We start from the raw sequence: 60,948 nt of genomic DNA, 5'->3' as shown, positions 1-60,948 counted from the left end.
ACTACCCTCATCACCATTCATGACCAGAACCTGCCCATCACTCCAAACAGAAACCCTTTGCCCATTATGCCTTAGCTCCCCAGTCTTTCCTCCACCCCTGCTAACATGTACTCTACTTTCTGTCTCTATGAATGTGCCCATTCCAGCTATTTCATATAGGTGGAATCACGCAATATCTGTCCCTCTGTGTCTGACCTTTTACTCAACATGATGTCTTCATATCAGAACTTTGTTCCATTTTCAGGCTAATATTCCATTGTATGTATGGATAATGTAAGTCTAGAGCATTTATGCACTGCTTACCCAGGAGCCTTCCCAGAAAGCACTCAGGACACTGTGCGGTGTGCCTTACATCCCATTCACGTATTTTTATTACCAGAAGAAGCAAATATATTTGGTTCTACCCTGACATCCTGTAGCACAGAGTGTTCCTGGGTTCCCCAAACATGCTAGAGGAGCAGGTGGGACACAAGAGCTCTCTGGAAACTGCCAGAGCAAGACCTGAACCCAGGAAGGGCAGAAAGTACCTAGTGTCATGGCATCACCAGGGACAGATCCTGCCTGTCCTCTTCTTGAGAGACCTGCAGTCTGGGTCTCAGTTTACCTGGTAGCCCCCTGAACAAGTACATGGTGAGACCCAGTGTGCACCCTACAGCAGCCGAGCCCCTTCTGCCAAGCAACCCTGAAAAACTGACACATGGAGCCACAGTTTTCTTAAATACTTTATAATAACCAGAAACAAAAACCATCAACCTGCTTCTGGGACAGCCCATCCAAAAAGTCCCAGAAGGCTGAGACCGGTGTGACCTTATCTGTCAGCATTTAAACTTGGAAACTGCTCTGCCACCTCCACGTTAATTTCTTTCCCAGTCCTTCTGCATTACAAATCTTCATCATCAAAGGTCTCCATGCACCTCAACATTATCATCTCATCATCAGTGGGAAGGGCTGGTTCCTGCAAAACACAGAGCAGAAGAGGTTTAACTAAGGGATCCAGGCCCCAGACAGATGAGAAAGCCCAGCTCTTCAGTCCCTACCCAACATCTTTTCAGCTGCACCTTCAGTTCCAGCTTCTAGCCAGGAAGAGCTAAAACAGGGAAGGTCTAACTTCCATTTCTTTTTATTATTTATTTATTTATTTATTCCCCCCACCCACCCTTTGCAGCTTGCTCCTTTTTTTTTTCTTTTGCTCTCTCTTCTCTGTGTCCATTTGCTGTGAGTTTGGTTTTTTTTCCCTATATCTGCTTGTCTCCCTGTTTTTTGTTGTATCACCTTGCTGCACCAGCTCTTCGCGGCACACGGGCCAGCTTTGCCTTCACAAGGAGGCCCTGGGACACAAACCCAGAGCCCCCCATATAGTAGACAGGAGCCCAACTAATTGAGCCACAGCCACTTCCCTCACTTCCATTTCATTCAACTCTCTATGATCCCCAGGAAGACCTTCCTGGATACAGCAGAACTTGCTTCTTTCATATCCAGGGGATTTCCACCATCTCATCAGAAAGATGGGAAATCTCAAAGCTTGACCCAAATGCCCATCAACAGCTTATGGGGGACTACACCAAGGTTCACCCTCATGATGGAATATTTGCATCTGGTTTTTTGAGATAGCGCTGTGTCTGTGATAAACTATTTTTTTTTTTTTTTTTTTTTTAAAGGGAGGAAGTGGATTTGGATCAATGGATAGAGCATCTGCCTATCACACAGGAGGTCCAGGGTTCAAACCCAGGGCCTCCTGACCTGTGTGGTGAGCTGATGCACACAAGGAGTACTGTGCCACACAGGGGTGTCCCCCGTGTAGGGGAGCCCCACGTGCAAGGAGTGTGCCCCATAAGGAGAGCCACCCTGCATGGAAAAAAAAAGTCAGCCTGCCCAGCAGTGGCACTGCACACATGGAGAGCTGACGCAGCAAGAAGGCGCAACAAAAAGAGACACAGATTCCTGGTGCCGCTGACAAGAATACAAGCAGAAATAGAAGAACACAGTGAATGGACACAGAGAGCAGACAACTGGGGGCGGGGGGGGAGAGAAATAGAAATTTTAAAATTAAATAAATAAATCTTAAAAAATAAAAAAAAATATAAAAGGGTAAGGTACAAAGCTATGTGTATAGGGGGATACCATTTGTGTTTGAAAGAAAATATAAGTATCTGTGAAATATCTTTGGATGGATGTGCAAGAAACTGGTAACATCAGTTGCCTCTGGGCTCCCAGGGGAAGGGGGAAGCAGTCACCAGACACTGGGAGGATAGAGACTAACTTTTCTTTGTATATCTTTTGGTAACTTGAATTTTATGCCATTATTATACTATTAAGGGAGATGTTTTTAGGAAGCAGCACTGTGTTTATCTGAGCGATGGATTCTATTTCCTTTGCAATGATCCCAGCCAACCTCTCAGGACTCCCTATTAGCTCTTCCCTTAAAATTATGAGTTTTTGCTCTTCCTGTCTCCACCCCACCAGAAAACGACCCCTGTAAGTTGTTAGTCCTGCAGCTCAGGTGTTGGTCCCCGAGGCTCCCCACAGCATGCCTAACTCCAGTTACCCATCTCATCAATTTAGGACCTGATTCCAGGGTGACAGATGGGGGGACGACCTCAGCAAAGCCTTTCCTGCTCTAGAGAAACACTTCTTATTTGCCATGCTCTAATGCTAGCAGGTGGATGTACCAGACGGGGGCTCATCCAATCTCTGGTAAACTTACATGGGCCCCTTGTTCAGGGAGAAGGGAACATAAAAGCAGAGAAAGGAGAATGCTGGAGCCTAGTGGGTGTCAGGAGCCCAAGCATCCAGGGAGGGAACCAAACACTCAAGTCTCTTTTATGCAAAGTGCTTGGCTATGGTTCAAAACGTTCTAGTTTCTTAAGCCCCTGAAAATGGTGTCAGAGGCATTTTATAAGCTGCCAATTTGCTGAATGGAACAGGCTATGAGACATGTTTGGACAGCTTATTAAATATACAGATTCTGGGTCCTGATTCCCATGCACTGAATGAGATTCTTGGGGGTTGGGACATCAAGAATCTGGGATTCTAAATGATTCCTGGCAACACTCAAGTTTTAGCCCCTCTGCTTTACAGATACGCTAATCCATTTGTTGTTTTTTCCTTCCATATGTGGAGGAAGGTAGTCGGGAAAGCAACGATTGTGCCTTTAATCCATCTTCAAAGCCTTGGTAAAGTGGACCAACTTAATTGTGTCCGAGAGAAAGAGGATTGGTGGGAGGTAGAGAGCAGATAGCTGGGAAGGGCCCTGGACTTCAAGTGGAGACTCAACGTGGTCTTGACAGAGGGGAATGAAGTTTTAATGGGAAAGGGGCCAAATTACACAGTGGCCTATTGAAAAGACATCCTAATTATTTTTAGACAAACATTTGCCAATATTATAGCTTATCTGTTTTGATAAACAGTTCTGTTTTTGCTAAATTAAAATCCATGGCTACAAATCTGAAAGGGCTGTCTCTTTATTGTTGAAGCATAAACCTCTCTCTCTCCTGAGAAAGCCATGAGGAACGGACCTCGTGACCAAGACTCCCTGCTACTCATCATCAACTGTAAGCCAGCTTTTTGGAAGCAGAAATGAATAGACTTGAAGAGCTGACCACAAATATTACCCCGGGGTCCCTGAAGATGATGGAACAGCTCAGGCTTCTGGAAAGGTATCAAGGATTCATCCCACATTTACGAAGCCTTGCCAAGAGCCAGCCCCGGGGTCTGGGTCCTGCTTCCAGGGACTCCCAGTCCCAGGGCGGGCATCCCCCTCTCACTCTCCCAGGTTTCCCTGGATAAATCCATTCCATCCAGCACAGTAGGCTGAAGTCAACCCCCCAAGGAGCAGGCTGGAGGGAAGGCAACAGCGTGCCCTACCCGGTGGCCCTTTGGGGAGGAGCTCCATCTAGGGACCCCTGGAGAGCCTGTTTTTGCCCTCCTCAGAAAGGGGAGGAGGGCTCCACCGCACTCTGCACTGTTTTACCTGCTTTAACTGAGTGTTAACACAGCAGAGGCCTTTAAAAAAATCAATAATCTGCACATAGAGCTGAAACTTTTCCTCTGGATTTTCTGGGTTGCAGCTGGCAAACACTGAGCTGAACAGAAAGAAAGAAGAAACCGTTAATATTTAAAATCCTAATTTTTTTTTTTTACCTCTGCTTACATCTCAAAAAACATTTTGGTCACAGTGTAAACCAAACACTTCTACATTGCCCAGTCCAAGTCTTGAATATCCAAGAATCCTCAAAAAGTCTGTGTTACCTCAGTTCAAAGGTCACCTCCGGAGCTCAAAGGGAAAGGGAGGCTTTGGCCCGCCTGGCCCTTGTGTCCTAATTTTGTGTTCTGAGCCATAGCCTCTGGAGCATGACATAGGGAGCAAGATTTCTCCTACCCCTCAGAGTCAGCTTCATACAGCAACGCCCATGGGATCTGGTTCCACCTGTGGCTGCGGTCTGAAAAGCTCAGGAACATGCCCTACGTTTTGCATTCAGACCAATGACTTCCTGACCCCATTCAGTAAGTCTAGCATAGATCACAAGCCCTGACGAAGAGAAAGACTCTTTCACACTGACTTCCTGGGAACGGGGCAGAAGCCCAGTATGACTGGAGACTTAGAGCAAAACAGCTGCGGCGTGCTAGGAAAGCTGATGCATTTGACCTTGCTTCCTCCTGAGAGAGGTCCCACAGTAAGCTAGGAACCTTCTGACTGAAACCCCTGCTTTTTCTAGGGAAAGTGGAAAAAATGTTAATCGATTGTTTTATTCGGTCAGCAGGATAAAAACATCAAAATATTGCTTTGCAAGTCCCCTCTGGCAACTTCTCCAAAGAATTGTCTTTAAAGGCCCAGCCCAGCTCAGAAATAGGAATGTCTGCCCTGAGCCAGTTTTGGCAAAATTAAATTCCTCACACAGCTGAGAAGCACTTGCGAAGTCACACAAAATCGCTTTGCCGAAGACAAAACCCTGGTCTGTAAATCCTGCTGCTCCCCAGGGCTACCCCAGGGGAGTTGGCTGAGTGGAGGAGAGGGTGCTAACACCTTGTTAGGCTGAAGTGCTGCCTGCAGACGGCCAGGTCACCAGGGATGCCTGTGGATGGGTGGCTTCACGGGGCCGGCTCCCAGGAGAGGACGACGGGAAATATTTGTTGGGACTCATGGGGATGTGAATGTCACTCTCACTCCCAAAGCTAAAGAGCTAAAATTTTAAGCTTCTTTTTGTCCATGACACAAGCACAGGTATCAGATGGGCCTGTCTCTCAGGTCATAAGACTGCCAGCTTTTCAAGCAAAGTTGCAAGAAAACTTCGTTCCTAAACTCTCTCTCTCTGAGAAACTGCCCCTTCGGTACAGATTTAGTCAAGCTGCTTCTTGTTTTAAAATCTTCCCAGGTCCTGTTTTGTGTCTTCTCACTTCAAAAGATCAACCAACCCCTCCTCGCTTCTTTCCACATCACTTCCCATCACTGCCATGAGAACAGCTTCCCACCCCGTCTGCACAGTCCATAGACCCTCTTCAGCTCAGGGCACAGGCCTGTTTCAATGTTGGCCCAGAGCCCCCTGCCTGCCTCTTGGACCAGGCCGACAGCTCTAACCTGCCAACAGGCTGCGCTGACCCCAGGGCCCTTTGCAAAAGGAACAGATGCTTCCTCAACTTTGATTTGTTACCTGCCAACAACTTGTGTCCCAGCCCTGGGCCAGGATAAAAATGTTTTCTACTCTGATGAAGCCCCAGACAAAGTCATCCCCAGGGCAATGGCACCATCCTAAGGACAAGCCCACTTCAAATCACAGGGAAAAAGAGTATCCCTGAGAAATTCCACTGAATCACACTCCCCTCTGGGGGCTGCAGGGGAGAGGCTTCTAGACATCCCAGGACGGGTCATGCACACTTACACGTGCACACACACACACACACACCTACACACCCTCTCATACACTTGCACATCCACAATTCATACACATGCTCACACAGACTCACAGACTCGCCTACACTCCCTCACATTCACTCCCACACACACCCGCACATACACACATGCTCACATGCCAACTCACACCCCCTTCCAAGGAATCTTAGTCACCTCACCTGGAGCTAGATGTACTTGGAGCCTCACTTTTGTCCAGGAAACTTGCCACATCAAAGGCATCTTCAAAAAGGATCTGAAAGAAAGCAGAGAACTTTACGTCTCAGAAATAACTTTATGGTTGATGCTTTCTCTAAGCTGCTAGGGGAAAGATGAGTAGAGCGGCTTTCTCGCCTTTATGCCTCATCCCAAAAGGGCATGCAGATTCTGAGGCCCTGCCCTCAGGGATTCTGAGTCAGTCGCTCTGGGGTAGGAGCCAGGCACCTGTGTTTTTGCTAAGCTCCACAGGCGATTCAGTTGAGAAGCATCAGGGGAGATGATGGAGGGCTGATGTAACAGGTGACCAAGGGGTCAGAGAGATTTGAAAATATGTGCAATGAAAGAGATACAATCCCTGAACAGGAACTAGGCATCATGGCAAGTCCCAGTACTCATGGGGCCTCGTCTGTAGACTGGAGGGGCAGGACTGGGTGACATCTCTGTTCCTCTCCACCTCGGCCCTGATGGCTGGGAAACCTCCCTCAAGCTGGGGGTGTCCCAGGTCTAAACCCCCAGAGTCAAAGGCATATGGAAGCTCTCTGGACTAGCATGGCCTCTCCTCCAAAGTGAAATCCCACTAAGAGGCACCTAAAAGTCAGGGCAAGTAGATGGCATTGACCAGGTAGAGGCTAAGTGTCCTAAGGAGCAGAGGACAGGCACAGAAACCAAGAACCACTGTGCCCCTGGGCTAGAGGATCGGGGACAGAAGTGGGCCTGTGTGGTAGCAGGCGTGGCACCTGAAGCTCTGCCTTGCAGTCTGTGGCTGTCCAACCTTTTAAAAACTGAGAAGTGCATCGAGAGTGGAGGAGGTGAATGCGTCCACACTGAGGGGCAGCAGTGCTCTTTGGAACAGAAACTGACCTACTCTTGAAGACTAGACCTGGTGGTCCAAAATCAATCCTACCTCCATTGCCAGTGGGTCAGTCAGCGGCTTGGTAATCTGGCAATCTGCCCAATTCTTGCCAATGAGAGTGGGAGAGGTATGCTGGAATTTTCTGGGAAAGTTTTTCTTTCACTCTTAAAGGTTATGAGAAAATCTTTCTCTATTACCTGAGGTAAAACAGGAAGAAGTACCAGTGGCCAATCCAAGGCCACTGGGGATGGCCAGGAGTGGGGTGAGGTGTGAAGGATGAGAAACCAGCCTTGAGAGAAAGCAGAGCAGAGAGAAGGGAAGAACCCGAGGGCCCACTGGCCTTCCTTGATTTGAGACGCAAATTGCTTCATGTCTTAATAGTTTAGTAACTTGCAGCCCAAAAATCCCAACTGATACAACCTTCTAAGGTACTCATGGAAGGTCAGGAGACAGAAGAAAAGGAAATGCTGTTCTATGGTCATGGAGATTATGACGGAAAAACCAGAAACCTATGGTGTGAGCCAGAACCCAAACAGCACCTCACACTTGCTAAATGACCCTGAGCAAACCACAGGTGTCTTTGGGCCGAGGATGACAGAATCACTCCTGCCTATCCCTCCCCTCCACCCTGACAGGGTCTGCTTACCTCCTCCGGGGTGGAGACGAGTGAGCAGCTGGCCCCTTGGCTGTCGACTCCACTGTCCTTCATGCTGCCCTCAGTACAGGCTGGCTCCTGGTGGGGTCCTTCGAGGCCTGGGAGGTCACTGTACCGCTGGGCCCAGGTCAGCTGGAGACTGCTTTTCTTCTCCTCAGAGAGGTTCTGCCACAGGTGGGAGATGGCGGCAGAGACGATGGGGAGCATCGCCTCCTGTGAGGAGACAATCCCATTCCTGGTCAGCAGGTCCATTGTCTGCTTGTAAAACTCAAGATATCTGGAACAGAAATAGCACTCTCTCAATCCTGAAGCTAGTGGCCAAACGTCCCTCCCCAAAGCCACCTCCCAAGATTTCATTCGTGGCATAGTCCATCACACCGATAGGCCTGAAGTCAGGCCAGCTCTGAGGTTTACCAGGGGTTTGGCACGTTCCAGATCTTGGAGAGCAGAAGCCATCTTGGGGCCATGAATGAACTAGCTTTGAGCTTTAGAGTCCCTCCCCAAGTCCTCCCAGTGTCCCCACGAAGCTCCCTGCCCCATAGAAGAAAAGATGAGAGATGTGGATGGCTCAGCTCTCACAGCTTTGGAAAATATCTTAAAATTCTGAGCCCACGAATGTTCAAGCATGATATGACGCCTGCTTTAATTTGGGAACTGTAAATCAGACTCAGCTGTAGAATGAGCCTCCTCCTATTGGGCCAATGCCTCTGGAAGCCAGCGTGGCTGCTGTGGGATCTTGAGTCAGTAGGGGAGGCAATCAGTGTAACTCACCACATCTGAAGGAAAACCATATGATCACCTTGTATGTGTCAGCCAATTAGTCTTTCTTAAGACAAGGTCAGTAATGCTGTCAAAAGCAGCTATGCGGGGTGTAGGGTTGTGGGGTTCTTTAGCCCTCATAATCCCCATCAACCCCCTTCTGCAACGGCACCTAAATAAAGACTTAAGCTACGTGAAGAACAGGGTCCTTGCGATGCAAATAGAGCTTCAAGACTATTTCTCTTTCACCTCACATCAAGCCCCTCCTATATGGACATTCTGGAGCTTCCACGATTCACAGCCTGGCCCACGAGTGAACCAAGGTTTCAGGGTGTCCACGCTGGAGCCCTAGTTCCCCTTCCCATGAGACTCTGTGTGATGCACCGAGCCACCCCACCCAGCTGTTCACACCGTTCAAATTCCAAGAGGTCTGGTGACAAGGTGACTGGGGAGTATAAGAGCTCCACTTTTTTTTCCTCCTCTTCTTCTCCCTCCTCCTCCTCCTCCTCCTCCTCCTCTTCCTCTTCTTCCTCCTGGTCTTCTTCATCCTCTTCCTCTTCTTCCTCCTCCTTAGCATCTTTCTGGACAGCATCAGCCAAGCACCAGGTGGAGGAGCCTTTCAAACAAGCACTATTTGAGTCCATGCTGGGGAAGCAAACAGAAACAAGACACCTACAGACCAATATCCCTCATGAACACTGACATGATTTTAGCAAGCCTAATTTAATTGCATATATATATATGTATAAAATGACTTACATATGTATATATATATGTGTATATGTCTGATATAAATACGAGGATAATACATCATGGCCAAGTGGGGTTTATCCTGGCATTGCAAGGTGCCTGGTTCAGCACTTGAAAATCAAAGTTATTCCCCACATCCACAGACTGAAGGAAAACCATATGTTCATCTCAAAAGATGCTGGAAGGCACTTGAAAAAAATTCAGCTCCCGTTTCAGATTAAAAGTCTCAGCAAACTAGGAATAGAAAGGAACTTCCTCAACTTGATAAAGAGCACCTAACATAATTAATGGTGAAAGACTGAATGTTTCACTCCCTAAGATCAGGAACAAGTCAAGGATGTCCACTCTTACCACTTCTGTTCATATTGTACTGGAGATTCTAGCCAGTCCAAGAAGGCAAGCAAAAGAAACAAAAGGTATAAGCTGGAAAGGAAGAAGTAAAACTATCTTGATTTGCAGACAATATCATTATCTATGAAGAAAATTCCAAATAATTTCTAAAAATGGGACTAGAACTAATACATGAATTTATCAAGGTTGCGTAATATAAGAATACAAAAACCAAGAGCATTTCTATATAATAGCAATGAACAATCAGAAGTTGACATTATAAAAAGTATTATTTCCAATACTACCACAACCATGAAATGCTTAGGTTTAAACCAAAGCATAATCCATAAAAGAACAATTTGGTAAATTGGACATCATCAAAATGCAAAACTTCTGCTCTTCGAAAGACACTCTTAAAAGAATGAAATAACATGACACAATTTGGGAAATATTTGCAAATCATGTATCTGATACAGGGCTTTTCTCCAGAATCTTTTCATATTGATTTGGAATAATCCCCAAGAGACAATGTTTGAAAAAGCAAGGTTCATCAAAAGAAAACACGGGAGAATTTTTTTATAATCTCAGAGTGGGGAAAATTTAGAAGCCATAACACATTAATAGATTAGACTTTATTTCTGCATGCCAAACAAACGAACAACCCAACAAGACCCAAGTCAAAACTAAGTGACCAAGGAAACATTTTCCGAAGTCATATAATAGAAGAAGAGCTAGTTTTTCTGTAGGTACCAAGAACCTCTACAATTAAACAAGAAAAAGACCACAAACCCAACATAAAAATGGGCAAAGAATGGCAACAGTTTCCAAGAAGGGAAATACAAAGGACCTTGAATAAAAGCCAATTAAGCTCACTCACAATTTAATTAATTAGGTGCAAGATAACACAATAATTATAAAATATAATTAATTGGAACATAGGTTCCATTTTTTCATCTGTCTGATTAGCAGTGATAGAAAGTTTAAAAACTTGTGCTCACAAGGGTGTGGGGAACAGACACTCATATGTTGCTTATAGGAGAGGAAATTGGAACAACTCTATGGAAGACAAATAGTACATGACAAAAGTAAAATGACAGACCTTTTGCTCTAGTAGCTCCATTTCTAGGAATTAATTCTATAAATAGGCTTGCACATGTATGAAATCTACAGACAAGGACATTCTTTGCAGCAATGATTGTAATAGCTGAACCCTAGAAATAACCTAAATGCCTATTAAGTCTTGTTTAAACAAATTGCCATATAGCTATACAGCTGCATCTATATAGCCATTAGAAAGAATGAGGCAATGCACAGAAAACGTATTATGTAGAAACATCTCCAAGAAATATTCTTAGCTTTAAAAAGAGCAAGATATATTAGCCAGTGTCCTTATGGATTGAATCACATCCCCCCAACAAAGACATGCTCAAGTTCTAACCCCTCGTCCTGTGGATGTGAGCTCATTTGTAAACAGGAGCTTCAATGATCCTATTAAGATCAGGCCAAACTGAATCAGAGTGGACCTTAATCCAATATGACTGCAGTCCTTACAAGCAGTAAGATGAGGAGGAGACAGGAGAAAGATGGCCATGTGATGGAGGCAGAGACTGAGAAAGGATTCTCAGCAAGCCACCACTGGAATGCTACAGACGTCTGAGAAGGCACGGTGTGCTGCTGACTTGATTTTGGACTTCTAGCCTTCAAGGCTGTGAGGCAATATATTGCTTTTGTTTAAGCCAACCAGTCTGTGGTATTTGTTATACCAGCCCTGGCAAACTAAGACAGATGTATATGGTACCATTTGCACAAAAAATAAATAAGGGGGGATATACATAATGACATATACCTCACTGCCAACAGACTAGCAATTATGTTTACCTCAGAGGAGGAAACTTTCCCTTTTACCCGATACTCTGTTACATGGTTTTAATTTGTCATGTGTATGATTACATAGGAAGCACTATTAAAATTTATTACCATGTTGATTTCCATACAGATGCTCACAAAAATAAAAAATACATGAGAGTATTCATGGAAGCATAGTATGGTAGTATGTAATGGGTGAAATTTTGGAAACAACCTACATGCCCATAAGCAGGGAACATATTAAGTAAATTAGCACATTTGTCCACATTCTGGAACACTATATAGCCACTAAAATTATTTATTACTTTCACCAAATTATTTATTAAGGAAACTTTTAATTGAAATATGATCGTATCTACTTTTAATTTAATGGAAAGATATCTAAAATAAACTTATGTGTGGGAAAATCAAGAGACAAAACAGCATGCTTATTATGGCATCATTTATGAAATTGTACACATGCACGTATACATACAGAGATGACAAGGAAAGTATTCACTAAAATGTTAACTCAATATTAGCAGGTGCTTATAGCTTGATAGGATTTCAGGTGCTTTTTATTTATTGAATTTGACTTTTTAATACTTTCTAATTTTTTAAAAATAATAAGCATGAATCAATTTGACAAATAATAAAAAAAAACAACCGCCAGCTTCTTTTCTGACCTCTCCTCCCAAAATACACTAATTTGAGACATTTGAAAAACCAAGATGGTCAGACCACATAGTCAAAATCAGAGGAATTGCCACAAACTGCAGGTTAGATGGAGCAGGACTGAAATTTAACCAATAAAAAAACCTGCCCTGTCCTCCTACACTAAAAAATTTCCACTTCCCAGAAGTTTTTTTCTTTTTTTAGAAAATTGTATTAAGTATATCATTCATACATGAACATACATAAACAATAAATGTATAGTAAAAGTTGTGAACTTACAAAACAAATAAGTAACAACTTCTTCCATTCCATCCACCACATTTTCTGCCCAAAATAAACAGTCAGTATGAACCAGAAACTGGCTAAGTAAGTGGACTATTGCTACTGTTTGTACTGTTTGACTTGGGAACATGTAAGTTTCCAAATTTTACTCAAGGAGTAAAAATACCTGAATAGACCAAAAGCATTAAGAAAAAAATGAAAAGGTTGACAAAAACTAATTTTTAAAAAGGATTTAAGCCAAAAAGTTTTAACCTTGGAGAATTAGATATTTCCAAATTTAAACCATTCAAAAAATAAAATAAAATAAAAAGGAAACTGTCCCAATTCACTTTTCAAGGTGGGTAAAATCCCAATACAAAAATTGCCTAGCATGATACGTACACACAAAAATAACTACTGCTGACTAATCTCATTTATGAATATTTGTATATAAATCCTAAATATGATGATAATGTAGTTGTACTCAAACCTAGCCATAATTAATTATCACTATACCTTTAAAAAATACAGATGCTAGATTCTATCCCAGGATAGTTCTTCTGTTTTTAGAAGTCTGATATCAAACCTGAATATCTGATTTTTAAAAAAGAATCCCTGATGTCACTAATGAGTAGCCAAAGTTAAGAAGCAAATTAAATCCAGCAATATTTTAACAGACTATACACAGATATACAAGTTGACCAACAGCATCGTTTTTAATGGTGAGAAACCAGAAGGTTCCTATTGAATTCAGAAATATAACAAAGGTGGCATCTTTTAATATTGTTTATGATGTTCCAGCCAATGCAATAAGAAAAGAAAAAGTACCCAAGAGATACAAATATTTGAAAGGAAGTAGAATAATGAATCCTTGCAATTAGCCAGTCTACTTGGAAAATTCAAGAATGTTATTGGAAAACATCAGAAATAATGAAGTTCAATTAGAGTTAGTGACAACTATATAAAATCAGTAAATTTCTTATTTATAAAAAAACCACTTAGAAAGTAAAATTAAGAAAAATAATTTAGCATAGCAATTAAGGATTTCTCAAAAACATTTAGAATAGATATGGTAAAATCTGTATAGAAAAAAATGAAGTAACATGAACACATTATTGCATAAAAACATTAAAAATGTAAAGCATACCCAATTTCTCTAAAATAAAGAATTTAATGAACATGGCAAAACAATTCCAAAGTTCATCTGGAAGAATGCCCACATGAGAGTGGCTAAATTTCTTTTAAAATAATAACGAGGGAGAATTTTCCACTAGGATTACTACGAATCTATAATATTTGAAACAGTGTAGTACCAGGACAACCAGCAAGATGGAGGCAGAGTAAGGAGCTCCTACAGTCAGCTCGTACTACCAGCTTGTTAGTAATCACCCAGAGCTCTCTGTTTGGGGGCCCCAGGAGACCAGAAAAGCAATATCCTTGAAAGAATGGAAGGAGGAGACTGCCCATCTGCAGAGGAGATTCGTAAGTAGATCACACCACTCCCTGGAAGCCCGTGCCCATCCTCCACGGGAGGCAAAAGCCACCTTCGGAGCTACTCCGCAGCTGGAATTCAAGCTCCACTTCCCAAAAATGTGGGAGGAAGAGACAGTTGGGCACTAACTTCAGCTACTGATTAGTAAATTCAGTGGGTTAAAGTTTAATCCTAAGAACAGCTAAAATTTGAGCCTGTCCAAGTCAGAAAGAGGCCAGTAGCCACCATCTTAACTCCATGCCTGGCACAAGGGGAAGCGGAGCAGATTGAATTCACAGTACTGGTAGGGGCCGGCTTCTTTCCATCCAGATCACACTGCAGCTCTAGCATAAGCACCACGCCCACCTCCAAGCAGGAAGGAAGCTGGGGGGACCTGCACAACCTCTCCGGGAAAATACAGGCCACGCCAAGGAGGCCAGTGATCATCTCACACTGGCAGCGCAAGCTGCCTCAGAAGCTATTCTGAGGCTGGATTTGGAAACTCCATTTCCCAAAAACAGGGGAGGAAGGGACAGTTTGCCATCGACTTCAGCTACTGATTAGTAAACTCGGCTGGCTAAAGTAGAACCCTAAGACCAGCTAAAGTTTGAACTTGTCCAAGTCAGAAAGAGGCCAGTAGCTGCCATTTTTACTCCGCCCCCAGCATGAGGGGAAGCCTTGCTGACTGAAAATCACAGTGGTGGTAGAGACCAGTTTCTTTCTCCCAGATTGGCCTGCAGCCCTAGCCGAGGTTTCAGCGCCACCTCTAGGAGGGAGGAAGCTGGCAGGCCCTGCACCAGCTGTCCAGGTAACTGCAGGTACATTTGGCTGGCACAGACTGAATAATCAGAAGTCTACTGGGCCAACTGTGGTCATCTTGGACCAGCACTGCATAGATTGCTGCCCACACCTGCAGCTCCATCCCTGCCCCAGGCAGGGGAGAAAGGGGTGTGAAGCTTCATCAGTCTCTCTGGGCAATTACAGTCTAGGCCTGCACAAATTGGATTATTGCTGGAAATTCTAAAGGGTGTTCTACGCCTGAAAAGGAAAGACAGGAGAGAGAAGCCTGGAAAAGAGTCTAGAAATGAAGATTATATCAATAAAAGTGAACTAAAAGTGTCAAGAGTGGTGAAAAGAAATTATGACAGATAAAACCCAAATATTGAGGAATAAACTTAACCAAAGATATAAAGCACTTGAATTCAGAAAACTACAATTCATTGTTAAAAGAAATTTTTAAAAGGTCTAAATAGTTGGAAGAACATTCCATGCTCACAAATTAGAAGACTAAATATTATTAAGACATCAATTCTACTCAAATTGATACACAGATTCTATGCAATCCTGATAAAAATTCTACCAGCAGTTTCTAAATAAATGGAAAACACGATTATCAAATTTATTTGGAAAGGTATAGGGTCCTGAATGCCTGAAACATCTTAAAAAGGGAAAGCAAAGTTGAAGGACTCTCATTTCCAGACTTTAAATCATATTACCTAGCTACAGTGGTAAAAACAGCATGGTACTGGCATAAAGACAGACATATAGACCAATGGAACCAAATTAATGGTTCAGAAAGAGATCTTCAGATGTACGGTCAAGTGATTTTTGCCTAGCCTGTCAAACCCACACAGCTCAGGCAGAACTGTCCATTCAACAAATAGTGCTGAGAGAACTGGATATCCATAGCCAAAAGAAGGAAAGAGGACCCCTATCTCACACCTTATACAAAAGTTAACTCAAAATGAATCAAAAAGCTAAATATAAAAGCAAGAACCATAAAACTTCTAGAAAAAAATGTAGGAAAATACCTTCAAGCCCTGGTGGTAGGTGGTGGATTCTTAAAGGAGATCAGAAGAGGACTGAGATAGACTATTGATGTTTAACATATGTAGAAGTTTTAATTAGCTTTACTGTAAAAGTGCATAAATGTACAGAGTTGATGATGATGACGAATTATAGTGAGTAACAGCTGGTTTATAAATGGGGATATGGCTGAAGATGGTCATATAGGGACGAAAATGCCAACTGACAAAAAGCTAGAGAATAATCTAGGGACTGAAAAGCACAATAAACTCAGAGGTGGATGAGAATTGTGGTTGATGGTACAGATGCAAGAGTGTCCTTTGTTAGCTAGAGCAAATGTATGTCACTATTTCAGGGTGGTGAGAATATGGAGAAACACGGGAAAAATACAACTGGAGTAACCTATGGCCTGTGGTTAACAGTAATAATGTAATATTCTTGCATCTATTCCAAAGATGTACTGTGTTGATAATGGGTGAGTACGGAAAATGTGTGCCAAATGCATGCTATGGACCTGGTAATAATCAGATGACAGTATCTCATAATCTGTACCAAATGTTCCACCATGGTGTGGTGTGTTGATAGAGGGGTGTTGTCTGGGAATTCTGCAAGTGTGCATGATTGTTTGGTTAAGTTTACAACTTCTGTCATAAAAATATATTTAAAAAATAACAATAGGGTGGGTTGGGGAAAAATACACCTAATGTAAGATAAGGACTATAATTAGTAAGATTTTGACAATATTCTTTCATAATTTGTAACAAGTGTCTCATGACATGGCCAGGTGTTGGTGGAAGGTTGATGTATGGGACCCCTGTGTGACATTATGCATGTTTGCTTTGTAAGTTCGCAACTTTTATTATACACTTATTGCTTATGTATGTTCATGTACAAATGATATAAAAATAATAATAGGGTGGGTTGGGGAAAATACTTTGGTTAGTAGTAATATTTTGAGGAAGCTCTTTAATTATTAGTTAAAAATGTTTAACAATGCAAGGTATTGTGGCAGTGAGTTATGAGAGCCCTTTATGATGTTATGTATGTTTTGTAAGTTCACAGCTATTATTATACACTTATTGTTCATGCATGTTCATGTATGAGTGATATACTTCAATAAATTAACAAACAGACAAACACACACAAAAAATCAGTGTAGTATCAGTGTAGGAAGAGACAGAATATCAGTGAAACAGAGGGGAAGACATGAAAGGTGACACAAGTATCGATAAGATTTTAGGATATGATAAAGTTTTTATTTTAAACCTGTAAGGAAAAGGTGGCTTCTATAATAAATTGGGTTGGGATAGCTGGCTAACCATTTGGAAAGAGTAAATGTAGACCCCTACTTGACTGAGACCACCTCCAAAGCTGATTGTGTGGCAGAGTTTCAGTTCATTTTTTAAAATGTAATTACAAACACACTGCTGTGAACACTCTCTAGATCATACCTGCTTCTGGTCCTCTACAACCAAAATAGTGATCAAAGATGTATGCACAGAGTAAGAGTGTAGCTGATTATTTTCTCCTTTATGCTTTCCTGTATTTTCACATTGTCGACAATGGGAATTTTACTTAATTTTTAATAATTTATCGTTTTCTCCCAATTATTACCCTTAGGAGTTTTATACATGTTCACTGTAGAAAAAACAAATCAAAACAAACAAAAAAACCTGGAAAATACAGAAAAGCACAGAGAAGGAAAAAAATCATCAGAAATCCCACCAAAAACATTATGAAACTATATTACTTCTTCTAGGTAAGCTCTGAATAGCAAGTGGTTTGCCATCCCATTCTTGGAGAGGATAGCTTGTCCTCTGTGTGTCATATTGGAGGCCAAGCTAGATGGCCACGGCTGTGTTTCTGCAGGCAGAAAACACTCTACTTGTTGGAACTGGACATGTTCAGGGGCCACCAGAGATGCTGAGGGCCAGGCCACTGGCCCTAAAGGCCAGGTTGCTGTGGAAGCATGTCTACTGGATGAAAACGAGATGCAGGTGGTTACATCATTGTTTGAGAGCAGAGAAATAAGAAATCTGAACACTATACATAAAAAGCCCAAATGTAATAAGAATTAAATATAAAAAACAGAAGTATGAAAAAATATGTCTCAAATCAGAGTCTCTCTTTAACAATTTGAATTTGACATTAAAAATGATGTTCCTAGGAAGCAGATGTGGCTTAAGCAATTGGGCACCCGCCTACCACATGAGAGGTCCCTGGTTCACTTCCCAGTGCCTCCTAAAGAAGACAGTGAGCCAGCGTGATGGGAACAGCAAGATGATGCAATAAGAGACACAAGAAGGGAAAAAAAACATAATAAGGGACACAACAAAGCAGGGAGTACAGATTCCCGGTGCCTCCTGAAGAAGATGAGCAAGACAGTGAGCTGATGTGAGGGCAGGCATGGCAACTGATGCAACAAGATGACACAACAAGAGACTCAAGAAGGAAAACAATGAGAGATACAACAAAGCAGGGAACAGAGGTGGCTCAAGTAATTAGGTGCCTCCATCCCACATCGGAAGTCCCAGGTTCAGTCCTGGTGCCTCCTAAAGAAACAAGGAAGACGAACAGACCCAGCAAGTGCAAACAATGAGGGGGTGGGGAGAAAGAAATAAAATAAATCTTAAAAAAAAAGGGATGTCCCTCTTTCAGCACCTGTGATGCCAGAGTGTACTATGGTTCCTTTTCCTCTGAGTTCTAATTTGGCTTTTCTTAGGTTCCTATGAGGCCTAGAAAGTAGGCTGAGATTTGGATTTTCCTTACCTCCACGTGTCTCCTTCAGTAAAGCCATTAGCTGAGGATTTTTGTTTGTTTGTTCTAGGAAAAGCTATATTACAATACAAACACTATGCCCCCATTTCTATAAAAAATAATGTGCAAAATTTAAAAAGTAGAAGGATATTCTTCAAAATAAGCACTGACTTTTTTGAGAGGTGAGACAATATGTATTCTTATTTTCTTTTTCAGGCTTTTTTTGTATTTCCTATAACTGTATTTTTTTTAATAATTAAAAAATCCAATATTATTAGAATAACAAAAGAATTAGGTAAGCAGCAACTCTGACTGTGTTCTGTGCATTCTGGAGGGGAAACCTAAATTGTGATGCTATCATCCAGGTCTGTGGGTCAAAGCAAAGCAACAGGTTCCAATTCTGGCGCCTGCTGGGTCTTACCTGTAATTTCTGGAATACATAATGGCATATTCTTCCTTGACCTCTTCTAAGCTGTTTGCATTCCCATCCTCCAAGTTGAAGGATTCTATTGGGGGAGGGAGGGTGAAGGCAAGAGTCACCAAGGGGGTAGTCAGGCCTTTGTTGAATCTCTCATCCCTTTCTTTCATGGTCTAAGTAGACCGCTGGTAGCTCCCAAAACCTCTCAGGTTTAGCATTTGGGAGTCAAGAGCTCAGTTTCCACCTTTCCTTCTAGGAAGGAGGGAAGAACACTTGAACTGGCAACAATTCCGAAATCAAGACATCGAAAATATTCCTTTCAGAGTTGCTCTTCTGCTAACTTTCTCACCCCGAATTCCCACTGAGACTTTTCTCCCAGACTGAGTGCCAAGGAACGATGCCAAGCTTCTGCCCTTTTCTTTTAAGTCTGACAATCACCAGCCCGCCTCACCCAAGAATGCTTCCGTGACCTTTCAGGTGTCCTTCAATAGCACCCCAATAAGGAACTCATCACACCAAAGCAGCCTTGTGACCTCTGTCTGTCCTACCAGACTGCGGCAACCTGAGGACAGTGTGCGTAACTATCACCATATCCCTGGCCCTAGGCAAGCTGCCTGGCACCCAGGGGGTACTCAATTAATATTTGTTGTCCCAGTTGACGCTGATCTCTGTTTTCAATAGAAAAATGGAACCAGCACTCCCCATTAGAGGGAGATGGGGTGACTGGTAAGGATTTATTTATTACCTTTCAGCTTTAGCAAATTGTCCAAGGTTTGCTCCAGTTCCTGAATATGATTCTTCGCCTTATTCAAAACTTGCCACTGAGGAGAGAGACAGACAATGCTGAAGCCAGCCTTTCACTGCAGAGACTGCTTATGTGGACCCAGGGCCCTTTCCCCATTCGGAGGCCACATCTCTGTGATACAAAGTCACATCCCCTCACGTGGTCAGTAAAAAGCTCAGGAAGCTTATTTTGATGCCTGGAATGCTTATAGTTGATTTTGTATTCTAGAAATGGATTGTCTTCGAAATACCAAAGATTTGGAAACAATTAAGCTTCCTTCAGCAAACTACTAGTGCAAAAAAAAAAAAAAAAGAAGGTAAACAAAGATGTATGCTCCTTGAAGGTGGAACAAACAGTGACTAAAGAGGCACTGTGCAATGAATATAAAGCCCAATCCTGTACAAAGGTACAGAACTAAACTTCTGTTCAGTTGTAACAATGTGCTACTGGCTGGTTATATTAAATACACTATTCCAATAATATTTTTCATTTGCTAAATGTACACACTCCAAATTATCTGAACACTTATCAAATGCTCTGCCAACATGAACTCTGAATTTCCTGTCCTGCAAGATTAGAATTACAAGCATTTCCTTTCCTTCTCCTCCCCTCCACTCCCCTCCCCTCCTCGCCTTCTCTTCCCTTTCCATGTGTAACATTATTAAAGTCACAATGGTAACTGCAAGATTATTTTTAAAAAGAGAGAAATGTGAAACATTGTTTGTTATGCTGACCAGCTGTATCTGTCAGGAATTACATCCATTTACCACCTGGGCGGGCAAAGCTGTGTGCTCTGGGTACAGAATAAATAAGGCAGTCCCTGCTTTCTAGGTGCTGATGTTCTAACAGGGAAGGCAAGCATAGAAACAACTACACAACACAGACAGAATTAAGTGAGTGCTGCAAAGTGGTAGAAGCAAAATACTATTGGAACGCAGAGGAACGAATGATTTATTGGATTCATTCTGACTAGAGCAGAGATTCTTAACCAGAGGTCCACAGGCCCCCGGAGGGTCCGTGGAAAGATTTCAAGGGGTCCGTGAGCTTGAATCGAAAAAAAATCAACTTATTATCTTTATGTTTTCTGACCTCTAACTGAAATCTAGTATTTCCTTCACTTATGAATGTAGGCAATAAATTACAGTAGCATTCATTTCATATCATGTAAGTCGTTGACTATCTTGAAAAATCGCTTAAGTTCATCCATACTTCGAGATATGGTAGTTGTTGTTAGACCTGACACTAGTTACATGTCATAAAACTATCTGCTACTACATTCTGAGAAGGGTCTGTGGTTTTCTTCTGACTGACAAAGGGGTCCGTGGAACAAAAAAGGTTAAGAACCCCTGTTCTAGAAGGATTGCGAAGACTCTGAGCAGAGCTAGCCAAGCTGAAATGTGCATAGAATCTCAGGGCAGCGCTAACTGCTCCAGCAAAGATAAAGGGGTGGGAAATGCAGAACTCGCCCAAGGGTGGGGGTGAGCAGGGAGGAGAGGGCGCCAAAGTAGTTAAGGGTGCCAGCTTCTCCCACTTGTTCTCAGTCAGGGGAGATAAGACACCCCAGCAGCTCTGGCCCAGAGTCCGTCTCCTGCGCTGACTCAGCCAACAGGACACACTTGCTTTGCAGTCTTTCTCCATTAGACTTGACCAGAACATGCAAAACCAGGTGCAAGTCATTGAAATTCTGTTTCTAGAATGTTCTTGGCAGGCTACTTTTCTTTTTTTTTTTTTTTTTTTGGGCAGGCTACTTTTCTTAGGCCCTAGTTACACGATTACTATATAGAACAAATCCTTTCTTCAAGGATTTCAAATGCCAAATTCAGGATTGTCCCTCAAGCATGATAGAGCAAGAAAGGAGAATAAAGAACCAGAAACTTGGTTCCAGACAATTTCCTGTGCCATTCTGTTCTGAGTTTCTGTTTCCTCATCTGTAAGTCAAGGATGATATTGACAGAATTGTGGGGAATAAATGATGCAATACATTGGGAAACAGTGATACTAACATTTTTAACCACTTAGGAGAATGCTATGTCTTTTCATGCAATTATCCTGTTAAAAACTCACACCAGGACTTTGAGGAAGTAGCTACTTTATCCCTGTTTAATAGACACATTAACTGATAATGCAGATAATGTTACTTTATCCCTGTTAATATACGCTTAGCAAGTAACTTGCCTCCCATCAACCAAGGCTGGTTAAGAGTCATGCTTTCCAGTTTTTTAAGGGTGCAAATGGTTTTCCTCTGGACTTACTGCCACTGCTTACTGGAAGGCCCCTGAACACCTGCTATTTCCTTGGCTGTGCTGCCAGTCTGTGTACACTGGGTCTTATGCACCCCTGGAAGGATGCAGCATATATATCTTCATCCAGTGGACGCTGAGTGTAGCTACGCTGGAGAGGGTCTTTGTCTCGAGGCTCAGGTGTCGGTTCTCCTCCTGGGTCCTGAACCTCTGAGCTTGGCTCAGTCCTTCTCTCCCTCCCTTCTCTAAATTAGTGGGTGAGACTCCATCAGCTAAAAATAACAGGAGGCCCTAGTTGGAGCTCTGCACAAAGGCACTTAGGGAACACCTTTCTTTAATTTCCACAAAAGCCCTAGCCCGGTGCCTGCTGGTCAGCTCTTCTGCATGTCTGCCCTCCAACGAGAATCCTGGGCAAGCTCCCTCAGCAGAAAGCATGACGCGCACGCTTCATGGTCCCTCTCCATAAAGGGGTGCTCTGCTGCAAGGCCTGGCCCAGGAAGGAAAACCCACAGGCTGGGAACACAGAGCAGTGGGACAGTCCTGAGATGGTGGAAAGGATAGGTCTGGAGCAGGGAACGGGGGCCTCTTCTGGGCAAATTCCTTTTCGACTCTGGTTCTCTCCTCTGTTCAAGGAAGGTGGGGGAACTAGAGGTTCTCAGGGGCCTTCTCCACTCTGCCAAACCAACCAAACCTTCCTCGATGCTATGCCAGAGGCACCAACGAGCAATAAAAAAGCCGACTGGAGAGACAGGCAGAATTAAGACCAGGAGTGGGTAAATGCTGACCAGGAGAGCCCCACTGCCAAGCAAAATCCAAGGCGTGTGTGTGTGTGTGGTGTGTATGTGCATGTGGTATGTATAGTGTATGTGATGTGTGTAGTATGTGTGTCTTCGGTGTGTGCATGTGGTGTGCGTGGTGTCTGTAGAGTGTGTGGTGTGTGTGTGTTGGGGGTGGAGTATGGGGTCGAGGAGCAGCTGCCGCAGGCTATCCGCTGCCTGTGAGATGCAGAATTCGCTGCCCGGCCTCTGCTCAGGCCCTTACTACCCTCCTGAGGCCAGGCCTGTCTGTGGCGGGTAGATCAGGCCCTGCTCTCACACCTTACACACGTGCAGCCGCAGACAGAGCACCGGGAGGCCTCCGCAGCTGACCGCTGGTCACACCCAGGCCCTGGTCCCCAGGGGTGGGGGTGGCATCTCCTGGCCCGTCCCCCACCTGGCTCTGCAGTCCCTCCACGTGTGGAAACCTCGCCTCTCTCTCACTCGAGTCCCCATACCTTTGAGGCTGTGAGATCAGACTGGGAGTAAACGGTTTTCCGGAGGTCTCTAAAGAGCCCCGCCAGGGTGGCGCGATGGCGGGCCTGCGACAGGCGTCTGCGCACCACCCGGGGCTCCAGCTCCGGCAGCTGCGCCGTGGCCCGGGGCGTCGCTCTGCCACTGGGGTTGCTGCCTTCTCCAGATGTCGCCATTATAAGCTGCAATGTAATATTATGCTTATATTTTTTTGGTCCTAAACAATACAGACACAATATTAAAGAAAATGGAAGGCTGACTAAAGCAGACAGAAAGGGGATGCCTCCCCACTAATAAAAGGCCCCTAACCAATGAACATAATCAATAACAATTACAAAGTAAATAACAGATGACACAAAATCTGTTATTTGAGCCCCACTCCTAAAAGCACTAGCCACCCACCGTGGACTTATAGTCGGGGAGCGCTGCTGCTTACACCAAGAGGTTCTGGCACATCACAGGTACTCACCAGACACTTGTTGACTGCTGTGGCCAAGGAGAGCCAACCCGTACCCTGAGAGCTGGTAAAAGCTGAACAGGAAGGTTTCCCACCCTTCTGAGGTCTTTCCTACCTTAAGAATGCACCCCTCTTTGATCTGGCTAGTGGTTACACAGGTGTATACTTATGAAAAGCTCCGTCAAGCTGTATACTTTACATTAGTGCACTTTTCTGTATATCAACTATACTTCAAAAAGAAAGAAACGAGAGAATGCATCCCACTATCTGTGAAAGCAAAAAGATACACAACAGAAAATCAGAAGAGTATTTGCCGTGTCTCGCTTCCAGACATTTCTGAAGACGTTCATTATGTCGTCCTTCAGTGATCACATCTGAGTTCACTAAGCAGGAGCTCTTGCTCAGGCGAGGCGATCTGGGACTCTGAATGTAATGGTCTTAATAAGAGACAGGGACCAGGGTCTCTTACCTGTGCCGTGGACTTCTCCTTCAGGTGCTTGCCCATCCTCGCAGGAGACAGCTGGCTCCCCACGGCCCTGCCAGCTCTTTGAACAAAGGGGCTGCAGCTTCATACCTGTGCACCCCAGTGCCTGGCACTTGATGATGGGGTTTTGAGTAAATTAAAGGAGGCAGTTTCCTCTGGGTCCACTCTCCCCTGAGCACAGCTTGCTGTTACAAGGAGTATGCATGGTGTCAGCGAGGGGATTCCCCGTTTTAGTGTATGCCGGGGTCATCTAGAGAGACTTTTAAAGATACACTACCTCAAAAACACAGCGTCTAGATCTACTGGGGCAGTGGGCCCAGGCATTTGTATGGGGATCAGGTTCCCCGGGCAACACCGATGCTGGCACAGCTCAGAGCTACCACTCCAGGGTATGTGTAGCAGCAGCTCTCTGAAGGCACCACAGCTGGCAGCATCTGGGAGCAGAATCTCCTCCTTCAAGGGAATATCAGGGGAGGCAGATGGAAGAAACCTTTCCCACTAAGTCTTAGGGGGAGAATTTGGCCAAAGAGGGAGTAAACCCCAACAGGCAGTATGGGATTTTCAGACTCATAGTTCTGAATGCAAATCTCTCATCAACAAGGTGGTTGTCAGTTGCATATCTACATTTCCTTGGTTTGCTTCTAGAACAGTATCAGAAAGATGGTAAGTCGGTGATGCTTTAATTGCCTATGTTGATCTCTGGAAGCTCTGTAACATTTATTAGCATGATCAGTGGGTGAGGACAGCTGCAGAATCTATCGGCTCTATCAGACTAGAGGGCACCTTTATAGTCTCCAATTTTCAGACGCCAACAAATCTTTAATAGGAAGCAAAGTGTAACACTCAAGGTTTTTAACTACCCAGGGAAAAATGCAAACCTTTCAAACCTAGGAACATAGATTTTCTGTACCTGTTTAATGAGAAACAGTTGTGCCTGGACACCAGGGAATTTAAGGCAACATACAGCAAAAAAGAAATAAAAAGGCATCCTGATGAAAACATGCCCTCCCAACACCTTGAATTCATCAATACACTAAGAATACTAACACCGAAGCCCTCTGGGTTCTTGGGGGAAGCTGGAGCTCGCCTAATGACAATGATGATGATCTGGGTTTCCCCCAGACCTGGACCCAAACACACTCAGTCCAAAATATCTGGATGGCTGTATGGACAGATTCGGTCACTGGGTGAAGGTGCAGCCCTCTGCTTCCTCCACAGGGGGCAGACTCTCCATTACTTGCTTCCTCTGGGGGCAGCCCGGGCTGTCAGCCTTCAGTGCCTGCCTCTAGGGCTGAGGACAGCGCCAGAGCATCCTGCCAGCTGCCGGGGATCTGAGGTATCCATCTCGCCCAGCCCGACACAGGCTTCCCTGGGCGAGGGCCATCCATCGGGGATCTGGGAGATTTTTTTTCCCCCCTTGAATGGGTGGGAAGGAGGTGAAGGGTGGATGTTGGCTGGGAAGATGGGAGAAGATCCTCCCACTCTGCTTTACGGGGAGAATCAAGCCAAGCAGATATTAAACTTAATTAGTGCGACTTTAAATAGCCTACCCCTGAAGGTTATCTCCTGGTCCCCTCTAGGAATGATTTTGCTATGACCCCCGAGGGACATTCTTCCCCAGATATCTTTCTTGGCTCGGAATTTTATTTTCTGTGGACCTAACCGGGGCCAAGCCTGATATTTTTCAGACAGAGCTTTTTGTGACAGTAATACAGATTGGCCTGTTCAGGTGGCACCTGTGACTTGGCTGGCTCTCCCAGGGCAAGTGTGGATGGAGCAAGGCAAATGAAGAATGCGGGGCTCCAGCCACAGTCACAATCTTGAGTGGGGGGGAGGAGGACAGGCCCATCCTCTGCCTTATTCCAAGACTAGCTCTTTTATTAGGACAAGAGGAACATCTCATAGAAGGGAGAATTGCATTGTGAAAATGAGCTCAAAAAGCAATCTTTTAATTAAAAAAAAAAAAAACAAACACACCTAAAGCTCTTCTGAAAGTCCAGTGCAGGTTCAAGTTGTCTTCTTAAGGCATCTGCACTGTGGAGGGTATAGTCTGGGGCACCATCTGTGGGGCCTAGAAATCTACATTTGAAAGGCTCTAAAAAACCAAAATCTCCCATTCTTCTCTTTCTCTCATTACTAACAGAAGGGGCTTTGCTCTCATACCCCCCAGGATCATTCCAACCTCATGGCCTGTTGCCTTTCCTTTCACCTCTAATGCTACCCCCTTTTTGCCCCCAATCCCAGTTTCTACTTATCTGGAGCTAAAATGACCTTCAATTCCCAGTATGAGTCTCAGTTCCTCTAAGCTGACCAGTCTTTATACTGATTTTAAACATAATCTTGCTTTGCCAAGATCCTTGGTCAGGATTCATATATCAGGCACCTAAGGTGTCCCTTCCAGGGTGCAATACCACGTGCTGCATACATGATGGACCCACATCCCTTCCTTCCTGGCTGTTTCTCCCAGACTGAAATCACTAAGGGTGCTATTGCTTGGGCCCCAAAGACAAAATTGCACAGGTATGGGGATGAGCAGGGAGGCTGGATTGAATGAGTCAAAGGAAATTGAAAATTAAGAGGAACACTCTTAAAAAACAAGAAGGATAACAGCTTAACCCATCTTAACCCAAAAGACTTCTCTGGAACCCAAGCATCCGCTAACTCATGAATTCAGTTCTTGGCAAGATTCACAGAGTGGGGGTAAGATGTTTGAAAAGCCTTTAAAAGCTCTCTGTGAGTGATACTGGAAATTGCCACCTAAGAGAAATGGGAAGGTATTATACAAGTTCCAGAGGCAAGAATCTGGATATCCTGTTCTAAGTGAGAAAACTGGGCATGATTGTAGGGGCGAGTGTGAACGACTGGGCAGCTGAACAGCGTGAGAATCAAGGGGACTCGGTATAGAGACAGTGGGTGGAAGGTAGCCAGTCCTAAGAATCCAGGGCAGGTGGGATGATGCAGGGACACAGTCAGAGGTAGCACACAGCTAACGAGATGAACTCATGTAGGGATAGGCAGGCTGGATTTTGGATGGGCTCAACAGACCTGTCATTACCCTAGCTCTACGTTAACGAGCCGTGTGATTTTGGAGAAGCCAAGAAACCTCTCTAGTTCTTAATTTCTTTATCTGTATAGAAGGGGTGAAAGTTGAGCTACATTATAGTTTAAGCATAACCTCTGAAAGGTCAGGATTCTATGACTATATGGAGCAAGCAGCACAAGGTGCTCATGTTACAACACAGGTCGAGTATGGAGCAGACACCGGGGTGAGGACCTGCACCGGAGGGAATCCTGGGAAACACAGGTCAATGCACAAATGTTTACTGAGCACTTTCTATGTGCAAAACCCATTCTGCAGTGAACCGGAGCCAAAAATAATATTTTGTATTTTGGAATAATCATAGCTTTAATATTTCCCTCAATTATTATTACTATTATTATTATTTGCTGTGTTCAATCTTGTTCATCAGATCAACTGGCCAAGCATAATCTTTCAGCATAACTAAGCTTAGAAGACACCTTCATAGATACATTGTTCTAAATAGGTATTTTTTTGGAAGATTCTTTCTGTTACAGGCCATATTTTTATCACTTCTCATCTATAAAGTACGGCACACCTCTATTACCAAATACTTTCTTATTGAAATACCACTTAATGCCTGCTTAGAGCTAACATTTAAAAAAATTTCTAGACTAAAAAAATATGACCTAGCTTTCTCCAAGTGTCAGAGAAACTTTCAATCACATTTTTGCATCACTGCACAAAACTCCTGTGATCCATTCTCATCAGCAACCCCTAAGCAACCTATAGACGGCACTGAATGATTTATTACAACCCCCAGTCACCTTCCTTTGACTCTACATATCCGATCACGTAAACCAAAACAAAACAAAACAAAACAAAACAAAACAAAACACCCAAAGCCCTTCTTAGAAATATACATGTCGTCCCAATGACATATACAAACATTCGTCTTAGAGTCCCCCGTTCCCAGATGTATATGTTCCCCTAATTGGATACACCCGATTGAATCACTTCGCGTGTACATAATACCACATGCATAAGGACACCTTTCTGGAGAGAAGCGGCCACGCATAATTACAGCATTTAGTCGATACTCACACTCCGTGGGAGATGGGCACCCGTGCACACGATGTCCCCACGCCCCGCACACGCAGCAGGCCCTCGCCGCCCTGACAGCGCAGTCCCCGACGCCCCGGCCGGGTCACTCGGCCTCGCACGCCGTCCGGAGGGCCCCGCCCGCCAGAGTGGGACCCGCGGCTCCTGCCGGGGGCAGAAAACCTACCTAGTGCCCCTGGCAGGGACCAATTGCAGCCCTGTCCCCGGGGCCCCCCAGCCAATGGGGATGCGTGGTGGCGGGCCAATCAGAGTGCAGGCAGTGTCCAAAACCGTGTAACAAGTTATCCAAAGGCGACACAAAAAGGCGGGGAGAGAGGAGGAGGGGTGCGGTTGACCTTCTCACCTTGCCGGGTGGCTCCTTTTCAAGCACAAGCCGAGAGGGCCAGTGTGGGATACCCGCTTAAGCCATCACTTCCCCACAGAGGACCACCTGGGTGTGCAACGGCTGGTTACACTCACTCGACGCTGAGCCCGTTTTCTCGTCCCTAAAATGGGGCAAGGACACCTACCTTACAGGATTACTGTGAGGATTAAAGAAACACCCTAAATAAAGGGTTCACAGTACCAGGCTCCCGGTCTCAAGGGAAAGGATGAAAAGTGTCGAAGTTTGGGAACTAGAAACACAAAATTGGGGAGAAAGGAAGTTTTAAATATGGGAAGAAGACTTCCAGGGCCCAGAGTCAGAGGCGCTGAGGAGAAGATATCTTTAAAAGCTCAGAATGAACCGCTAAGAAGAGAAAGCGTGCTCACTCTTGGGAATATACACTAGGCCCAGCCGCTAGGCCTTGCACGGTGGCTGAATGAACACATGAAGTCCCTGTACATGGGTGCAGAGCCTGCGTGGAGAGGAGGAAGCATGGCTTGCCCCTGGCGCCCCCTTGCTGCTATTTGACCTTAGTCAACTTATTTCACTCCTGGGGCAGGGGTTAAAGAGAGGTCATGGGGTTTAGTGGAAGCTGCACAGCTTTGGTGGCACGCGGCTGCTTTGGAGTCTAATCCAAGATGCACCTCACGGTGAGGATTAAACGAAACCCCACCTAGTTTGTGTACTAGGGTGCCTGATGGGTAGTAGGTGCTCCTCAGATTTAGCTTCTGTAAGTGGAGGTCCACACCCTCAAAAGGTTAAACGATGGTAATGCACAAAGAAACCGTCATGTAGATAGAACCCAGTAAAAGTCAGTTCTGCCAAATTTTAGTTTTGCTGCCAAATTCTGTCTAGATTGGGGCCTGTCCCTTCTGGCTCTCAGGCAGAATTTGGGGAGGGGGTGGCTCTGATGGCCCCTGAGGAACTTCTTTTTCTACCCTCTCTCCTACTCCCTGGTTTCTTCCCCTGCACCTGCCCCCGCCTCACCACCCAAAGGACTGCTCAGACTGGAGGGTGTAGGGGAGTCTGTGAAGCGCGGTCTTGGAGAGGACACAGAGAGGTTCGGGCACTGACCTGCCCCCAGCCTTTCATGTGGTCACCCTCCGCCCTCCCCCGTCCAGGCTCCCCACCCTCTACACCAGCCACTCTGGTGGGCTCTCACTCTGGGGTGGGATGTTATTAAGAAACTTACTAGCCCGCAGCAGGCTGATCTCTATTGCAAACAAGGACCTTTGTCTCCACTGCAACCCTTCCCCAGAAGCCAAGGAGAAGTGTCTGACTCGTGAACTCTGGGGGACCTGGGTGGCCTCTCTCCAGCTCTGGACGCCATCAAGGTTCTCTCCAGTAACACACACATACAGTCATCCTCTGACCCTGATTCCTCCCTCGTAGTCCCATCGATCCTGTTGAGAAACACCCTTCTCTCTCTAGCAGTGAGGACATTCTCTCCCCCCAGATCCATTAACCCAGCACCACGAATGGCAAGTCCAGTTCGTGCTCCCCTCGGCCCCGGCTTTCTGGTAAGGGAACAGCCTTTTGCGCTTGTTCCCTGTGGGTGGCTTCTACCAATTCCATATGGTAAAGGTCAGGAACCTCTGACTCTATCATCTTTTCATCCTCCAAACAAAATGAGAGCACTCAGTCACTTCTTGAGTATCTATTACGTTCCGAATCCTCACAATAACCCCATGTAAAGGTCTTTTTTTTTCCTTAAGATTTATTTATTTATTTAATACCCCCCCCCCCCTCCCCTGGTTGTCTGTTCTCTGTGTCTATTTGCTGTGTATTGTTTCTTTGTCCGCTTCTGTTGTCATCAGCGGCACGGAAAGTGTGGGCGGCGCCATTCCTGGGCAGGCTGCACTTTGTTTCTCCTTACGGGTGCACTCCTTGCGCGTGGGGCTCCCCTACGCGGGGGACATTCCTGCATGGCGCGGCACTCCTTGCGCGCATCAGCACTGCGCATGGGCCAGCTCCACACGGGTCAAGGAGGCCCGGGGTTTGAACCTCCCATGTGGTAGACAGACGCCCTAACCACTGGGCCAAGTCCGTTTCCCCCTTGTAAAGGTCTTATGCCCATTTTATAGATGAGGAAACTGAGACTCTGAGAGGGGCAGTGACTTGCCTAAGGTCTCCGAAGGTTCTCTCTGACCCTCTGCTCTCTACCTCTCTCCTTAGGTGACAGCTAGTTCAAATAAACATCATTTAACCTTAGGCCAGAGAGAAATCTGCACGCTTTTGTGAATTTCAGAACAACAACAAAAAGAAACTTGTTTTTGATCTGAAGTTTGTGGAAAGCAGCTCCTAGGAAGGGGTGAGAAGGGCAGAGGTCAATGGAGGGTCAAGTTCTCTGACTCCTGCTGGGGGCTCGCAGCACTTCTGCCAAGATGAGCCTTAGAGGCAATTCCGGATGCACATTTGCCTACAAGCTCCTTCTTGAAGGGCCAGCTTTGGCTTCCAGGAGAGCGTGTGAATACAGGAGGGGAGCAGGCCTTTCCAGATCAGCAATGCTGGGCACTTGGAGCACACATGCTTGACACCAAAGACATGGTCTCAGGACAAGAATTCTGTCCCTCCCCTGACCTCCATAGTAAAATTCTCAAGGTCTCAGGACCTGACTTAGCACCCACTTCCAAGAGGCCTGCAGCTGGATCTTAGTGTTTTAGGGGCTTAATATATGTGAAAATCCTTTAAAAGCAGAAAGAGCTAAACAAATACTGGTGAAGTTGAGGCTCAGTAATTTACTCAAAATTTACAAACGAATCAATGATCTCTTAATATGAGAATTTCTCATTATTAGAGTGTCACCCCTGAAACCTTGAGATTGAATATATTCATGACTCATGCAAGAAATATTTATTGGGTGCCCACTGCATGCCAAACATTTTTGGTGCTGGTGGTGAACGCAATAGACATATATGCTGATCTTCTCGAGCTTTAATTCTATTGTGGGATGGGAATTAATAAACATGATAGATGCTAAGAAAAAAATAAAGCAGGAAAAGGGGATAAAAAATACAGGGGAAGGAGCTCCATTTTAAAGAGGGTGGTCAGAAGACCTCACAGAGAGAAGATGAGATTTGAACCACCACTTGAAGGAGGTGAGGGAACAAGTACTGTAGACATCTGGGGGAAAGAGTGTTCTGGACTGATGCAAAAGCCCTTGGCCAGGAGTGTGCTCCGTCGGTTGGAGAAGAGCAAGGGAGTGAGTGAAGAAGAGAATAGTGGGTGAAGAGGTTAGAGGAGCAAAGGACAGGGATGACTTTAATGGGACTACTCTGGCTGATGTGTTGAAATTAGACAGCGAGGCGGCAAGGGTGGAAACCATGAGGCCAGTTAAGCCACTACAATAATATAAGTAAGAAATTATGGGAAAGAGTTGGTAGAGGAGGTAAGAACTCATTGGATATTGAAGGTAAAGTCAAAGGGGTGGGTACGAGAGAAAGCGGGAGTCAAAGTGACTCCCAGGTTTTTCACCTGGAGAACCAGAAGGATGAAATACTGCTAGCTAAGATAGGGAAGGTCATGGATTAGGCAGGTTCAGTTCTTGTAAATCAAATGCAACTCGTTTATTGATTTTCTTTATAAAATTCCTTTTAATTACACAAATAATGCACATTCCACTTGTGAAAAATGAAAAATATTTTGACCCTACCTTGGTCTCCTCGCCACCTTTACAGAATTAACAACTCCTGTAAAATTTGGTATGAATGCTTCCAAACTATTTGGCAAGCATTTATATAGCTGTAATGTTCCCTTGGAACATATGGTATTGTCTTGTGGGTGTTTGGAGGAAAGAGATGCACATAAATGTATCATTCTGTGCGACGGCTTGCTCGGTCGGTAGAGGTGGGGTCTGGCTGCGGACGAGGGGTCGGTCCAGCTCAGGACGAGGGGTCGGTCCCGCTTGGGACGAGGGGTCGGTCCGGCAGCAGACGAGGGGTCGGTCTCACAGGGGTTGCGCGGTTTGGCTGACGGGGTCGCCCGGCGAAGCCGGCGACGAAGGGGTTGCCCGGAGAAGCAGGCGATGAACTGGGGACAAGGGAGGCCAGGCCCTTGTCGGGGGCTCTCAGGACTGGAGGGCGCACGGCAGAAGAACTACCATGGAGACAAGGTAAACACGCAAGTCCACTTTATTGAGGGAGAGGCAACAGTTTTATAGGGGCTGGGGAAGGCTGATTGGTCGAAGCCACGCCCTGTTCTGATTGGTTGCTGGTGAAAGGTCAGTGGGAGGTACTGGATGGGGGAGGGGTGGTGATTAGGGATTGGCTGTTGCTGTTGCTGGGGGAAGTGGCAGGGCTTAGTGATTGGTGGCTGCTGTTGCTGGGGTAGAGGGCAGACTTGAGTTTCCCGCCCACGCCTGGCTGTTGCTGCTGTCAGGGGGAGGGAAAAGGGCAGACTGGATTTTTCCGCCCTGCGCCTGCGCAGGGAGAAAGAAGAAGAAGGGTGCCGCCCCACAAGGCATCGTGTGGCGCCATCCGGGAGGAGGGGCGGCCGCGGAAGCATGGCTACCGAGAAGGGGAGACCCAAGGGCACTCTGCGCCCATGCCGAGCTCCCTACAGGGGTGGCGGTGAGACCGACCAGCCACCCTATTATGGGGGCAGCGGCTTGGCCTGCCGCGGCTGCTCCCCCGCCAGGCCAGCAAACCACACTTCAGCCCGAGGGGTGACCGCAATTCTGCAACCAGCTGTTTCTCACTCGACAATATGAATTTGAAATCTGTCCATATTAGCACATAAAGTTTACCCCATTCATTTTCACTATTGTATAATGTTCCATGTTTTGGCCAAGTATAAAGGAACAGTGTATTTATTTGAAAGTGAAGAATCATTTTGCAAGACAAGTGATTTTCCCTAATTAATTTTCTTTGTAAATGCTTTATTCCATATGCATATTTTTCTAAATTTCTTCATCTATTAACTTATTCAATAAAGATTTATTGTGCTCTTGCTATGTCACTCTACTAGGGACTGGAGATACAAAGATGAATAAGAGAATCAGCCTCCCAGGGGTCAGAGTCTAATGGGGCGGGTAATCCTGTGAATGAATAATCCCAACACTTGAATATTTGATAAAAAGTGCTGACAGAACAAAGGGCTAGGGAACACTGAAGATGGAGAGGACAACAGATTTTGCCTGGAAGTCCCAAAGAAGGCTACTTCGAGGAGGTGATATTTCCAGGCAAAGAAACAGGGAAAAATTATCCCAAACCAAAGGAACTACATATACAAAGGCACATAGGTGTGAATAAAATGAATTAGAAAATGTTAGATGTTGGGGTGAGACAATTGGGTTGAGGAGACCAGCGATTGCAGGAAAGAATTTATTGGGAAGCTCTCCCAACGGTGGGGGTCTGAGGAATAAACTTCAACCCTCCCACCAGCATGGTAGGGGTCGGAAGAGAAACTTCAGCCGGCTCCTGGCATGAATTTATACAGAACATCTATAGGCGGGAACATGCTTGGTTAGTGGGAGTGGGTTTGGGCTTAGTAAGACCTGAGGGCCTAAAGGGATGGCTAGGGACTAGTGGGCTAGGGGCAGTGAATTCTAGGGGTGCGGGAGGGGTTGGTGGTGTGGTGTGGCTTGTCTATTCTTGTGAGGAAAAGAACAGTATCTGGACATGTAGGCCCAGGACGTGGTTTCTTCTGAGTAAACAGTTGGTCGCTCATTCACAATGGGGTGGGTTTAATAATAAACTTGCAGCTTCTGCAAGTTGTGGCTGTTATGGGGGCTAGGGATGGGACCTAGTCCTGTCTTTCCTGGGTTTTGATTATAATAATAAAAAATAAAGTAGGTCTAAAGTGAACAGCCAGGCTCGCACATGAAGGGTGGAGGAAAGGGGGCGTCGACTCATTCTGGCTGCTTCCTGCTCTTAGGGGGAAATGGGGGTTTCTTTCTCATGTGGCCCAGCTGGTGGGATTTTACTCTCTGAGGTGGTTATTGATTGTCGTTCTCATAACAGGAAGGCGCCATTTACATATTCTTGGGTGGTGGTTTGAACAACTCCGTGGATGAATCAGGAGAGGAGCTGTAGGAGACAAGGGCCACATATGAGAAGGAGAAAAATAATTATTAGTGGGGTTATTAGGGGTATTAGTATAACTTTTAAAGGTGAGGAAAAATACAAAAGAAGAGAGCCAGGATTGGCTTCCATAATTTTCATTTCTTGCTCTCTGAATAATTTTAGGACTTTTTTGAACATTTTTATTTATTTCTCTCCCCTTCCCTGCCCCCCCCACCCCAGTTGTCTGTTCTCTGTGTCCATTTGCTGCATGTTCTTCTTTGTCTGCTTCTGTTGTTGTCAGCGGCAGGGGAATCTGTATTTCTTTTTGTTGCATCATCCTGTTGTGTCCGCTCTCCATGTGTGCGGCACCATTCCTGGGCAGGCTGCACTTTCTTTCGCGCTGGGCGGCTCTCCTTATGGGTTGCACTCCTTGTGTGTGTGGCTCCCCTATGCAGGGGACACCCCTGCGTGGCATGACACTCCTTGCCCATATCAGCACTGCACATGGGCCAGCTCCACATAGATCAAGGAGGCCGGGGGTTTGAACTGCAGACCTCCCATGTGGTACACGGACGCCCTAACCACTGGGCCAAGTCTGCCGCCAACCAATGACTTTCATGGTAGATACTGGAGCCGAATATTCAGTAGTTGCCCCCTTTAGTGGAAAGACAGCTAACATCTTAGGGGCAACTGGAAATCAGTCCAGCCAGTGACCTTTCTGCCAGTCCAGAACCTGCCAGTTGGGTGGCCATAAAGTAACCCACGAATTTCTGTATCTACCTGAGTGCCCAGTTCCCCTGCTGGGCAAGGACCTTCTAACTAAACTGGGAGCCCAGATCACCTTTAGACCTGAGGGATCAACAAGTTTAAAACTCAGGACCAGCCTCACTCTCCATGTCACCATTCCCCAGAGCAAGGAATGGAGACTACACAAAGAAGAAACTTCAAGTCAAACTCCAGAGAGGCAATTAGAACCATACCCTGAGTTCTGGACTGAAAGGAAATCACCAGGAATGGCTTGGAACCATGCTCCTCTCATCATAGACCTAAAACCTGGGGCCATCCCGGTCTAACAAAGGCAACACGCAATCTCCTGTGAGGCACAATTAGGCATGGTCAAACACATAAACCACCTAAGAAAAGAAGAGATCTTGATAGAATGCCAGTCACCCTGGAACACTCCACTGCTGCCAGCAAAAACCTGACAGGATGGGATATTGACCCATCCAAGATTTATAGGCTGCTAACAATGCTACAATCACCCTGCACCCAGTAGTTCCTAACCCATACACCTTAACGGGGTACTGCCTGGGGCTGCCTGGTTTACTTGTTTGGATTTAAAGGATGCTTTTTTCTGCCTGCAGGTAGCTCCCCAGAGCCTGTCTCTATTTGCTTTTGAATGGGAGAATCTCAGGACTCAACAAAAGATTCAATTAACTTGGACTTGACTCCAGCAGGGCTTAAAGAACTCTCCCACCCTATTTGGAGAAGCCTTGGTGACAGATCTGGCTACCTACCCATGGGAAAACTCAAACTGTACTCTTCTTCAGTAGTAGATGACCTCTTCCTGGCTAGTGAGACAGAAAAAAATTGCTGGGAAGGAACTTGGACTCTTCTACAACTTCTAACGCAAAATGGCTATAAAGTGTCTTGGAAAAAGGCTCAGATTTGCCAGCAATAGGTTAGGTATCTAGGATTCATCATCTCAAAAGGGCACCAGACACTAGGACTGGAACAAAAGAAGGTAATCTGCACTATCCCAACACCTACCACTAAAAGAAAGGTCTGTGAATTTCTGGGGTGGTAGGATTCTGTCTCATTCTTGATCCCCAGTTTAGCTATGGCTAAACTCCTTTATGAAGTCCTCACAGGCCTGGAAAAATAACCTCTCATCTGGAGTATAATCCAACAGAAAGCCTTTGAAGAAATTAAAAAACCGCTCAGCCAGGTCCCTGCCCTAGGACTTCAGATGTATCTCAGGACTTTAACCTGTTCATGTGCAAGAAAAACAAGGTGGCCCTAGGAATCCTCACTCAAACAGTTGGCCCTTGGCAGAGACCTATTGCCTATCTATCAAAACAGATCCTGTAGCTGTTGGGTGGCTTCCCTGCCTGAGTCCTTTAGCAGCAACAGTAGCCCTTGTCAAAGAAGCCAACAAGCTCACTCTTGGTACCGCACATCATCACCACTTTTATGAACTCATATGGTCACCATTGGCTACCCAACCCCAGGCTTACCCATTACCAAGGTCTGCTTTGTAAAAACCCCAGGATAACAGTAGAAATTGTGAACACCCTGAATCCTGCCACAAAAGAGGAATTCCTGAACATGACTGTGCAGAAGTAACAGAGGTTATGGCAGTCGCCCCAACCTCCAGGCAGGCCACTTCCTTGCCCAGATCAAACGCTATTCACAGACAGCAGCAGTTTTATCAGAGATGGAGAGAGGCTTGTTGGATATGCAGTCACCACAGCTGAATAAGTAGTAGAAGCAGCTCTCCTACCTAAAGGATGGTCTGCACAGTGAGCAGAACTCTGGGCGCTAACTCGGGCCCTACAACTGAACGCTGGGCAAACGGTAAACATTTACACTGACTCTAAGTATGCATTCACTACTGTACATATCCATGGAGCAATTTATAAAGAGAGGTGACTCCTAACTGCAGGGGGAGGAGAAATCAAAAATAAAGAAGAAATCCTTCAACTGTTGGAGATAGTCTAGAGGCCAAGTCGTGCCACCGTCATCCATTGTCAGAAACATCAGAAGGGAACAGATGCAGTTACTAAAGGAAATACACTAGCCAATGAAACAGTTGATGGGCAGCCAAGGAAGCCCTCAAACTGCAAGCCCTGCCATGGATGCCTAACCTGTCACTTTTAGGGCAACACATTTAAAATCTAAACTATACCCAGGAGGATCAGGAGTAGGCAAAGAGAGAAGGAGGGCACCAGACCCCAGAGGGGAACTGGTTACTCCCAGATGGCCGAGTCTTCATCCCAAAGGGGGCCACCTACACCCTTGATCAACAATACCACCAGCTCACCCACCTGGGAAAGACTGTTTTAGGAGCCCTGCTCGGGAAATATTACTACATTGCCTAGATAACCTTGCTCTGCACCACCGTAGCTGATGCTGATGCCAAAGTTGTGCTAAAAACAACCTCTCCCAAGGTCGCCAGGCCCAGACTGGCATCCAACACACAGGAACTGCCCCTGTTGAAGACTTAGCAATGAACTTCACAGAAATAAAACCAAGTCGAGGGTATAGATACATACTAATAATGTGCATCGTCTCAATCTGGGTCAAAGCTTTCCCCACCTGCACTGAAAAAGCAAGAGAAGTAACTAAAGCTTTGCTCTGAGAAATAGTTCCCTGGCACAGGGTACCCTTATCCATAGGCAGTGACAATGGTCCAGCTTTGTAGCAGCCATCATCCAAGAGCTAGCAAAAATGTTAGGAATTAAATGGAAGCTTCACACAGCATATAGGCCCCAGAGTTCAGGGAAAGTGGAATGCGTGAATCAAACCCTCAAAACCACTTTAGCCAAGTTCTGTCAGGACACTGGCCTCCTGTGAGTAGATCTGCTACCATTAGCCTTCATTAGAGTCAGATGCACCCCCGGGCCCTCAGGCTATTCATCTTTTGAAATTCTGTTTGGACAACCACCCCCAATTATTCACACCTTCAAGGGAAATCTCAGACTCCTAGGAGAGACTGGTCAGGATTCTACCCTCCAGCAGTTGGGAAAAACCCTGGCCCAAATACACAAAACTGTCCTGTCTCAGGATCCCATTCCATTAGGCCACCCGTATACCCATACTTACTCAGAGACCTAGTTTGGGTAAAAGACTGTAAAAAGGAGCCTCTCCAGTCTACCTGGACAGGCCCACATACTGTTATCCTTGTAACCCCCACTGCTCTCAGAGTTTCAGGTATTACCCCATGGATTAATCACACTAGAGTTAAAAGGGCACACTCCAATGAAAAACAAGATGACTGGACAACTCACTCCGTACCTGACTGTCCCATGAAAATTTGAATTGCCCAGAGCCACTGAGAATTGCCATCACCTGACTATATGGATTCCTGTTCCCTGTGGTTCCTGCTCCTTTTGGACTGCTTGGCTTACTGTTTGGGACTGGATTAGCAGCTACTACTCCCAGAGACTGGAGTGTAGCTGAAAGAATACTCATCTTAATAACGTACTTGTCTTGTAGGATACTTTGCTACTTTAAGTTGTTTTTCTACACTTGACTTGGGGCCACCGCAAACCCCCTACCCCTGCTGTACTGGGTGCTACAAAACCATCATATCCACTACTATACAGAGGTTAAAGCAGCACAAGGGGCAATGGTCTCCTGTCCCTGCTTTAATTATTATACCTATGTGCCAGCAAGATGTTAAGATATCCGAGCTGTTACCCCATGTTCAGAAAATGGGCAAAAGTTCTGGATTGGTGCAATGAAACACTGGGGTGATTGCAAAACCTGGGGTAACCCAAGGGAGACTGTATGCTGGACCTATCTCCCATGAGTAAGCATGAGTAAGATGGGGGAGGGGTACAGGACCAAGACGAGGAAAAATTCTTAGAATAGGCCCACATCAAACTCATCTGACTAGCTGAAGTCCCCAAGTATCAGCAGGTAAATATCACAAGACTCCACCAACTTACTCAGCTCATAGCCCTCAATCGGCAGGTGGAACGGCTAGTCAACACCACTTATACCCTCCTCCTTAATGCTCGCCCAGATGCTAACATCTGTTGGTTGTGCCTGCCCCTCTTGAGGAAAACCTTCATAGGCACCCTATGTCTTCCAGGGTGGACCCCCAACCAAACCTTAACTAAAACCAAAAATGAAATTGCCCCTATTGACCCCATGGCCCTCAATGTCTGCTAGTTCTCTCAGCAGGCAATAAAAACAATATAACCTGCTATATGGGTAAAAACACCCGTCTAACATTAGAATCAGTTTGGACCATCCCTGCAAGCCTATGTACTGTCAGCAAAACCCTAGCAACCTGACCTGGTGTAGCCTCTCGGGATTGTTCTTCTGATGCAGAAGCACTGCGTATAGATGCTTAGAAACTGATTGGACAGGAAGTTGCATCATGGTGTTCTTAACACTAGAAGTATCTGTATACACTGAAAATGAGTTAGAACAAGCCCTAAACCTAGACCAAGAGTGGACCAAATGAGCTCTGCTTGCCACTACCCATGAGAGTAGGAACTGGACTGGGAGGATTGAGTTCTTCCTTCAACTTTTATTACAAACTCCCAAGAATTAATGAGGACATGGAATGAGTTGCTGACTCCCTAGTCTCTTTCCAGAGCCAAGTCAACTCACTAGCCTCAGTGGCCCTGCAAAACAGGAGGACCCTAGAAAAAGGAGGAACATGCCTCTTCCTTGGGGAAGAATGCTGTTACTATGTCAACCAATCAGGAATAGTTTATACCAAAGTAAAAGAGCCAAGAGACAGGATTCAGAAAACACAAAGGGAACTAGAGGAATGATGGGGCTGGAATCTGGGACAATGGTCTCCTTGGCTCCTGCCCCTAGCATGTCCCCTGATCACTTTACTCATGTTAGTCACATTTGGCCCCTGCATAGTCAATGCCCTTATCAGATTCATTGAAACAATGGTAACCCAGAGAGAAACAGCCAGAGTTCTGGCCCTAAGAGAATATAAGCCACTCAGCATGACTGACATCCTATAAAAAAACTTTTAAGGGTGTTAAAGGGGGAATTGTTGAGAAATAAAAAGTATAACCTTGCAAAAATATCTAACAAGCCACTTCTGCCCCTGATTCTGTAAATCAGCCTGTGAAAACATGGCCTTGCAGGAGAATATCAAATGAATGACTCCTGCCCCCCCCCCCACACTTCTTTAAATCAGCCTGTGAAAGCACGGCCTTGCATTTGCATTCTGTTTCTGTAATCCTGCTTATAAAAATTTCCCTGGCAACATTGGCCAATGAGCAAAAGTCATGCTGATCCCACATGAAATCCTATCTAAACCTATGGAAACTGAAAAGTGGGGCTCAGAATTTGGAGATTTACTCTCCTCTGGGCCTGTGCATAATAAATCTCTTCCTCCTCCTCTCCGAGTGCTGTGTTGAGTTTCTTCTGTGGTTCAGAACTCCTGGCTTTGCTGCAATAATTTCAACCTGGAAAAGTACACCCAGGATGGAAGGTTTAAAAGTTTTACTGCTGTTGGTGTTGCTAAGAGGACAAGGAACGGGCCTGTCCACACTGGAGTCAGAGGTTTGGAATGTAGTGTTTGATGTATACCCAGTCACCAGGACTGATAGATAAAGTGGGCACTGGGTTTTCTGGTATTGGGAGAGTAGAATCTGTTAGTTGCTGCAGGAAGGAGCATGTTTGTGTGAGTTCTGTGATAGCTTGGTCAAAATCAGACTGTTGAGGGGGAACATTTGAAAGTAGAAAAGGCTGTCCATACATTATTTTGAAAGGGCTCAGAAAATGCAGTTGTCAGGGCACTGTGAGGATTTTTAATGGGGCTAAGGGTAGTAACTTGTTCCAAGGGAGTTGTACTTGAATGATTAATTTAGTTAAATGTTGTTTGATTAGCCCATTCATTTTCTCTACTTTTCCTGATTACTGTCATCTGTAAGGAATACGCAGTTTCCAATGTACTCCTAAATGTGTGGTGATCCCTTGTGTGACTGGTGAAACAAAAAACGGTCCATTATCTGACTGTAATGAAGTGGGGAGTCTAAATCTTGGGATGATTTCATTTAATAATATTTGAACAACAGCATTAGCAAGTTCTGATGTTGCAGGAAAATCTTCAACCCATCCTGAGGAGGTGTCCCCCAACACTAGGAGATATTTAATCTTTTTTACTGGAGGCATGTGACTGAAGTCTATTTGCCCATCTTGTCCTGGGGCCAATCCTCTGTATTGGTGTGTTTTAAAGGGTAAAAGGTGGTGGATTCCTTGTATGTTCATTTATTGACAAATAGTACAATTTTTGGCAATTTCTCTCAGTGGTTTTGAGAGATGAGTGTAAGTTAAGGAGTTGAATAAGAGACGGGAGAGTGGTTTACTTCCAACATGATATTGGTCATGCAGACTAGTGAGGATGTTATGTGCTTCAGATTCAGGTAATAAGATTTTGCCATCTTTAACAAACCAACCTTCTGTCTGAACTGCCCCTTTTTGAGAATATTCAGAGGCTTCATCAGGAGAATAGAGAGGAGTTGGACAAGGAAAGGCTAAAAGAATAGGAGTAGTGACTGGGTGTGATGATGGGTAAATGTTCATTGCTTGAGCTTTTGCTTCAGTGTCAGCTTTGTGGTTTCCTCTGGCTATTGGGGTTTGTGATTTTTGATGCTCTTTGCAGTGAAGAATGGCTACATGTGTGGGAAGTGAAGAAGCTTGGAGGAGTTGTAAAGTAAGGTTTTTATTTACAATAGAGGAACTGTTAGAAGTTAGGAAGCCCCTTTCATTCCAAATAGGGGTGTGTGAATGTATAATGTGGTAGGAATATTTGGAATCTGTGTAAATGTTGAGAGTTTGACCTTTGCCTCTAATCAGGGCTTTAGTGAGGGCTATAAGCTCAGCTTGTTGAGAGGTACTTCCTGGGGGAAGTGGGCCAGACTCCATCATGTCAGTCAGGGTGACTATAGCATCTCCTGCCAGAGTGGTGTCATTAGTTTTTGTGGAACTACCATCTATGAACCAAGTGTGGTCTGAATTGGGAAGTGGGTTGTCAGAGATCTTAGGAAGTGGTTGCAGGAAAACATCCAGAACCTTGAGGCAGTTATGGAGGTCTGAAGGTGAGTAGGGTGGCAGGGTTAAGAGACGATCATTGGTAGGAAGATGCTGGGATTTTGTAATGAAGTAGCATGGAGAGTTTGTAATTGAGTAGATGAAATGGAGGCTATAGCCCAGTGTGGTAGAAGGGGACAAAAGGAGATGGAAATGAGCTTGGGGAGAGGGTGGTGAAAAGGAGATAGAGGAGTGCAGTTTGCATAGAATGTCTCATCCTAAGAGTGGGGAGGGGCATGATGGTATAACTAGGAACTGGTGTGAGAATGTGAGATTTTCTATAGTGCAAGGAAGGGGGTGTGTAATTAAGGGAGAGGAAGGAATACTGTCAACCTCCACAACAGAGATTGAGGAAGATGTTCAAGGTTCTGAATGTTCTGAAAGGACTGGATACATGGGCTCTGTGTCAATTAAAAAGAAGATCAGCTTGATGATAACCCTTGGTTCGGACTTACTGATGGAGATGTGGGGCCTCTCTGAATCTGGGACCCATCAGTCTTCTCCTGTTACTCTGACTAGGTCAGGAAGGGAAGACAATTTAGGTTCTAGGCTGGTAAGTTGTGTTGGAAGGATTTTCCTGGAAATTGGGTTTTTGGGACAATTGTCTTCCAATGGCCTTTACGTCAGGACACACCACTGGGCATGTGTGTGCCCAGTGTCCTTCCTTCCCACAGGTAAAGCAGGGTTTGAGTGGTGGCCCCAGGAAAGAAGAGGGATGGGATTTTTGGAAATTGACTCTGAGGGCAGCAGCAAGAGGGAGGCTTTCGCTTGATCTCATTTGTGTTTTTCTAATTTGGCTTCCTCCTCTGTATTGTTAAAGACCTTGAAGGCTGCTTTAATTAGGTCTTTCTGAGGGATTCAAGGGCCCTCCTCTAATTTCTACAGTGTTTTTCTGATATCTGGGTATGCCTGAGTGATAAATTGGGTGTGTAAGTATTGTTGTCTGAATTCAGAATCTGGGTCTAAATTAGTACAATTGAGGAGTGATTCAGTTGCTCTATTCATAAAGGCAGGGGGGTTTTCATCTGATTTTTGGGAAATTTCTTTGCTTTTATCATAATTTACTGCTTTGAGGGATGCCTTTTTCATGCCTTCTATTATGTAGGTTAGAAAATGTGCCACATGATCTAACTCTCTAGAGTCTGCCTTATATTCCCATGGAGAGAAGGCTGTGGGAAATGCATCAGTGCCAGGGGTGTGTTGGCGAGGGTCCTGTGTGTGTAGGGGATCAGCAAAGGCAGTGGCTGCAGCCCAAACATGGCTTTTTTCCTTGGGGGTGGTAGAAGAAGTTATTATGACATAGACGTCCTGATACGTGAGATCATAGGAGTGAGGGAGGTGTTGGAATTCTTTAATGTATGTAGCAGGGTTTTCTGAGAAGGAGCCTAATCATTCTTCTATCTGATTAAGATCTGAGATTGAGAAAGGAACATGTTTTTGTATGATTCCTTCAGCTCCTACCACTTCCCTAAGGGGAAGTAGAGGGGGCAAAGTGGCTCGGTTTGTGGGGTGGAGGGAGGCGTTCTGCAAGAACGAGTATGAGGGGGAGAAAAGGAGGTAGAAGCAGGTGGAGGGGATGGAGGTGGAGTGCCTGAGTCAGGTGAGGTTGGAGGCACAGAAAGGGACACTGATGGATGATATGGAGGAGGGAGAGCATGCTCAGATGGATCAAAATCAGCAGAGTCTTTAGATGGGGGTGTCTTATAAGAAGATTTCTGATTGAGCAATAGGATTTGGTAAGAGGAACACAACTGACAGAGGGAAGGATGATTTCTGAGAAATAGGAAAGCCTGAATGTAAGGGACCGCTAGCCACTTGCCATTGCGTTGGATGTTTTCCAGATCTCTAAGGATCTGTATGTCAAATGTACTGGTCCGGCCATTGATTTTCATGTTGCAATTTGTATTGAGGCCAAATTGTAGTGAAGTAATAGATACGTTTCTTGGGTCTGGTATCTCCTTCAGGATATAAGGTTTTAAGGTTCTGAAGGAGGCAGCCCAGTGGTGTAGTTTTTGGAGGAGCCGAAGGAGTGTTTCCCATTTTTGGAAGCTGGGATGTGGTCAGGGCTCTCAAAGGTTAACTGAGTAAGTCAGGCATCCCTGAGTTAGTCAGAGAACCTTATCAGCAGGAAGTCCATACCCAGGATCAGATGTCTCTGATTCCTGAGGGGCTTCTGGGGATGCAGGTTGGACACCTGCTGTGGTCCCCCAAAACAGAGAGGATCACTGACCTAGCTAGGATTTGCAGAGTTGTCTGAAACAACAGAGAAAGAACAGGATCCTCCAGAGGAAAATTCCCTTAACTCCCCCAGCTAGTAATTGGGGTCCAGTGTTGGATGGAGTTACAGCAGTGGCAAGGGTAGGTCTCACCAATCTGCTGGTCTCAATGCACTCCCAACCATCTCTGGGGTTTGCTCTGGGGAGTTCTGGGAGAGGGTGAAAAGGACCCAGGGTTGCATGTTCAAGATTGAGGAGTAAGCCCAGGTGAGCTGCTACTGCCTATTGCTTCCTTTTTCCAAGATCAGGCAACAAGCTCACCAACCAGGATCTGGGAGTAAGCCCTAGCGAACTGCTGCTGCTCACTGCTTCCCAGGTTGCAAGGTATGGTGGCAGGTGTCTCCTCTTCTGGGATCCCAGGTTTCTGGCACTTTATGTTAGATGTCAGGATGAGACAATTGGGACATAGAGACCAGTGATTGCAGGCAAGGATTTATTGGGAAGCTCTCCCAACAGAGGGGGTCTGAGGAATAAACTTCAGCCCCCCTGCCCAGAATGGCAGAGATATGGAGAGGAACTTCAGCCCACTCCTGGCAGAGGTAGTTATGAATTTATACAGTACATCTATGGGCAGAACATGCTTAGTTAGAGTGGGTTTGGGCTTAGGTAAGACCTGAGTGCCTACAGCTAGGGGATGGTGGGCTAGGGGAAGGGAATTCTAGGGGTACAGGAGGAGTTGGTGAGGTGGTGTGGCTTCTTTGTCTATTAGTGTGAGGAAATGAGCTGTATCTGGACATGTAGGCCCAGCATGGGGGCTGTTCTATGTCACAGGATGCGGTTTCTTCTGAGTAAACAGTTGGTCACCCTTTCACAATGGGGTAGGTTTAATAATAAATCTTGCAGCTTCTGCAAGTTGTGGCTGTTTTGGGGGCTAGGGATGGGGCCTAGTCCTGTCAGAAGTAACTTGAAATAAATTGAGAAATCATTCACATACACGCATAGAATCTTTTTGTGGTTGATACATGTGTTATGTGGTAGGGTTTCTTTCAGAATTTAGAAAGTGTCATCCCATGACCTTGAAACAGGTAAGAGCAATACTGAATAGATGGGATTAGAAATAGAAACTGACACTTAGGTGGCAGTATTGTTCTAAGGATTTAAAAGTATTAACTCATTTAATCTACATAGGCCCATAAGATGCATAACCATTATGATATCCATTATATGGGGGATGAAATTGAAGCATAGAGATATTGAGAAAATTGCCCATGGTCACACAGATAGTAAGTAGCATCACCCAGACAGTTTGGTTCCAGAGTCCATGATCTTGGACACTCTGTAGTTCTTCCTTTGTAGATTCTTCTAATAGAACAACGAAGTAGCTTTTAAATACATACTTAAGTTAATCATGGTAACCAGGGTTTTAGCTAGAGGGACATTGATATAAATAGTACTGCAATCTCATTCTTTGTTTTATATCTGAATTGTCTCAAGACAAATGTGATGACAGTAGAGAGATTGGTCTGGATGGAGTTTAAACAAACAGATTATGCTTTTAGGGCAGTCTGAAAACTGTCCATTGGGCTGCCAGGCCCTAGATATACCACCTATTTAGAATACCTTCCTGGCTTTGAGTCTATGCTCATCAAGCAAACTTCCGGTCACAATGTGGTTTCCCATAAACACTCCTCAGGGGACAGAATGTCCACTTGGCCCAAAGAGGTCCAGGACTCCTGATATTTTTACCCAGTGCATTCATCATCGTCATTCTGGATGGTATACATAAGTTCCCTCAGTGAACTAGGTTATGGCAACACCTCAACACTTCTAGCAGGAAGCCAGTTTTCTTCTCAGACATGGAATGTGCAGGGCATGTTCATTTAATCTGAACTTTAACATATTTCATGGTTGAAAGCTTTGCTATGAATAAAAGCATATTCTTTGGATTGGCAGCTCAGTGGTTTGAGAGGGGACTTGAGCTACTGAGAGTCAAACCTTATTTCACTATAAATGTTAAAACCTTTTTCATTCAATAAAATTGGCCTAACCTATTGTGCTTGAGGCTTACTGGGAAGATGCATGGGTCTCCTGATGTTTTACCATCAAAACAGGCCAACTATTACTTTGAAAATCACATTTTTTCCTTTTAAGGATACAGTATGATTGCAGATCCTTGAATATGCTCAATTTAGGCTCTATTTTAAACTAGGGAAATTAAGTCGATAAATGTTTCAGTGTGCTATGCTCATTTATTTCATTAAATTTGCCTCTAATCTTTGTTGGGTTCCTTTTGTTTCCTTTTAATATCTTTTAATCATAAATGATCTGACTAGTATTGAATTTTTTAAAATGACTTTCACAGTTTTTATAAAAGTTCAGTCTGGCCTGCCTAGTACATGGGCATTCAAACAGTTGGTAAGAAATGAGGTTTATTTCATCTCCAAGGGGCTGACCCATCAGGATTCTAATTCCCCTCGATGTAAACCAATAGCTTTATATCCGGACCTACACTATAGCAGTTTTTAAATAACTGCCACAGCTGAGAGACATATGAAGAAATTCCCTTCCCAGATAAAAATAGAGTGGCTTAGTGTTGCTGTGTGTGTCCAGGGCATGGAGGCCTTAGTTGGGTGAAAGAAAGGGCACTAAAGATCTCCATGAGAGAGTAGGGGTTATGCTGTCCTCTGCCCACTTTGCTGATCATACCCAAGGAGGGACAAGTCTTATCTCATTCCTCTCTGAGCTATACATTGGGCCCAGATGACCCTACTTCATTACAAATTGAGGAGTTAGGGGGATTCCCCTTTTGTGCACATATTTTCCTTTCTCCCTTCTACCATCAGTACTGATTTGGGGTTCTCTCAGTGAGTTCTGGTCCAGGAGATGGCAGCTCTTTTCCTTCACCCCAACATTCTGGGGAATGGATATGAGAAATCAACAGGCCAACTTCACAGAGACTGACTCAGGGCTTGGGGCAAGGTCAAGGGGGCCATTAAGCTGGTTATGAGGATAAGGACAGCTTTTTAGACTCTGGCTACTCTCAAGGGAGAGGGATTACAAAACTGGAAACTGCTAAGGAGATGCAAACTGGAACTGTGTCCTTTGGAATAAACACTGGGGCAGTCATGGCAAATATAGCCTTTAAAGCAAAGAGAGAATATGCTACACTGGTGTGATGGGTAGAGAGCTGACCTTCCTAGGGGAGGAAATAATGACCTCCATGAGTAGAAGGCACTAACACTTTCTTTTTTCTTTTTGAAACATTAACTTAGCTTCTTTTATTTTCTTTTTTAAGGTTTATTTATTTATTTACTCCCCCCACCCCACCCCCCAGTTGTCTGTTCTCTGTGTCTATTTGCTGCGTGTTCTTTTTCCGCTTCTGTTGTTGTCAGCAGCATGGGAACCTTTGTTTCTTTTTGTTGCGCCATCTTGTTGTATCAGCTCTCTGTGTTTGCAGCACTATTCCTGGGCAGGTTGAACTTTCTTTCCCGCTGGGTGGCTCTACTTATGGGGTGCACTCCTTGCATGTGGGGTTCCCCTACACGAGGATACCCCTGTGTGGCATGGCACTCCTTGCGTGCATCAGCACTGAGCATGGGCCAGCTGTACATGGGTCAAGGAGGCCCGGGGTTTGAACCACGGATCTCCCATGTGGTAGATGGACACCCTAACCACTGGGCCAAGTCCACTTCCCAACTTTGCTTCTTTTAATGGAAAAGCAATACATGAACATGGTATAAAAAAATTAAGCTCAGTAATATAGTGCATAGTAAAAAGTAAATGCCCCTTTATTCCAGTCTTGCTGCAACCCCAAAGACAACCAGTCTTAACTTCTGATATATCCTTTCAAAAACAGTCTATGCCTATACAAGTGGATATATGCTTATAATTCTCATTACTTTTACTCAAATGGGATCACAGTATGCACACTGTTCTTCACCTCCCTTTTTTTCATACAATGTATCTTAATTTTTAGCTTTATTAATTTCTATTTATTTATTTATATAAAAAAGTTGTGCGCTTACAAAGCAATTGTGCATAATGTGCAGAATTCCCATAACATCACCCCTCCACTAACATCTTACATTGTTGTGTAACATTTGTTACAGATTATGAAGGAACGTAATCAGAATATTGCAACAACTTATGATCCATAGTGTACCCTTTCTATATTTTTTCCACACACTCCCTATTACTAGTGTACATGATATGGGCTGTATGTGTATTCAAGAATGATATGGGCTATGTGTGTATTCAAGCTTTCCTAGTTCCTGGAAGGCCCCCAAGCCCCAAGAAACTGTCTTAAACTTTTCATGCCAAATATTTCTTAACCCCAGTCCTCCCATGTTCTCTGTATAAAAGCAACCAAAAAGCCTGGCTCAGAGCTCAGTTTTTGGACTCAAGTCCACCGGGCCTGGCTGACTGTAATAAACTTCTTTCCCACAAAGTTCTTGAGTCCTGGCTTTCAATACCGCTATCATAGAATCCTCCTCAATGCTGCAACATTTCTGGCGGCTCATCCAGAATCGCTGACAAAGTCAGAGATGCTAACATTTAGTTGCCCCTTGGGATCCCATGTGCAGACAGGGAGGGTCCTGGCAAACCCCTTGCCTGAGGTGCCCCTGGACTCTCTTAGTCCAGTATAAGGTAGCAGGCTCCACTGAGGCCCTCCTGGGGAACTGGGGGCACTGAAAGGTCTGGAGGAGACCCTGGGAATGAAGTAGAGGAACACTGCATGTCAGACAGGTAAGTCCCCTGGGGACATAGGAAAAGCCTGACACTGAAAGTCAGAAGGGGGCCTGATAACCTCCCAGGAAGACCTGAGTACTCCCAAGAGGGGAGGAAAACTGTCTTCTCCACATCTGAGAAAGAAAGGGTAAAATGATGGTTGTATGTGTGTGACTGAGAGGTGAGAATATGTAAGATGCAAAGAACACTTGCAGGGCGAGTGAGGAGTCCCAGTCCGCAGTTCCATGGTGATCTCTTATGGTAAAAGGCAGTGGAGGAGCTCTGTTAAGGGCCCTTCATCCAAGATGGGGGTTTATACTGTCCTGCCATACCAAGAGGTGCTCTAAGTCCCCTTGAGGGGAGCAGTCAGAGACGGACAAAGCAAGAGGCTGAGCATGCGTTGCACAGTACCAACACAGGGTGGGAACATGGGAAACCCACAAAGTAGGACCCTGCTAGGTTGCATGCTGAAAACCTTTACCCACGTTTTCACCTTCCTACTTCCTGCCACTGAATTTCTTTTTACAGGTTTGTGTTAGAATGCTTTGGAATTTTTAAAAACATCTCATAAAAATAGTAACACTATGAGTTAGCATTTGGTTTACTTTTGCTAAGATGGTGAAAGTTTGGCAGTAGTGGGAGAGGTTTTGTGGATTAGAGTCCCACTCCCTCACTCCCTTTAAGGGGAAGCTGACTGCCTTTTTAAAAAAATAGGTTTATTTATTTATTTCTCTCTCCTTCCTTCCCCCCCTCCAGTTGTCTGCTCTTTGTGTCCATTCATTGTGTGTGCTGTGTCCACTTGCATTCTTGTCTGTGACACCCAGAATCTGTGTCTCTTTTTGTTGTGTCATCTTGCTATGTCAGCTCTCCATGTGCATGGTGCCACACCTAGGCAGGCTGCACTTTTTTCACGCTGAGCAGCTCTCTTTATGGGGTGCACTCCTTGTGCATGGGGCTCCCCTATGTGGGGGACACCCCTGCACGGCATGGCACTCCTTGTGCACATCAGCACTGTGCCTGGGCCAGCTCATCACACAGCTCAGGAGGCCCTGGGTTTGAATCTTGGACCTCCCATGTGGTAGGCAGATGCCCTATCTGTTGGGCCAAATCTGCTTCCCCCTACTGCCTTTTTATGCCTTTATTTTGACTGTTCTCTCTCTCTCTCTTTGCTGCCACAGGGAATGAGGTGATGATACCCCAGTGCTCCCCTCTAGGATGCATCCTGAAAAATTGGTCTAAATTTGGGAGATCTTGGTTACAGAAAAATAAATTAATTTTTGTAATGAAGCTTGGCCTAGATACAGATTCAATGACAGAAAAATTTGACCAGAAATAGGTCTTTGAATTTTAATACTATATTGCAATTAAACTTTTTTTGTAAACAGAAAAAAAAAAAAGTAGGCAAAAGGTCCCATATGTTCAAATCTTCTTTGAGTTGTAGAAAAATAAAGAAACCAGAAAGTTGTGAGTGGATGCTGTGTGAGTCCCCTTTAGCCCCAGTCAAAGATCTTAAAAGAAATAAAAATAAAAAATGTGGAATGATGGAAAGCTTGGAAACAACCATACCAAAAAAGGTAAAAATTATGAATCAAATTAGCAAACTATGTTTCTGTTGTTATATTTTAACTTTTTTGTGTTTGTCTGTTTTTTAAGTGTATATTTTCATATCTCTGGATGGTAATATTAAATTATGTGAAGTGCTGAACTTTAGTCAGACAAGGACTCTGGGATGTCAGATCAGTTGACTAAAAAAGTGCTTCTTCATTCTTCCTAAAGTAATGGGTGTGGCCTCTAGCATACCAGCAAACTCCCCATAGGAGTCTCTTTTTAGGAATCAGGAAATTCTGCCTACTGCTGGTCCACATGGCCATAGTATAGCCAAAAACAGCCTCTGTGTAAAATACTGAATTCCAGTTAAACTAATGTAAGAAAAGAGGACAGATAAATCTGAGGCCCAGCAACTTCAAGTTGTGTCTCCTTAAAAAAATAAGGAAATGTACCTCAAACTTCTCAGTTTAAACTCAGTTGCACCTATAAAAAGTGTGCATAGTGATCAAGATAAAGAGAGCTCATATGCCATCAATTGAAATAAAAGAGTTCCTAAAAATGCTAAAGGTATAAAATTCTCTCCTCTGTTTTAATCTGTGCTTAACTCTGTGTTCAATTTAGAAATTTGCATTTAACTTTGTCAGTTTGCCTATGCCTAGGAAATCAAATTTGGGATTCACCGTTAGAAATTGGATAACAGTGAAAGGTAACCTAAAAATAATCTTTAAATTTCAATACTGTATTGCTAGTGGATTTAATGCACAAATCACAAGTAGAATTTATTTAATTGCTGAAAAAGCAGAGAAATGTCACAAAATTGTTACAGATAAAGATCTTGGAGCTTAGTTAATAAAAATACCCAATTCACCTTATGGTAAAAACTTACTAGAGACTGTAATAAATTCTAAACTGACCTTGCATTTGTTTATGGTCACTTCAAACCTGGCCCCACCCCTTGCCTTTGCTTATGGCTATTTCAGAGTTAAGATTAATTTATAGATGCCTATATATTATGTAACAGCAGAAAAATAATAACTAAAATTATATTTGGGTAAATTTAGCCTAACAGCCTCTGTCTTTATGGCTCAGGAGAAAACAAACTTAAGATATCCCTGTCTCCTCTCCTACTGGTCCCTGAGGCTTTAATAGCCTCAGTGAGTATACATATAACTAGTCTTGCCCATCCGAAGTCTGCTAAAGTCAAAGTAAAATATAAGGTTCTAAAGCAAAAGAAAATTGTATGAAAGCATTGGGGACATTTTGATTATAAGCCATTAATTAAGGAACAAAATTTTTTGTGCAAAACTGCATGGTCATAGTGCAAATTAAAGAAAAGCCTTAATACTCTCAAGTGAGCCCTCCTGGAAGTACCAAGCCTTGGGCTCCCAGACCTCAGCAAACCAGTCTGCCTCCCTTTATATGAAGCCACAAAGGGAGGAAACTGCAAACTCCTAGTCTGTCAAGCCCGCAAAGGAAAGCCTTCAAGGAGATCTTTCAAATATTGTTTACGGTTAAACTTCTTTTGTAAAAAATAAAAGTTTTAAGTAACTTTAAGTTGTATTTCCGTGTCAAACTATTCATGTCTTCTTATTTGCTCAGTGTATATCTTCATACATCAGAATGATAATATCAAATTAACAAATAATTTGTAAAAAAGCACTATTCAAATTGTTCATATAAAAATCTAAATACAATAACTACTGAAAAAAGGAAAAGGATTTTCCTGAGCTCTTTAACCTACCCAGCCCCCAGGGCCCTCTCTTTGCAAGAGCTCTGAGGGAGAGATCATGTGTAACAGATTAAAACTCTTCTAAGCAGAAATAATTAAAAATCAGTTTGTCCTTGTAAGTTCATGTTTAAGAAAATTAAACTAAAAATGAAAATGTAAATCTGCCCTCTCTTAAATGCATACAGTAAATTCCATCAGTTGCTAATTGTAATCTAAAGTAAATTAGCCAGTCTGTGGTTGTGGTCAATTATAAAGAATTTGTAAAAGCATCTTCTAAACTGAAGCATTTAAGTGGCTAGTCCCAAGAAGACATTATTAACTAGAAACCTAAATTAATGTTAATGGCAAAAAGTAACTTCATAGCAATGGTGTCTGAAAGTCACCTCAGTATGCATATTCAAGGGGTAGTAATGAAAAATTACCTTGATTCCATTGAAGACCTCATTTTCATAAAAAAAGTTTCCCTCTACTGCTAAAATAAGAAGCAAAATACTAAAAAAATTCATTTGATATGTTACACATTGCTTTGGAAGTGTTTAAAAGTTATATATAAAAATCAAGAAACAAACTTCAGCATTGTCAAACTCTCTTGTGCATTCAAACCAGGCCTTCAATACACTACAGGTTGCCTCTCCATTTAAGTTATTGACTAGGTTGGTCACTGACCCCTAAAATAATACATCTCTGGTTGTGCTCCTGAAGTTAATGGAGACTACTTTGCAGTTTTAAACTCCTGCAGCAGCTAGGGATGGCTCAATACAGCCAAATGAATATTAACTCCAGACTGGCACTGTTTCATAGTACCAACGGGTGCTGTGCACCAGGCCAGTGGAATACTGAAAACTACTTTCCTAGCTTCTCTCTAGGGTCATCGGTGCTGCAGCTTTTGTGAAGAACATACCAAATGGAACAATGAATACCAGAGTACTGAGAGTAGAACTTAAACACAATTGACACTACAGCCTGCTTCCATGGAGAGATAACATTTAAGGTATTGCAAACCTGAAACTTAAATCTATTAATTGTAGCTAAAAAAAAAAAAAAAAAAAACTTATGCATTGAGAAGTACATTAATTAGCATTAAGTTCTGTACTTATATCCTATTCCCTCAATCTTCTGGTAATTATGGTGATATTCCTATCAGATCATATGCAGAAGGACATTGAACATGTTAAAAGCCCTGGTAAACTTCATCTTCTGAGTAGTTAATGAACATGTCTATAAGATAAAGAAATGGCTACCTTGCCTGAAAGCAGTGGGGCCAACAGCTTTTTTAATTGAAAAAGTCACCAAACTAATTTGGGAGTAACCTCTCACAGTCTTCAGCCCACATCAGGTGAAGAACATGCTTGAGGCCAGGGGCCACCAGTGGCTTACAGGTAGCCAGTTAATTAAATACCAGGCTCACTTACTAGAGACCCCAGTGATGCAAATAAGGATGTGTCAAACTCTCATCCAAGCCACCCTACTGCCAGTAGATGGCCCAAAGTCAAATCCTGAGGGGCCCCTTCTCCATTCCTGCCTTGAAACTTTTAGCCAGCTTAGCCAAATAGGTTTCCAAAAGACAAAGCCCGGTAAAAACAGTCAAAAAAATTAGCAGGATTTACTCAACTAAAGCCAAAAATATAAAGAACTTTACTCTGTAGTTCTGATCACTTCCACAGCTATTAAAGGAATGTCCAGCTTGGTGCTCTAATCCTGAATGAAGCCAGCTGCCCAAGAAAGTACCAGTTCACCAAAAGCACCTGACAGGATGCATAAATACCAGTCATTGGACAGCTTGAAATATCTCTTCAAGAGACAAAGCTAAGTAGTTTCTATGTCAAAGTCAACTGTTCCCTCCAACTCTAGCCCAAATGCCTATTGCTAGGGGAATTACAAACCAAACATCCCATTAAAAAAACCCTAATCTGTTCTCATCTATAGCTTAATTGAAAAGGCAAATGTTTGGCAATTTATACCTAACTCCTTTGTCTATTACAATTTCTAGAGTTAACCAACAGCATAAAATAACTCAAGGAAAAATACTATTTCCCATCAACTTTGGAAAATGCAGCCTTTGCAAGCACCTAGCCTTTTCTACTTCTGTGGTCCAGTGTCCTCTTAGTGAAACAATTTATTGTCAAAATTCTAATTAAGTTTATTTCTTCCAGAATAAACATCTTGTTAACCATATGGGAACTGTATCCAGCTTTGCTCAGAATGCCAGATCCACCTTCCTCCAACCAAGATAGAATAGCAAAAAGTTTTACACCTTGTCAGGTAGGGCCTACTGCCCCTAACTAGCAGAAAGTAGCTACAGAAAAAAAACATTGTCTCCCTTCAGCACCCCTTTAAGATTAAAAGTGTAAACTCTCTGAGGGGGAAATGAAAAAAGCTAGTATGATAGGAAATCAATAGATGGATCTAGAATCTGGCAAGAAGTCCATCTTGCAGACATCAATAACCCCCAAGATGGCTGCTGGAAGACTCTCCTCAAAATTCTGCCACTTGGAAAAAGACTTCCTTCAGAAGCCAGGAGAAGCCCTGGATATTCCCCAACGACTTTATCATTGGGCCCTCCTGGGAAACTGATGAAAAAATAAACAGTCAAGGCAGTGAGCAGCTAGAACACCTCCCATGCTCTCATCATACTTCCCTGCTTCCTCCACTTAGTAATAGCTAGAGTACATGCTTTGATAAATAATTCAGTAAAAACAGACAGCCACCCACCTCATGACTCCAACAATAGTGATACCAAAGGTTAACAAATTTAAGTAGGCATCAATGGGGGGGAATGATATGGGCTGTGTGTGTATTCAAACTTATTTAGTTCCTGGAAAGCCCCCAAGCCCCAAGAAACCAAAACTTAAACTTTTCATGCCAAATGTTTCTTAATCCCACTCCTCCCATGCTCTCTGTATAAAAGCAACCTAAAGACTGGCTTGGGGCCCAGTTTTTGGACTCAAGTCCACTGGGCCCAGCTGGCTGTGATAAACTTCCTTCCCACAAAGGTCTCGAGTCCTGGCTTTCAATACTGTGATAATAGAATCCTCCTTGATGCTGCAACATGCATTTGTTATAGTTCATGAGAAAACACTCTCATATTTGTACCCTAGTCCATCTTCCACCACCTGGTTCACTGTGTTAAACAGTCCAATGCCTTACACATTTTATCCAAAGTGTACACTCAGTGGCTCTCACTTTCATCACAGAGTTGTGCAATCATCACCCCAGTAAACCTATGAGCATGTCCAAAAGAAAAATTCCCATACCCCCTATTATTGACCCTTAGTGTTGATATAGTACCTTCTTTGACACTGATGCAAGAATATTACAATATTGCTATTAAGTATAGTCCACATGTCACATTAATTATACTTTTCCCATGTGTCACTATATTCTTACCACCTTATGATAGTGATGTACATTTGTTCTAGTTCATAGAAGAACTAACTTTATAATTTTTTGATAATTTTAGACTTGCAAAAAATTACAAAAACACTAGAGAGTTCCCATTTACTCTTTGCCCAGTTTCCTCCGATATAAACAGCTTATCTTACTGTCATATAATTAACATCAGGAAGTTAACATTGGTACAATATGATGAACTAAACTACAGCTCTTATTTAAATTTTGCCAGTCCAACAAATTATCTTACAGGTCATTCTATATTTGCACACCTATATCTACCAAATGTTTGGTGTATGTGTATGAACATTACAGGAGGATGTATTCCTAGAGTTGCAATGCCAAGGAAAATGCATAGTAAATATTGGTGGAAACAGAAAGATTGCCCCTGAAAGAGGTTGTACCAATTTGTACTATCACCTTCAGCATACGAAGTACCTACTTACCCATACTCCATCAACACTGTGTGTTAACACTGTGAACATTGCCAATCTGACAAGTGAAAAATGCAATCACAGTTTAAAAGTTGTTTTATTGAAATATAATTTGCCTATAAAAAATTCACCATTTTAAACTGTTAAATCCAGTGGTTTTTAGAATATTCACAGAGTTATGCAACCAATACATCTCTCTAATTTTAGGAAATTTCCATCATCCCAGACAGAAACCGCATGCCAATTAGCAATTAGTCTCAATTGTTCCCTCACCTCTTCCCCCATGCGTGGCAACCACTATTCTACTTTCTGTCTCTGTGGATTAGCCTATGCTGGACATTTCATATAAATAGAATCATACTAAATGTGGCCCTTTGTGTCTGGCTTCTTTTGCTTACCATAATGTTTTCAAAATTTATCCATATTGTAGCATTTATCAGTCTTTCCTTCCTTATTATGGTTGAATAATTTCCTGTTGTGTGCATATAACACATATTGTTCATCCATTCATCAATGATGGACATTTGTATTGTTTCATTTTTGGCTATTATGAAAAATGTTGCTATGAACACTCACAAGTTTTTGTGTGAACATATGCTCTCAATTCTCTTGGGTATATACCTAAAAGTAGGATTGATGGGTTATGGAGAAATGACTGAAGGTTAAAATGTTACCATTATGGAAATGAGGGTATGGACCTTAGAACATCAGGTCCTTTCAGAACAAAACACTGTCCTGAACATCCCGTAATTGTTTGCAGAAAGAAACATTTAAACCTTGCACAGCATACATGGGAAAAATATGAACGTGATTGCTCTGGCATAATGTCATCTAAAGAATAAAAAAGTAACTACACTCCTATTCCTGAGATATTCAATAAACACAATGTGGAAGCTTGGGTCGAGGCTCTTAATCCTCAAGGCTTTGAGTCCCTTGCTCCCATCTTTCCCTACTTCTTGTGTCTCTTTCTTAAGTTCTGCGATGCCTCCCATTTGAGCAATTCCTATGTCAAGCTGGTCTCAACAATGGGTCATATGGCAAGTCTATATTTAATTCTTTTAGGAACTAACAAACTGTTTTCTACAGTAGCTGCATCATTTTATGTTCTCACCAGCATGTTGTGAGAATTTAAATTACTCCACATCCCTTCTGAGAGTTGTTATTGTCCTTTTATTTTTAATTATAGCCATCCTAGTGGGTATGAAGTGATTTCATCATGGTTTTTATTGGCATTTCTCTAATGACCACTGATTTAAATATTTACACTAAAGCCAGTTTTATACTATTTTGATTACTATAGGGTTGTTGTAAATTGTAGAATCATCAAAGTGAGTTCTCCAAACTTGTTCTTCTTTTACACAATTGTTTTGATTCTTCCATATAATTTTAGGATAAACTTGTTGTAATAATCAGCTAAAGGGGTACTGATGCAAAGTACCAGAATTCTGTTGGCTCTTATCAAGGGTTTTTATTTAGGATTGAAGCTTATATTCACAAGGTCTTAAAGTGTCTAACTCAAGGTACTTTCTTACCCAAAGTCTGTTGCCATGTGTTGATGCAAGATGGTAGATGATATCTGCAAGGGTTCAGCCTTCCTTCTTCCTCTTAAGTCTCTGTGGCCCCAACTTCTTCTTATCTCAGCTGTAGGTTGGCATAAGGCTCATCTCTCTCTCTGGGGCTTGTTCCTTTCCAGGTTCTGCTGCTTTGTTCTCTTCATAAAGTCAGCTGTAGACTCAGGTTCTTCTCTCTTCCATAGGCTGCAGGATCCTCTGCCATGTCCTATGAACTGTCTCTCTTCCTCTGTGTTGTTCTTCTCTGTGTGTAAGTCTGTTCTATCAGCCCAAGAAAGCTGGGATTCAACACTGAGTCATACTTTCATGACATGGTTGAATCAAAGCCCTAATCTTAACACAATTTAATCAGACATCTCAACTGAATCTGATACAATCAAAGGGTTATCATACCCAGAGGAACTGACCAGTCTACAAACATAATTGATAACTCTTTTTAGAATTCACAAATATTATCAAACTACCATACTTGTCAATTTCTGGGGGGAAAAGCTGTGACTTTGATAGGGATTGCCTTGAGCCTGTAGATCAGTTTGGGGAGTATTGCCATCTTAATAATATTAAGCCTTTCAATCTAAGAACATGGGGGTATCTTTCCATTTAGGTCTTTAATTTCCCTTAGCAATGTTTTGCAGATTTCAGAGTATAAGTTTTACACTTCTTTTGTTAAATGTATTGCTAAGTATTTTGTTCTTTTTCATGTTATTGTAAATAGAATTATAGTCTAACTTTCATTTCCAGATTGTTCATTGCTAATGTATAGAAATACAACTGATATTTAAAATACTGATAGACAAACTACATTGTATATTGATTTTGTATTCTGCCTTGCTGAACTCATTATTCCTTAGGATTTTCTATCTACAAGGGCTTATCATCTGTGATAGACATAGTTTTACTTCTTTGTTTCTAATATATAGGCCTTTTATTTCTTTTTCTTGTTTAATTACCATGGCTAGAACTTCTAGTTCAATGTTCAATAGAAGTGAACATTGTTTCTAGTCTTGGTCTTAGAGGGAAGGTATTAAGTCATTCATTTTAAAAATAATGATAGCTCTAGTTTTTCAAGATGGACTTCATAAAATGAGGAAGTTCCCTCCATTTCTTAGTTTCTTGGGTGATTTCTAACATGAAAGGGTATTAGATTTTGTCTTAGTTAGCTAGAGACACTATCATAAACTATACACAATAGGTTGGCTTAAACAATGGGAATTTATTGCCTCACAGTTTTGAGGCTAGGAAAAGTCCAAAATCATGATAAAAGTAAGGCTTGATTTCTCCCTGAAGACTGTAGCATTATGGTACTGGCTTCCAACAATTCTCGGGGTTCCTTAACTTGTATTTCTGCCCCCTATCACATGGCAATGACTTCTTCTTTATTGGCTTCTGTGACTTCCAGGTTCTTTTTATAAGGCCTCCAGTTATTCCTGCTTAGTGGGCCGCACCTTAAGTAAAAATATCTTCAAAAGGTCCTATTTATAATGGGTTCATTCCCACAGAGAGAGAGATTAAGATTTAGAACATGTATTTGTTCAGGTACATAATTCAATTTACCACAGATTTTGTCAAAGGTTTTTTTCTGCGCATATTGATTATGTGGTTTTTGTCCTTAATTCTCTTACTACAGTGTATTACATGAGTTTTGTATGCTAATTCGATGTTGCATTCCTGGGATAAATTCCACTTGATTATTGAGTACAATCCTTTTTATATATTGTGGGATTCAGTTTGCTAGTACTTTCTTGAGGATTTTTGCATTTATATTCATTAACAATATTTATCCTTTTCTTATGATATCTTTGCTTGGTTTTCATATCAGGGAAATGCCAATTTCATAGAATGGTTGGTAAGTGTTTCCTCCTCTTCTATTTATTGGAAGAGTTTGTGAAGGATTAGTGTCATTGAAACATTTGGAAGAATTTATCAGTGAATCCATCTGAGCCTAGACTTTTCTGTGTGGAAGGTTTTTTTTCCCCCCCTTTATTTTTAAAGAAGCTTTAGATTACATAAATGTTACATAAAAAATATAGAGGATTCCCGTATACCCAGCTCCTCCCCCTCCCACACTTTACCCTATTAACAACATCTTTCATTAGTGTGGTACCTTAGTTACAATTCATGAACACATGTTGAAGCAGTGCTACTAAGAATGGTCTATACTTTTATCTTATGGTTTACACTTTGCATTGCACAATTTTATAGGTTTTAACAAAATGTATTATGGCTTGTATCCATCATTGCAATATCATGCAGAACAATTCCAATGTCTCAATGTGTGGGAAGTTTTAAAAATTATTATTACTAATTCCATCTCTTTACTTGTTTTAGTGCTATGCAGAATTTCCATTTCTTTTTTAATAAGTTTTGGTAATTTATGACTTTCAAGACTATCTAATTCATTGACCTAAAATTGTGCATAGTATTCTTATATATCCATTTTTATTTGTAATGTAAATAGTTACATCCCTTTCATTTAAAAAAAATGTTGATATTCTTATTTTAGTGATCTTTTAAAGTAATTAGAGCTTTTTGTGTAAGATTAATTCAGTGGTAGAGGGGGGAATAAAATCCTTTATATTGCTTATTGAATTTGGTAGCTATGCACTGAGTTGATAGTCACAATAGAAGCAATTATATTCAATTTATAATGAAGGTAAATACCAAATAACTGTTATTACTTAACCTTGAGGCTGGTAGAGATGTTATTTTCCTAAAAAGAACCTTTTAGGCTATTATCATATAGGTAGAGAAATTCTAATTTTAAATAAAACCCAGTCTTCTATGCTAGAGTCTAGGCTAGAAAACAGAAAGATCACATGTAATAAAAGTAACTGAAGAGGTAGAGAAAAGATCAGTGATTTATTTTTTTAAAAACATGAATTTTATTGCCTATTTAAAATATTAAATAGGTTTGGAATCTTGTTGTTTCCTCCACTGTACAACTCTTAGATCTTACTTATCAGCCTGCTGAATTGTTCCTTTTAGAGAGACACAGATTCCATTCAAAAATTTTCTGATATCCTTGTTGTGGTTTGCTGAATCAAAGCAGTTGAATTTGATAACAGTTCAATGTCATTTCCTTCAAGAATTAATT

General features: G+C 43.3%; 1 protein-coding gene and 1 pseudogene across 1 annotated transcript; both read right to left on the bottom strand.

The window, feature by feature from the left end:
* Positions 1-709: 709 nt before the first annotated feature.
* On the bottom strand, positions 710-26,734 carry STRA8 (stimulated by retinoic acid 8). Its single transcript, XM_004471505.3, has 8 exons — positions 22,981-26,734; positions 19,429-19,504; positions 18,687-18,771; positions 8,782-9,015; positions 7,603-7,888; positions 6,067-6,140; positions 3,971-4,082; positions 710-955 (listed from the first exon to the last, which is right to left on the bottom strand). Exons 1-8 carry the CDS (start codon positions 23,170-23,172, stop codon positions 881-883), a joined length of 1,134 nt encoding a protein of 377 aa, XP_004471562.1. The 5' UTR covers positions 23,173-26,734; the 3' UTR covers positions 710-880.
* Positions 26,735-60,806: 34,072 nt separating this feature from the next.
* LOC105747387 (large ribosomal subunit protein uL6-like) overlaps positions 60,807-60,948 on the bottom strand; it is a 1,241-nt pseudogene continuing 1,099 nt past the window's right edge.

This window comes from Dasypus novemcinctus, chromosome 5, assembly GCF_030445035.2.
Source record: "Dasypus novemcinctus isolate mDasNov1 chromosome 5, mDasNov1.1.hap2, whole genome shotgun sequence".
NCBI lineage: Eukaryota > Metazoa > Chordata > Mammalia > Cingulata > Dasypodidae > Dasypus > Dasypus novemcinctus.
This window is presented reverse-complemented; position numbering and strand designations above follow the sequence as displayed.

Excerpts from the sequence above, each read along its gene's own strand:
- STRA8 (XM_004471505.3), bottom strand. The coding sequence starts at position 23,172 with ATGGCGACATCTGGAGAAGGCAGCAACCCCAGTGGCAGAGCGACGCCC. Across the intron at positions 18,772-19,428 it reads CAATTTGCTAAAGCTGAAAG|AATCCTTCAACTTGGAGGAT; the intron begins GTAATAAATAAA and ends CTCCCCCAATAG. Across the intron at positions 6,141-7,602 it reads TCGTCTCCACCCCGGAGGAG|ATCCTTTTTGAAGATGCCTT; the intron begins GTAAGCAGACCC and ends GCTTTCTTTCAG.